Source organism: Rosa chinensis, chromosome 2 (assembly GCF_002994745.2).
Source record: "Rosa chinensis cultivar Old Blush chromosome 2, RchiOBHm-V2, whole genome shotgun sequence".
Taxonomy (NCBI): domain Eukaryota; kingdom Viridiplantae; phylum Streptophyta; class Magnoliopsida; order Rosales; family Rosaceae; genus Rosa; species Rosa chinensis.
The window spans coordinates 42,803,728-42,875,816 of record NC_037089.1 but is presented as its reverse complement, the minus strand read 5'-3'; the positions used below and the strand labels follow the sequence as shown (position 1 = coordinate 42,875,816).

General features: G+C 37.4%; 4 protein-coding genes across 4 annotated transcripts; 3 read left to right on the top strand and 1 right to left on the bottom strand.

Annotated features, from left to right (window-relative positions):
- The first annotated feature begins 20,210 nt into the window (after window positions 1-20,210).
- LOC112184313 (G-type lectin S-receptor-like serine/threonine-protein kinase At2g19130) lies at window positions 20,211-23,074 on the top strand. Its single transcript, XM_040513917.1, has 2 exons — window positions 20,211-20,492; window positions 20,592-23,074. The coding sequence occupies exons 1-2, from the start codon at window positions 20,318-20,320 to the stop codon at window positions 22,733-22,735; spliced, it is 2,319 nt and encodes a 772-aa protein (XP_040369851.1). The 5' UTR covers window positions 20,211-20,317; the 3' UTR covers window positions 22,736-23,074.
- Window positions 23,075-32,131: 9,057 nt separating this feature from the next.
- On the top strand, window positions 32,132-35,482 carry LOC112185663. Its single transcript, XM_024323931.2, has 9 exons — window positions 32,132-32,155; window positions 32,850-32,895; window positions 33,019-33,083; window positions 33,255-33,392; window positions 33,531-33,667; window positions 33,924-34,031; window positions 34,270-34,522; window positions 34,604-34,722; window positions 35,082-35,482. Exons 4-7 carry the CDS (start codon window positions 33,325-33,327, stop codon window positions 34,437-34,439), a joined length of 483 nt encoding a protein of 160 aa, XP_024179699.2. The 5' UTR covers window positions 32,132-32,155; window positions 32,850-32,895; window positions 33,019-33,083; window positions 33,255-33,324; the 3' UTR covers window positions 34,440-34,522; window positions 34,604-34,722; window positions 35,082-35,482.
- A 915-nt stretch (window positions 35,483-36,397) lies between these two features.
- Window positions 36,398-41,268, top strand: LOC112184311. Its single transcript, XM_024322574.2, has 8 exons — window positions 36,398-36,640; window positions 37,708-38,668; window positions 38,754-38,885; window positions 38,970-39,302; window positions 39,380-39,508; window positions 39,660-40,237; window positions 40,439-41,100; window positions 41,185-41,268. The coding sequence occupies exons 2-7, from the start codon at window positions 38,399-38,401 to the stop codon at window positions 41,010-41,012; spliced, it is 2,016 nt and encodes a 671-aa protein (XP_024178342.1). The 5' UTR covers window positions 36,398-36,640; window positions 37,708-38,398; the 3' UTR covers window positions 41,013-41,100; window positions 41,185-41,268.
- A 677-nt stretch (window positions 41,269-41,945) lies between these two features.
- Window positions 41,946-45,230, bottom strand: LOC112184310. The gene is made up of 3 exons (XM_024322573.2): window positions 45,115-45,230; window positions 43,405-44,543; window positions 41,946-43,059 (listed from the first exon to the last, which is right to left on the bottom strand). The coding sequence occupies exons 2-3, from the start codon at window positions 44,540-44,542 to the stop codon at window positions 42,008-42,010; spliced, it is 2,190 nt and encodes a 729-aa protein (XP_024178341.2). The 5' UTR covers window position 44,543; window positions 45,115-45,230; the 3' UTR covers window positions 41,946-42,007.
- Window positions 45,231-72,089: the final 26,859 nt, after the last annotated feature.

Below are 72,089 nucleotides of genomic sequence, written 5' to 3'. Positions count from 1 at the left end.
TTTCTAGGGCTTGATTGCATGTTTGATAGGATTGATCTAGGTGCTTTCGCTTAGGTTAATTAGCATTGAAAAGTAAAATATGGGAAATCATTTGCTTTCAAATGTTTCACATGATCAACTCCTCTCTCATGACTTGGAAGAACAATTATAGGGTTTGAATCGAATTTGATTACATGGAATTGATTTTGATCTTTGTTCCTTGCGTTCCACCCTTGTATATATGTTTTTACATTTTCTTTATTTTATTTATTTTAATTTTAATTTTAAGAATCCTAATCCCCCCCTTATTTGTGTTTACTTGTATATATTTATATTCTTTATTTTATTTTTGTAAATAATACTTTTCTTTATTTGTTTCACAATTACAAGTGTACCCTCAATCCCCGGAATAGAACGATCCCTATTTACCATATACTAACGATGACATTTTACAGGGTTAAATTGCGCGCTTGCCAAAAGCGCATCAAGAAACAAGGAAAATGACGTGGAAAATCAGAATTATCAAAGAGGATTTCGGTTGAGATTTTCTAGGGTAATTTTTATGGAAAGAAAATATACTTGGAGACTTACCCTAGAGAGTTTGCCGTCCAATGCCAAGAGAAAAACAAGGGAATTAAAAGAAAACCCTAGAGAATTCGGCAAGAGATATTCAAGGGAGAAATAAAAGGAAAGAGAAAAAGGTGGAGACCAAGAAAAGCTCAAAAGAAGTCTAGATACATTCCTATATTCCCTAAAGGAATTTTGGCCGAATTTAAAGTATAAAATCAGAATATATCCATGGAATTTCGGCAAGATTATTTAGGGAATTAAATTGGAATTATATGATTGGTTGGACCACCTCATAGGGCTTATGTGGCAAGCTATCATTGGAGGAAACTATGTGGCATTTTCAGATTAATTCCATGGAAAATAAAGAAGAAATATACGGCTTGGAGAGCAAGGAGGCCGTGCTCCTATATATACTCTCTTATATGTGACGTTGAGGAGACCTTAGACTCTCTAGAAAACTTTAGAAAAAAAATCAGAAAATCTTCTTAGCATAGCCGTGAGTTTCTCCATCCTCTACAGCAAGCCACGAGTTCAAGCAAGGCCAAGGGAGAAGAAGAATTGCCGTGAGCATCATCCTCCATCACCATCCTTGAAGCTTGCTTTCGAGATTCAAGAGACCACCACATCAATCGTTCATCACCATCTCCATCTCACGGTGTAATCCGATTCTCCTTTGTAACCTTTGCTTTGATTTCGTTGGTTTTGTTCTAGTTGACATATATGTTTGAACAAATATTAATTTCTGGAATTTTTATGATTAATTGAGAATTTTCAGATTCATATTATTGTTCTTCAAGAGTTGCTTATGTGGGTTTGTTTAATTAAATTTGCATTATAGATATCCTTTGTGTATTAATCTTATTTGGGTCGACACTTATAGGATTTATGCATGATTGTTGCTAGGTTTAAGAACATGAAATCGACTTTTTGTTTTGTGTAAACTTGAATCAAAGTAGTAAAGGTTTTGTACAAAGATCGAATTTAATTAACGAGGATGGCAATTAGGTGGACTTTTCCATACTAAGTTGTACACTTGAGTTGATAGCCTTTCTCTATGTTTATTGCGTTGAACATGTTATGATTGACTAGCTTTCTAGGGCTTGAATGCATGTTTGATAGGATTAGTCTTTGTGCTTTCACTTAGATTAATTAGCATTGAAAAGTAAAATATGGGAAATTGTTTGCTTTTAACGTTTCACATGATCAACTCCTTTCTCATGACTTAGATGAACAATATTAGGGTTTGAATCAATTTTAATCATATGTTTCAGTTTTGATCTTTGTTCTCTCATTCCATTTGTATTTTTATGTTTTTGCATTTTAATTGTTTTGTTAACTTAGTTTATTTTTCGAAAATCAAAACCAAAAATCCCCCCCTTTTCGTAAATATGTATATATTTTGTTATATCTTTGTAAATATTATACTTTGTTTTTAATTTTAATTGTTTGTTTGTCCTACAATGACAGGTGTACCCTCAATCCCCGGAATAGAACGATCCCTACTTGCTTATACTACTAACGATATTTTAGGGTTAAATTGTGCGCTTGCTTTTAGGCGCATCAAGAATAATGACTTGATTATGCCGTGAACATCTCATTCTGATCCAAGATTATCTACAATACAAATTAAAAATAAAAGCAACTTTCTTTATTATTTATTTTATGTTATTTGTTCATTTACTTGTTTATCTTCCATAAGTAATGTGGCTGTCATAGTATATTAACAAGGGGTATTTAGGTAAAATAAAAGTTCTTTAGGATTAGGAATCCTGATTTCCAAGGATTTTGTTGATTGATAAGGAATCCTAATTCCAAAATTGTTAAGAGTTCAAATGCATGCAATTCATAACATTACGTACAAAGCATAAAATCATAAGGTCATAAAGTCATAAAACAAAGCTCTATTATTTAAGCCCAACTAAACAATGGCGTTTGGAAAAGGAAAACCATCACGTTAAGAACCAATTTCAGAAGAAAATTACGAAGGTGATGTCGGTGAGTATGAAGAGAATAATTCTATTGAAAAAACTCAAGAGAGTAATACAGACCAATCATCGAGTAGAAACAGCCATGAACAAGCCCAAGAATCTCAAGAAATTCCAATGAATTCTGACATAAAGCCATTACTCAATGAAGAAGTTGTTGTAAAACAGAAAAAAATTTGAGAGAGAGAGAGAGAGAGTTTGGACACAAAGAATCAAATTGTCTTTATTCATCTCACCATGAGGGGGTTTATATAGGAGTACATGATGTATACAAATAGGCAATGTTTAATAGCAACGTCAATTACTCCTATTCACAATCCTATCAATCACTAATCTATAGTGAAAGGCATATATGACTCTCCATCTATTTACATGATATTAGCCATAATTATTTACAACACTCCCCCTTGGATATTTCATGTCAATAGTGTTGCCTAGGCTGAGCGCTTCTATGTTGCCTAGTCAAAAAACCTTGCCAAATAATAAAAACCTTGTGGGAGAAAAACAACCTTGGTCGAAGGAGAAAAAGAGCACAACGCGCGTGAATGTGGAGTAGTCTTATCACAATAGAGATAGGTGAAGTCTTCTTATCAGCATCATAAGTAGATAGTATGTCTACGAGAGGGATGCATTAGAGTTGCTACACCAAAACCTTGCCGGTAGTGGGAGAAACCCGTGGTCGAAGGGAAAACATGAGCAAATGCATATATGTCAAATCAAAGCATCTTCAGGATGTACTATAATTGGGGTGACCATGCTAAAGATGTGCCTCGTTAAAACCTTGCCAGGTAACAAAACCCAGTGGGACAAAATAACCCTGGACGAAGGACAAAAAGAGTACACGATGGTCAAGTGGGTATGCTTCAAGATACTCCCCCTGATTTCGACTCCCCTTGAAAATTACAAGTTAGGTAATTCAAATAGTTTACGTAGACCAATATCTTGAACATGCTTCTGGAATGTATACTTTGGTAGTGACTTAGTGAAGAGGTCTGCATGATTGTCTTCAGATCAAATCTGCTTAACTTCAATCTTTTGATGCTCTTGTTGTTGCTGATTGAAGGAGAACTTCAATACAATATGTTTGGTGTTGTCTCCTTTGTTGAAACTTGTCTTTATCTGCTCTATGTTAGCAGCATTATCCTCATAGATAATGGTTGGTTCATCAGTGGTGGAATGCAGTCCACATGTGCTTCAAACATGCTTTGTAACGGCTCTTAGCCCTGTACATTCACATATTGCTTCTTGAAGAGCTAGTAGTATCTTAGCATGATTCGAAGAGGTAGAAACAAGTGTCTATTTCATAGACCTCCAAGAAATTACAGTATTCCCAATGGTAAAGACATAACCAGTTTGGGAATGTGCCTTGTCCGGGTCTGATAGATAGTTTATATCAGCATATCCAACAAGGCGAGCATCATTCTGAGGATCAAGGGGATTTGATTCATTCCTTGATGCATAGGGATAGAATAAGCCCATATTTGTCGTACCTCTAAGGTAGCGAAAAATTTCTTTTACGTCATTCCAGTGGCAGCGTGTTGGCGCAGAGCTATATCTAGCTAACAAGTTCACATCGAATGAGATGTCATGTCTAGGGCATTAAGCCAAGTACAATAATGTGCGTATTGCACTTAGATATGGGACTTCTGGCACCAATATCTCTTCGTTATCATCTGTAAGATGATACGGTTCTTTCTAGACTTCAGACGACCATAGGTGTGCTTGCTTTTATCCTCATTAAAGTGTCTTAACATCTTCTGGATTGTAATTTGGTTGATGGACCAAATTTTTCATCTGCACTGTGCTCGAGCTCCAGGTCGAGACAATAAATTGTTCTCCCAAGGCCTTTCATCTCAAATTCCTACTTCAGGTGCTTTGCGGTTTCGTTGATCTCTTCAGGAATATCAATCAAATTCATGTCTTTGACATAGACCGCTATAATTGCAAACCCGGAACTTGTTTCCTTAATAAACACGCATGGGCACAGTTTATTATTCACATATCCTATCCCGATCAAATATTCACTTAGACAGTTATACCACCTCCATCTAGATTGTTTCAATCCATCAAGTGAATGCCTCAAAACTAATGGAGAGCGTGTTTCGTGGTCTAGAACTATTTGCATCGGGTATCATAAGTCCTTCAGGAACTTTCATGTATATCTCTGTATTGTGATCCCCATAGAGATAAGCTGTGACCACATTCATAAGCTGCATATTCAGTTTTTCGGAAACTACTAAACTGATAAGGTAGCGGAACGTTATGACGTCCATTACAGGAGAATACACCTCCTCGTAATCAATCACAGGGCGTTGAGAAAATTCTTGCGCCACTAGACGAGCCTTGTATATCACAATCTCGTTTTTCTCATTACGCTTCCTTACAAATACCCATTTAAATTCTACGGGTTTAACATGGGGAGGTGTAGGAACAACAGGTCCAAACACCTTTCTCTTTGTCAATGAATCTATTTTTACCTGGATTGCTTATTTCCTTGTTAGCCAATCGTCTTTTTATTGATATTGATCAACAAAGCAAGGTTCGAGGTCATCGCATATTATAGATTTGGTGGCCACCGCAAATACTAATATATCATCGATGATAATCTTAACCCGATTCCAAATATCACTAAATTTACCGAGTTTCTCTATTCTCGGGAGTGGGTTCAAATGTTGGAGCGTCCCCCAACATCATCTCTTCTAGGACAGACCCATAATCCGGATTTATCTCATTAGATGGATCGGTTTGAGATTGCGATGTTAAGAGGATTCATTTGTGCCAAGTTTATCCTATTCCGGGGATAAGAATCTTACTAACCTAATTGTCTACCTCGCTTCTGGGCAAGGCATATGACTGGCTAGTCGCCATGGTCGTACCTCGTCCATCAGGGATGACACATCCTACAGGGACGTCTATCCTTGCAGGCACATTTGCAGCAGGTATATATGATCTCGTCACTTTAGCTATATCAGAGAAAGCATCTGGCATATTTTGGGTTACACTCTGTAGATCTAGAATTCTCCGCACTTCATTATCACATTGTGCGGTTCGGGGATCAAGATGAGACATAGTGGGGACATTACACGTCAATTCACGTCATTCATCAGGAACGGTAACGTTCTTATCTCCCCCTAACGGCGGGAAGACTGTCTCATCAAAGTGACAATCCGCAAATCTAGCGGTAAAGAGATCGCCTGTCAAGGGCTCGAAAGAGCACATAATGGATGGGATTCATAATCGACATGTATGCCCATCCTTTGTTGAGGACCCAATTTTGTATGTTGTGACGGCACAATTGGCACGAGGACTACATACCCAAATGCGCGTAAATGCGAAACATCAGGTTTGTACCCAGTCACCAGCTGTAATGCGAAGTATGGTTGGTAGCAGTGGGCCTTAACAGGAAAAACATAGTTGCATGAAAATTGCATAGCTCCATGCAGAAATTAAAAGCTTGGTGCGCATTACTAAGATTCTATCTGCGAGACCATCTTGGGTGTGAACATAGGGAACTAAATGTTCAGCATCAATCCCAAGGGATATGCAATAATCATCGAAAGACTTCGATGTAAACTCTCCGGTATTATCAAGTCTTATGGACTTTATGGGATAATCCGAGTGGTGATCCCTCAATTTCATGATCTGGGTGAGAGTTTAGCAAAAATAGTATTTTCTTATGGACAGTAGTGTAACATGTGATCACTTTGTCGATACATAAACCAAAACCATTAATATTTAACTGGTCCACATGGTGGTTGGATATGTCCACAAATTTCCCTTACATTCTGTGCAGAAAAATGGTGGTGTATGTACTAGTCTTTGCATATGATGGTCTAATATTAAATATTTTTAACGAGTATGGCATAGTGTGTCATTATATACAGAACCCTTATTCAGAAGGGGATGCCCCTGCGATGAGTTGAGGATACAGTGCATCATACTTTGACCTAGGTGTCCCAAAAGGTCATGCCATAGCAAGTAGTTGCTTGAATTAGTTAGCTTCGAGCTAACAGATTTTAATTTCTCCAATGTACGCTTCTGGCCACACACTTTGGAGGTTATGCAAAGATATTACACTCATTTTTCTCAGTAGTTTCAACGTGGTAACTGTTGGTTTGAATATCCTTAATACTTAATAACGTTCTTCTGGAACGTGGAGAATATAAGGCCTCATTAATGGTAAGTTCAGTACCATTGGACAACATAAAGTAAGCTTTACCGTAGCCCTCTATCAGGTTGGATTGGCCTGATACAGTTGTCACAGAGGTATTCAGTTTGAAAAATATCTCTGATCTGGGAGTATGGTGTGCGTAATAGCACTTTTAACCAGACAACAAACTTCCCCACATAATATGCATATTCATTTATTTAATTCAATGGATCACATGTATGAATAAGTTTATTGAATTAAATATATTCGAACATAACCACATTTTCATAATCCAAAATAATTGAAAACATAAATCACCAAAAATAATCCGAAGATATTTCATTCATTAAGATGAAATAGATATGACACAAGGGACCAATTATACCCATGTCTTCGAGTTCTAATCCTCGGTATGTTCAGTAACTGCCTGAAAATCCATGATCTCTAGTGTGGAATCGATAGAAAAATGACCCTTTAATAAAGTTGGTATTTCGAGTTCCGTGATCGGCGTAATACTCATCTACCGCTTCAGCTATCGCACAACAGGTGCGGGACCAGCAGTCAATTCCTCTACATCGATAACAAAGATCATGCTGATTCTGGTGGCAGCGGGCCAGACCAGTATTCCCTTCAACTCGGGCTTGCTGAGTTATGGCATCATGATTCCTACCACGTGGGCCTAGGCCACGTGGAGCCTGATTACATGGTCTCTTGGGCTTTGGCCAAGTGGCAGACGGTCATATGGGCTAATTTCGTTCTGCCAATCATGTCTTGCTTCAAGCAAGAAAATGGTCATTTGATGGTGAAAGTGTTCTTCTAGAGCGACCTAAAGAGTCTGTGTATCCTCTTCATCAGATACGCAACTTGGAGTGCTTTCTCCATATGTTTCTTTATGAACATTATGGCACTCGCCTTAAAAGCCTCAGTGACGACATTGTCATGAGTATCGATTGTTGATCTCATCTTCTTTGTAGTTAGATGAATTTTCACATCTTGAGTCCACTTTAGATAGTTTCTTCTGGAGACCTCCAAAGCAACAAAGTCAAACATGTTGAGATTTGACATTTCTTACAAGAAAGGAACAAATAATATTAGTGCTTTGCGTAATATCATCCATAAGCAAGTAAAGAGAACTTCAAGTTCTATAACATGGTATGAAAAATCGGATTAGACATGTAAAATCTACTGGTTTTATCATGTGTGGTGAATTTATGAAGGAAACTTCAAGTTTCTTAAATGGCATTATCGAAACTACAAGTTCGATTTATGTATGAACTACTGGTTCATCAGATACCTGCATTTTCTACACATATATTCTAATGCGAAAATTTGGCAAGTAACAAAATGATATTGAATAGAGCAAATTGTAATAATATCTCACAAATTGGCTAAATGGAAATCACAAATCAATTGAGATATTAATTGCATGAATATAACAGATTAATTATCACAAAATTATGTGAATAAATGCTTCTGGTAATTAATTACACATATTAAATATGGTGAATCTATTTACACTATCAAATCATTTTTCCTTTTATTTGATTCTGATGGACCAAAGGAGTGGGCTTGATAGTGAAGCCTACTGGGCTTAGTCTACAAGCTCGTGACCTAGGCTTTCATGCACTAGTCAAAGAGTATGTGAGGCCTGCTGGGCTGCTAGGTCCTGCGCAGGGAGAGTGGACCTGCTGGGCTCAAACTGGTTTGCCAAGGAAAAAGTTATAACTCAACCCTTTTGGTAATTCCAATTAAATACGACCAGGTAAGAGTATGAGGTTTGGGTGGAGCGAGACTCACTTAAGTACACAGCCTCATTGTATCTTGCCTAGACATCGCATTGAATTGGGTACGCCTACTTGGAAAGATTCATAACCTTTCAATGTTATCAAAACTATGGGTTCGATGCGTGTGAACTTCTGGTTCAATATTTATGTGTGAACTTCTGGATCATTAAGTACCTGCATATTCATATATATTCTAGTGCAAGGAATTTTTTAAGCCACTAAAATATTCATATATTTAATATGAGCAAATAGATAAGCAAGTAACACCACAAAATCATTATAGTAATAAACGTAAAATACGTTATTAAAATGAAATAATAAAGAATAAATTATTAAATGATTGTGGTAATGAGCATAAATTACTATGGTAATTGCTTTGGATAAAGATCAATCAAAATCAAAACATGAATTTAATCAATTGATCAATCACCAATTAAATGGAGTTGAATCTGCTTCCAGCAGTATTAATATTAAATGGTGGTGATAATTACCAATTGGCCATAATGGCATAGTGGACAACATGCTGGGTTGGTACACACTGCGGCTGGGTTCAAATCCCAAAAATAGCTAAATTTATTTTTGCATGATTGATTGATATTCACAACTAGTTGGTGCTACTTGACCAAGTGCTAGAAATAGCTACAGCCAAAGTATCCTAATTTTTTTTTCTTTTCCAATCAAACAATCCAAAACATGAACATGTATATATATTCCAAATAAAACAATCAGAATTTAGGGTTCATGCATCATGGAGGATTTTTCATGTTCAATCAATAGGCTCAATAAACATGAATATAAAATTAGATTTTGGAAAACAATACTTGATGAAGAGGGGATGAATCTTTAGTTTATATGTGCAGAACTGAGAAAGTTGTCTTCTCAGCCAATCCAGGAACTATTCGCCTATTCTGTACAGCTCCCACTTTGAATGGTATACAGGTCTCAAAACGACTCCAATAGGGCTGAAATTTGGAGGGCAAATAGAAGAGGCAGAGACAAACAACTTTGATGAAGGAAAGATTTTGATCTGAGGTCCCGATCAAGAGGTTTCGGGGCGTATAAACAGGCTGCAGCAGGGGGTGGTTTTTTTTCTTGGCTAGGGCTTGGGTTAGAGCTTCGTGTTGATAACGTGTTGTAAAACAGAAAAATTTTTGAGAGAGAGAGAGAGACAGAGAGTTTGGACACAGAGAATCAGATTGTCTTTATTCATCTCACCATGAGGGGGTTTATATAGGAGTACATGATGTTTACAAATAGGCAATGTTTAATAGCAACGTCAATTACTCATATTCACAATCCTATCAATCACTAATCTATAGTGAAACGCATATATGACTCTCCATCTATTTACATGATATTAGCCATAATTATTTACAACAGTTGTTATCATAGGTGGAGCGTAAGGAAAAAATTCGGGTGGAGCAAAGACATGGACCTGCAAACATTGTAATGGTCAGTTTAAGAGTTCATATACTCGCACTCACTACCACTTTTTTGGGCATTCACTACCACTTTTTTGGTAATCCACTAGAAAAAATCAGAGATCCGTCGATGACAACCATTTATTAATAATCAGGAGAAATATGAGAGGGTTCGCAGAATGGTTATGGAAGCTTGCAAAAAAAAAAAAAAAAAGGAGTTTCTTCATCTTTGAAAAGCTCAACAATCTTGAGGCAACAACCACAAAAATCCACCGCGGGTGCTCTTGATGATATGTACAAGATTATGGACAAAAATAGTGTTGACTTGAAGGTGATAAGAGAATTGTGAGCTAATAAAATCCTGTTTAATGTGTTACGAAATCTCCATTTTCATGAGATGATTTCAGCTATAAATAATAGACCCAAGAGTTATAAGGCTCCATCTTCTGAAAAAGCAAGAACTACTTTGCTTGATGAGTGTAAACGAAGTCAAGAAAAAGAATTAGCTTCTGTTAAAGATACATGGTTTACTCACGGTGTTTCAATTGTATCAAATGGACGGTTTAACGTGAAGCGTGAATCACTTAACAACATTATTGCTGCAAACAATAGAGGAGCTATGTTTCTTTATACTCAAGATTTTTTTGGGATATTAAAACCAGTGAAGTGATTGCTGAATTTTTGCTTACTGCAATTGAAGAGGTGAGATCGTCAAATGTCCTCCAGATAGTCACTGATAATGCAGCAAACTGTAAATATGCTGGGAGAGAGATTGAAAAGGTACATGAACATATCTTTTGGTCTCCTTGTGTTGCGCATACCTTAAATCTTATGTTTAAAGATTTGGCAAAAGAGCTTGAGTGGTTTGAGGAAATTTACAATAATGGAAAAACTATTGTTAAGTTCTTTTTGAACCACTCACATGCTTTGACCATGTTCATAAGTCAATCAAAATTAGAGTTATTGAAAGTAGCAAAAACTATATTTGCATCGCATTATATCTTGTTGAAGTGACTTATTGATTGCAAAGAAGCACTAGCAAGTACGGTAATTCTTCAAAAATGGAAAGATTGGGTGAAGACTTTAGATGCCGAGAAAAGAAAACTTAGGGAGGATATAGCACAAGCTATGTTGGCAGACAACATTTGGGACAATGTGCTGGCTACAGTGAATATCACAAAGCCAATATATTTTTTAATTAAATATTGTGATGGTGATGGTCAAAAGATGGACAATATGCTTGGAGAAATAAGAGAAAATGAGTTCTGGGCCATACTCTAATTATTTTTCACAAGTTGAAAAGATTGTGCTCCAAAGGTGGAAAAAAATGAATTACCCTATCCATTGTGTTGGATATGCCCTGACGCAAAGATTTTATGATAAAGAATATCTCAATAAACCAGCACCAGGAGGATTCACTCAAAGGAGCCCTAATTAAGATATAGAAGTGATTGCAAGCCTCATGAAAGCATTTGATAAGATATCAGAAGATAGAGAAGAAGCAGAGTTATTACGTCAAGAATATGCCTTTTTCATCAACGAAAATATATTTTTGCTACACAAGCTGCCCAGACAGATGCTGTGACTATGGATGTCATTGATTGGTGGTCAACATATGGTTCACAAGTTTCAGAATTAGCAGAAGTTGCACAAAAGGTAATTTTTTTGTTATTATTAATCTTTTAATCTCTGTTCATTTATAATTATACTTTATTATTGTTATAATTTTTTTTATTTGTTAAACTTTGCCGCAGGTTGAATGATTGAGCCCCAATGCTTCTATAATAATTGCCGCAATAATTGTCTTATTATTAACATATGTTCCATCTTATGCACTCAATGCCATAATTGCATTCATGTTTGTTACACAGCTCATTACAACCTTTATCGATATTCTCTAGCATATTTATTCTCTGAGTTATCAATTTATTTTTTATATAGCAATATCTTGTAACTTGCCGTCTTTTTCTTTTGCCAAGTATATTAATTAGTTTACTAACTTGATACATGTATGTTTTGTTTCACACGATATCAGAAATAAACAGGTACTAGCTCAACCAATATCATGTTCATCTGCCGAAAGGAATAGGAGTATGTATTCATATATTCACAATGTCAACAGAAATAGGCTAAATGCTGAAAGATCTAATACATTGGTTTTTTTTTCATTTCAATAATCGTCATCTTTCACATTTCGCCGAAGACTACAATAATGGAACTTATAAGAGATGGGACATTAATCCAGAATCAACGGAAGTAGATGAGTTGCCAGTGAGATTAGAGGACTTGCGATGGAGAATGTTACACGGAAACTATGTTGATGAGGAAGATTCATCACGTAGCAAGAGTACTTCAAGTAGACCTATTCCACCCATTCTCAATGCAAAACTGATTCGCCCAGGAACACATCAAACTCATATATCCAGATTTGCAAGAGCAAGAGACTCAAGCGACACTTTGAAATAAGGACTTAGACAGCCGTGATGGCCAAGTCTCCCATTAGGTTCCAGCCATCGAAATATATATATATATATATATATATTTCTAAGCATTATTTTTCTTTGTTGGATTAAAAAACTCAATTAATTTTTAAGCAATAATGACAATTTATTTTAATTTTATAATTCTTGTTGAGATTTTTATTTATGGCATGGTATGGTTATCTATTTATTATTTTTTTCAAAATTTTATTTATTATAAGTAATTTATTTTAATTAAAATTAGCTAATATATCTTAGTGTGTACCGCGTACCATAAAGATTGGCTTACCACGTATCCCCACGTTTCAAGTAGAGTGATTGTGGTGAAGGAAGAAGCAGCCTCAAATCTGCAACCTCTCTGCTGTTAGTGGCTCAAACTAGTTTGATCTCTTCTCTTTTCTTGTTTCTTTGCCCAAAGATCTTTCATGATCCTCTGAAACCCACAACCCAAAAACCAAAAGATTTCAAACTTTGAACTCATAAAAAAGGAAAGGGTAATCAAGAAAAGGACTTGAGTTGTGATGAGTCTGTAAAATTGGCTAAGAACAAGAGTATCAATTAGCCTGAGTAGCCTAATGCATGTGATTCGAATTCAACCAATAGTAGAAATGTAGAGGTAGTCTTCTTATTGGTCATATCAAAATTCTTGTGATTATGATCGATCATCACCATTATATGATCAGGACCATTGGTTTTTGGATTTGGGATTTGATGAGGGAGAGAGGAAGAATGGATCTGAATGATCTGATAGCTGAGGAAGAAGAGAAGGAATTCAGAGGATTCAAATTTCCTCATCATTTTTATTTTGTGGTGATATCACTATCTTATTAAAACATACCACGTCATGTAGAATTCATTTAATACTTAATTTTTTATTTTTTATTTATAAAACATCATGATTAACTATAATTATGTTTTATAACACATGACAGTTTTATATTAAGTGGTTGTATCACCGTAAGCAAATTTGAATATGTGGAACACGTGTTGATCTGTGGAACAGACACGTTGTGATTGGTTAGGACATATGTCCATTTATTTAGCCTGGCTAACTAAATCAATCCGAAATTCTGAATAGAATAGTTTAGATGGTTGTAAAGAGCGTGAGACCAAAGATGGAGGAAATGCTCAATCTGGCCGGGTGGTATGGCTGGCTAGTGAGAGTGACTGATTTTTGCTGAGCTTGTAGTATAATATGATGTATCATGGTCCGTTATTGATGTTAATACAATTTGTCTTTGGTAGCATTTGTCCTTGTTGGTATACGCATCTTTCCACTGACTGTTCATGACCATGGTCACGTATAATATAATCAATTCATCTAGAAACAGAGGTGGTGCGGTGGGCAGACCCAGAAGAGGACAAGTTTGAAAACATATAGTAAATGTACATTTTTGTTTTTGCCTCCATTTTTCTTACTTTGCCAGCCAATGAAATTGTGCTATTTCTCTTTCTTCAACTGCTCCCTAAAATTTGGATTAGTTTTGTGATCGTAGATCTTAATCTAAATTTTTTTGTATTGACCATTTTAACAATAGATGCTAATCTACTTAGGAATGTGTTTCTTTGACCAATTTAATTGCTTATATAATAAGTCATCCTTTGTACTTATACAAAGGTTGATTTAAGTGGTTAAGTAGATGTCGGTTTTAACAACTAGACGAATTTTTTGTGAAATTCTTAAAATTTACAGAAAAGACCAGATTAATGGTGACTATCAATACCCTTTTATTTATAAAATAATATCAAATAATAAATGAACAAGGGTGTTCAGTTCCATTTGGTCTAGTGGCATAGTCTCTCATTTGAAAGTGGGAGGTTGTGAGTTTAGTTGGACTCACTAAAGACTGGTTGTAGTATTTGAGTTGTTTATCTGATTAAAAAAAAAAAAACGGTGTAGATTAAAATAGACATTGATCTATATCGTCAAATTGATCTATGTTGTCACATTGAGAAAGGTCTATGGCTGATGTTTGACACAATAATTTCAAATATATCATTCCACGGGTTGACCAAACCATGAAAGAATCCCCTAAATGCAATCATACATATGTTCATGAAAATGACATGGATCCTCACATAATCTGGGATCTACTTGACATTAACTAGATCCAACCCGACCAAATCCATACACCGGCGGCCTTTTCCGTTTTAAATATGCGAAATAAGTGAGGAATCCCATTTCCGATCATATGGTGCTTGTGCTGAAATTTCTGAAATGGGTTCCACGACGAAACTGCAAACTTTTTTAACAGTCACAACCAAGCATATATAGCATAGTGTTGTGTCCCGTGAGAGTAGGTAACTAGATGGGTCCAAACACGTTGGCTGGCTTTGAACATAGGTTGACCACAAAGGTACCAGTCCATAATTGAACACAGCACGTGCGCTATTTCAGGTCTTTCTTTTTCTTCTTCCTCCTTTTGATTTGATGCATAAATATACATTTATGAGCTAAGCTAGCTGGTAGCATATATAAAGCGTAAAGAGAAAGGTTGCAGGGATTGAGAATTTGTGTCGAGTGAAAGAGACAACATACCAAACCACAAAACAGAGAGAGGCAAAAAGTGAGGAAGAAGAAGAGAGAATGATTCATTTTGGTTCAGAGTGTGTGCTAGTTGTGCTGTGTTGTGTCTCATCATCAGCTTTGGAGCTCATTTCTCAACGGCGTCTGACAATCTCATCCCAGGCTAGTCACTTTCCGACAACCAGACATTAACCTCTCCGGCCTGACTTGTTTGGGCGAAATCCCCTTAACATAGATGGAGGAAATGATCTGGGAGGCATGGCTGGCTAGTGAGAGTGATTGAGCTAGTAATATAATTGTTGATCATATTGGAGGGTATAAAGACATATGTGATCAAATTAGAAGTTTAGGGGTACAAAGGATTTTAGGTGTAAAGTTCATGGTGGTAAAATGATTTTAGTTTTATAATATAATGAATCATGGGTTTTTTTTTTTTTGAAAATTACATACAAATAACAGACCAAATTAAAAAAAAAAAAAACAGAAAACCCATCTTGTATTAGATTTATACATATAAGGACACAAAGTCCAGACCCAAGAAAAATGAAGTAGAGTTAATCTTTGATATTTCATGTGAAATTATGAATTAATACAATTTTTTGTTAAAATTACTGTGATGCCATTGTCAAAAGGTTATGACTTTTTTCTATTTTCTTAAATAATTTCTTTAATACCAAAACTGTCAAAATTCATAAAAATTAGCTCGGGCGTCCGAAAAATTCCCATGAACTCATCATGTCGCGTACTTTATGATCAAACTCTTAAATCAAGAATTTCAACTTGTGAAAAATTTCAAAAAATATTCTCGAGCACTTAAGAAATAATGAGAGCGTAAATTAATTTGTCAACGGTTTCAACTTAGCTCAACAAATAAATTTCTGGGGCTCACAATCTGACTCGTCTGCAATAGGCGAGTTATGTCGGTTTGATGACCAGGGTCCAAGTTACGACTCGTTCGAGTTGAACGGTGGAGCTGGTAGTAACTTCTACAAGCTCTGCTACTGCTTTAGAGGAGTAGCAGTAGCAGAACTGGAGGAGTACGAGTGCAGTAGCAGAACTAACCTTCAACATTGTCTTAATCTTCAAGCAGTAGCAGAAATGGAGGAGTACAAGTGAAGTAGCAGAACTAACCTTCAATATTGTCTTAATCTTCAATCAGTAGTAGAACTGGAGGAGTATGAGTGCAGTAGCAGAACTGGAGGAGTACGAGTGCACGAGTACGAATGCAATAGTAGAACTGGACGAGTATGAATGCTTAGGATAACAAGATCATTACGAGTGCAATAGCAAAACTAGACGAGTATAAGTGTAGCAAGTGCAGTAGTAGGATTAGACGATGACGAGTGCAATAGCAGAACACGAGTACAAGTGTAGTTGCAGAACTGGACGAGTATGAGTGCAGTAGCAGAACACGAGTATAAATGTAGTAGCAGAATTAGACGAGTATGAGTGCAGCGACTGTAGTAGAATGATTGGACGAGTGCATTAACTGAACATGAGTACAAGAGTGGTAGCAGAACTAGACGAGTATGAGTGCAATGAGTGCAGTAGCAGGATTGGACGAGTGTAGAAGCAGGATTAGACGATGACGAGTGCAGTAGCAGAACACTAATACAAGTGTAGTAGCAGGATTGGATGAGTATGAGTACAACAAGTGCAGTAGCAGGATTTGAACAAAAAAAAGTTTGAATTAAAGAAAATAATTAATATTTAGTTATCCATGAATGAAGGTTAGAATTATAAATGTTTTATTGACAGATGACAACAAAATAACAAGTTATCCTTATGTGTAAAATTTTCTCTGTATAAACTCTAAATCAACTTGTAATGATGTATTTATGAATTCATCTTTTTTCGAGCGCTTATGTGTGATTTGCTATTTTTTTTTTCCAATAAGGATAATATATCATGGCCCTTGTTGTTATTTGTTAATACCATTTGTTTTTGGTATCTTTTGTCTTCTATGGTATACACATCTTTCCACGGACTATTCATGACTATGGTCACATATATAATACAATTAATTCATCTAGAAACAGAGGTTACAGAGCTAGTGCTAGACTGCTAGTGCAGTTGCACACCCAGAAGAGGACAAGTTAGAAAACATATAGTAAAGGGTTTTTATCAGAGATGGGGTCTGAATTATGTCTGACCGGACTGAATGGTACCTGGACTTTTAAAATGATCAAATAGGTACCTGAACTTCCAAAACCACATCATTAAGGTACTTCCGTTTATATTCCGTTAATCCTCCGTTAATTGCAGGGATAAATCAGACATTTCACCCAAATTGACCACTAAAATGACTGTTATAACCTCATCTGACATTTTGTCCATTTCCCTCATTTCTATCTTAATTTCCCTCCAAAAAAATTGACTCTTCCCCCAACACTATTCATGTAAAACTTTTCATCAAATTTTACCTCCAATTATTGTCTTTCGATAAATAATAATCAACATCTCAACATCAAGTTTTCTTGAATAATTTTTATTGTTCTTCAAAAATTAGCCTAACATAATGAAATACCAAATTATTCAAGTTTTACCTCCAATTATTGTCTTTCGATAATAAAATTAGCCTAACATAATGAAATACCAAAATAATTTTATTGTCTTTCGATAAATAATAATCAACATCTCAACATCAAGTTTTCTTGAATAATTTTTATTGTTCTTCAAAAATTAGCCTAACATAAAAATTATTTTGGTATTTCATTATGTTAGGCTAATTTTTGAAGAACAATAAAAATTATTCAAGAAAACTTGATGTTGAGATGTTGATTATTATTTATCGAAAGACAATAATTGGAGGTAAAATTTGATGAAAAGTTTTACATGAATAGTGTTGGGGGAATAGTCAATTTTTTTGGAGGGAAATTAAGATAGAAAGGAGAGAAATGGACAAAATGTCAGATGAGGTTATAACAGTCATTTTAGTGGTCAATTTGGATGAAATGTCTGATTTATCCCTGCAATTAACGGAGGATTAACGGAATATAGACGGAAGTACCTTAATGATGTGGTTTTGGAAGTTCAGGTACCTATTTGATCATTTTAAAAGTTCAGGTACCATTCAGTCCGGTCAGACATAGTTCAGACCCCACCTATGATAAAAACCCTATAGTAAATGCACATTTTTGTTTTTGGCTCGTCCTCCTCCTCCATTTCTCCTACTTTGCCAGCCAACGAAATTGTTTTTTAATGCGATTATGCTTCTTCAACTGCTCCTTAATTTTTTTTTTTTGTTTGAGTAAATTAAGATTTCATTAATAATCGCAGATCAGAACGACACTTATAAATTTCTCAGAAACGAGAATCATGCATCATTTGCCTAAGACTCAAAGCTCACAAAATCAATGAGCCTAACAAACTAGAACATTACCCTACAAAGAGATAATTTTGTATGAAAACTTATTTTGCTAATGCGCTCAATTTCGGTGTGCTAGAAGTTTCCATTATCAAAATGTAAAAAGAAACATCATAATCTGTAGGCTAAAAAACCAACTAAAACTACACTCGTTAGCACTCATTAAGGAACTAACAAGCATAGCTCCCTAAAGAAATAAGGAATTATTAGAATTAAACAGCAAAAACTATTTAAAACCTTAGTAGCCCTAAATAGCCCCAAAAACCTAACAAAAACTGGCCTGGCATGGCCCAGCTTCCGTCGCCCTCACCCAACAGTAGCATAATAACTGGAAATCGGATCTACGCCACCCTACCACGCAGCATACAACCGGCGCCACTCCGATCAACGTCAACCCAAGCCGCCACCTCAACCCTCAGCATCCCGATCTCGCCCCACCATGAATCCATGCTGCCACAGATCTCGTCCCACCACGATCTTGCTTCGCCACAATCTGACATCCCACTCACGTAACCAATGCGCTCAGGGACTTTGCACCGGAGACCACTGCCAAGACCACCGTGCCAAGACTAGGAGCACAAAACCTTCCGGAGAACCTTTCGAGCAATATCATCAACACACCCGTCCAGCAGCTAACAACAAAACATCAGAGAGGCCCGAGGCCAGCGCTAATGTTCGGGCACTGTCGGACGAGATCGATCTTAAGAGAACGAGAAAGCCGACTTCAGAGTTTCTTTGAGAGAGAGAGAGAGAGAGAGCCGCAATATTGTTTTTAAAATTTTGATTAGTTTTGTGATAGTAGATCTTAATTTATTTGTTAGTATTGATCATTTTAACAAGGACAATTCTTAGGTTCACTCATGGAGTGAATGAGCATATTCACCCTCTATTGTGATTAATGCATTTTAACTTTATAATTTTTTATTCCCACCATTTATGTTGCATAACATTATATAAAAATTAGCTCTGTAAAAAATCAATCATATTAAAGACCTTTTAGTTATTTATTTCTAGAAAATACATAGACAGTTTATCATAATAATAATAAGTGTTGTTAGAACCATCCATTTGTTTGATTCAATTAGATAATTAAATGATTTCTAATTTGATTGATTTTTTACAGAAATGATCTTTAAAGGCTAATTTAAAATATCGACCGTTGGATGATAAATTTATTTAGTAAAAGTGTTAATCGACAATAGAGATGAATATACTCGTTTACCCAATGTGTTTCTTGCTAATTTGGTTGCTTAAATAATAAGTCGTCCTTTTTACTTGTACAAAGGTTGGTTTAAAGGGTTAAGTGGCTGTAGCTTTCAGGCAATGCAAATTTTTTGTGAAACTCATAAAGTTTGCAGAAAAATTAGATTAATGGTGACAACTAAAACTCTTTTATCCATAAAATAACATCAAATCATTGATCTATATTTTGAAATTGAGAATACGGACTACGGCTGATGTTTGACACAATAATTTCAATTATATCATTCTGCGGGTTGACCAAACCATGGAAGAAGCTAGCTATTGAACGTAATCATACATATGTTCATTAAAATGACATGGATCCTCACATAATCTAGGATCTAGTTGACATTAACTACATCCAAACCATAAAATTCATACAACAGTACAAATCACCGGCGGCCTTTAATTTTTCCGGTTTAAATGTGAGAAACAAGCGAGCAATCCTGTTTCCGATCGGTGAAATAGGAAACTGGAAGCTTTTTTACAGTCACAACTAAGCATGGCATAGTGCTGTGTCACGTGTGAGAGTAGGTAACTAGACGTTGGCTGGCTTTGAACATTGGTTGACCACAAAGGAGTACACAGCACGTGCGCTATTTCAGGTCTTTCTTCTTCTTCTCCTTCTTTTGGATTTGATACATGAATATTAATTTATGAGCTAAGAAGCTAGGTGGTAGCATGTATAATAAAGCGTAAAGAGAAAGGTGGCAGACATTGAGAATTTGTGTCTAGTGAAAGAGAGATCTAATTCTAAACGAACCACAAAACAGAGAGAGGCAGGGAGAAGTAGAAGAAGAAGAAGAAGAAGAATGATTCATTTTGGTTCGGAGTGTGTGCTTGTTGTGTTATGTTGTTTCATCATCATCAGCTTCGGAGCTCATCTCTCAACGGCGTCTGACAAGCTCATCCCAGGCCGGTCACTTTCCGGCAACCAGACATTAACCTCTCCGGCAGGCAAATTTGAACTGGGTTTCTTCACTCGAGGTAACTCTAACAATTACTACATAGGCATTTGGTACGCAAATCTGCCCGATCATACAGTTGTCTGGGTGGCTAATAGAAACCACCCTGTTTCTGATCCAGTTTCTTCAGAGTTTAGATTCCTTGAAAATGGAAACTTTACCTTGCTGGACCAGTCCAAATCTTCAATTTGGTCAACCCAGAATTCTATGTCTTCAGTGTCCAAATCCGCCACATATACAGCAAGGCTTCTTGACAATGGCAACTTTGTTATTCAAGATGCATCTGGTGTAATATGGCAGAGTTTTGATCACCCAACTGATACTTGGCTCCCAGGTGGTGCCAGGCTTGGTTACAACAAGCTTACCAATCAGAAACTAGCTCTCACTCCCTGGAAAAACCCACAAGACCCAGCCCCTGGAATTTTTTCCCTTGAGATTGAACCAAATGGGACAAGTTTTTGGTTGCTCTATAATGGCTCTCAACAGTATTGGAACAGTGGGCCTTGGAATGGCAAATCTTTTGCCCAAGTCCCTGAAATAGAGCGGAACGATCATATAACAAATGTTACTTTTGTTCCAGATGACAAGGGGAGCTATTTTTCTTATGATTCTGCGGACCCTGACACTTATATTAGGTACATGATTGACTTCACTGGGCAGTTCAAGGTCTATATGTGGGGGAAGGGCTTCACCCAGTGGAATTCATTTTGGTTGAGGCCAACCCAATTCTGTGAGGTTTATGGATTTTGTGGTGCTTCTAGCATCTGCCAGCAAAACGCTAGTCTGTGTGTTTGTATGGAGGGATATGAACCTAAAGTCCCAAAAGAGTGGGGATTAGGGGATCACACAGATGGGTGTGTCAGGAAAGCACCTTTAAAATGCATTGCTGGAGTAGATGATACTTTTAAGGTGGTATCTGATGTCCGCCTTCCTGTGAATCCAGAGACTTTAGCAGTTGATAACAGTGATGATTGCAGATTAGCGTGCTTAAGAAATTGCTCATGTACAGCTTTTGCTTATGATAATAGGTGTCTTGTTTGGGGAGGGGATCTATTCAACGTCAAACAATTTACACCAGACGAGAAGGAAGGCAAGGACTTGCATCTGAAAATTTCAGCTTCTGAGAGAATAGAGGGGAAGAAAGAGAACAGGACTCTTTGGATCATCATCGGAGTACTTGGAGGTTTATTTATTGTTATTACCATTGTTGTGGTACTATTTGTGAAGCATCGATGTTTTGGGGAAAAGTTAGATACACTTGATGGTTCCTTGGTGATGTTCAGGTGTAGGGCTTTAAGAAAGGCAACAAACAACTTTTCGGAGAAACTTGGGGAAGGAGGCTTTGGTTCTGTTTTCAAAGGGACATTGCAGGGATCAATTGCCATTGCGGTGAAGAGACTCAACTGTCCCAAGCAAGAGGATAAGCAATTCCTTACAGAAGTGAGAACTATTGGAAAAGTCCAACACATTAATCTTATTCGTCTCTGTGGATTTTGTGCAGAAGACTCAAAAAGATTCTTGGTTTATGAATACATGCCAAATGGGTCTCTAGAATCTGTTCTATTTAAAAACAGTTCCATTGTCTTAGATTGGAAAGCTAGGTACCAAATTGCAATTGGGACTGCTAGAGGATTGGCTTACCTTCATGAGGAATGTAGAGAATGCATAATACACTGCGATATCAAACCTGAAAACATTCTCTTGGATGCAGAATATGTCCCAAAAGTAGCAGATTTTGGTCTAGCAAAGCTCATAGACAGAGACATTAGCCGGATAATAACAACCATGAAAGGAACCAGAGGCTATATTGCTCCAGAGTGGATTTCAGGAGAAGCTATAACATCGAAAGCTGATACCTTTAGCTATGGAATGCTGTTATTTGAACTGATCTCGGGAAGGAGAAACAGAGATGTATTAGATGATGCTTTAGAAAATTACTTCCCAACCCGTGTTGCCAATGTGTTGAATAAAGAAGAAGATGTTGATGCCTTGTTGGATTACAGGTTAGAAGGTAATGCTGACAAAGACCAACTGAGTAGAGCATGCAAAGTCGCTTGTTGGTGCATTCAAGACGACGAGAAGGGTAGGCCAACTATGGGGCAGGTTGTTCAACTTCTGGAGGGAGTTATAGATGCTGGAATTCCACCAATGCCAAAGTTCCTTGACCGCTTTTCTAAGAGTCTAGTTGCATCCATCAATTATCGGTACATCACTTCCAGCAGTTCTGATTCATGTCGTCATGATATACTATCTGAGTACTCATGAGTCATGAGTACTCAGATAGTATATATCAAGCTTAAAGCACTGACCGCAGTTACCGACTTGCCATTCATTTCTTTGCATTACCATTGCATATGGTTTCATCCATTTTCAGCTGATTGTGAGTTCCCAACTCAATCTCCCTTGTGGTTGTACAGTGTGTGTGTGTGTGTATATCAATGAAATGGATTCTAGACCTCAGCTTTTCTTTGTTCTTGAGTAACTTTCTTTCTTAAACATCACATTACGTCAGTTGCAATTTTGCAATGAAGACGCACACGATTGTACAAAATGATTCAAATTACTGTGCAGACTTCTCTCTTAGAAATTACTGCTGAATTTTTGTTTAGTTTTTCTCTTATTTTATTAGGTCTAATATTCTGCTCAAACCACTAGTTGGGACTTGGGAGGTTACTGGGTCTTCATTGTAGTCCAACAGTGCCTGTCTCTCCAATGTGGTCTTTCTTCGTTCACAACATGGCTGCTATGATGTTCTTTTAATGGGAATTGTGATTGTTAGTATCATGGTAGATAAGATATTAGAAGCCTAAATTCAGTAAATATCGACCACTGCTTTTTTTCTTTTCTTTCTTTTGGGAATAATGTGAAAGAATCATTCACAGATATAAAAGAAAGTACAACAGTTCCAAATAAGAAAAATAAGAAAATACACCAAACAGTTCCCAATAAAGTCCATTTAAGCTATTACCTATACTAAAGCGCTAACTCCGGATGAACAGTAACGTCCGTATTGATTTACCCATTTGCCCCTGTTTGTTTCTGATTTACGAAGCCGCCATCAGCCCTAGATGTAAATCAGACTATTCATCGATCTGTTTGCCTCTCTCTCGCCAGTCGCACTGAACCCAGTCCAAATCGCTCTTGCTCTCCTCTAGAATCAACAAATTTCTCTCGCTCTCCTCGCACAGAAATCCAAAACCAAAGAGATAGAGATCTGTTTTCTGCTCAAAATCTTAAATTTGCTACTGCTCAGTTAATTCGTTTGAGGTGTCGTTGGTAAGTCCGGATCTTTTCTTTCAAATTGATGTTGTGCTTGATTTTGATGGATGCAATTGGGCTTTATTCCACTGTTTTGGTAATGGGTATGTGATTTTTAGAGACTTTCTGTTTCTGTTCCTTCTTATTCAGTCAGTTTAAATTTTGCTAATCTAATTCAACACAGATTGCTAGCCGGCTTCAAATTTCTTCATTTGCTTCTTAGATCAACATCAGAGCCAACCCAGACTTGATTAGAGAATTCATTAGTTGAGGTGAATCCTCATCTCCTTCTTTTCAATTCTTTCTGTCAGTATTGGTAATTTTCATTTCTTGCTCCATCATGATTATATATTCTTGGTTTCTTCAATCCACAAGATCAAATATCACTATGTAAAGGTAATAACTCAGTCTCTGATTTCTCAAAATTTGCTTTACCATGTTATAGTAATGAACAACAAATTTTTAGTGATTTTGCTGTTGGGAGCTTCTTATGACAGTCCATATTGTGCTTTCCATGCTTCTCAAACGAGATTTTTACAGTGATATGTACGTCAAGCATTTCTAGCAGGTTGTTAGTCAAAGGAGATGTTCATCAATCATTACTCTTAATATTGATTCCTATTAACAGACATGGCAAGAAATAATATTATTAGTATACCATGCACTTCACTGACTTAAAATCCACTTTTGATAGAGATCTAAAGTTATCTTTTCTGATTAGAGAATCTAATGCTCTCTAATGGTTACTGATCAGTTTTTTTTTTATTGTATTTGCAGGTTATAAGTGGCTGCCCTCCAACTCCACCGGTTACACCCTGCTTCTGTTACGTTTTAATTAACTTCATAAACTTCATACATTCACTTTAATGCTTAGATAATAGAACCAAGCCTTTGATTTCCTTCGTTATGATTTTCTGCTCTTCATGTCTGCATTTTATGCAATCATTAGAGAGCATTGGTTTTTGCCTTTGCTTCTATTATGGAAAACATTTCAATATGGATAATAAATAACCATGACCCTTTCAATTTGGTCAATCTGGACATTTTTCTGGATATTTTCTTTGAAATAGCCTTTCAAGCTTTTTTTTTCTTACCAAGCAAACAACCCCTCTGAAGTTAGATTTGTTGTGTTTTTTCTGTAGTTGAAACTCAAAGAACTAATCAATGATATTCTTTACATATCATCAGAAACAAACTTTGCTGATCAGAACACAATTCTAAGGACGCCACCTAAAACTAATTCATTTAGCTCTTAAGAATAAGTCAAACTCTGAAAATAGCATATTTTTCTTTTCATACTAGGTGCCAGATTTTTGGTGTGTCAATTTATTTATTTATTTTTAGGCTTTTGCTTCTGGTTCGAGCAGCTTTGTGCTTACGTTTGGCAGCTTTATACTTAATTTGAAAATTTTATTGCTGTTTTGTTTGGATTTTCTAGATTGTATGCAAAAAAGTGTACACATTGTTTATCTGCTGCTGTTCCTCTGTGCATCGTTTGCCATTATCCCAGTCTCTTGCTCTTATTCAGGTATGTGCCTGTTGATATAGGATTTTTGTATTTACATTGGTATTTATTATTGCTGGTTATATAGATTAATTAAGATGGTTGTTAATTCAGTTATCATGTGTTTGGAGGTGCTCTTTGGTTCAGAATATTCGCATTCTAATCATGACAGAAGAAGGGAATTGTAATGCATTTTTTTGAGTTTGAACTTGATAATTTTTTTTTAATGAAATTAGATAGTCTCATAAAAATACATGATCTCACGGTTGGTTCTGGAAAATGTTAAGAGTAATCCAAGTTATATAAAGCAAATATGAACCAATCCAAGCCAAACCAAATCTGTTGCTCGGATCTTGAAACAAATACATGATCTCATGGTTGGCTCTAGAAAATGTTAAAGAGTAATCCACCAAGTGATATATCCAAGTCATATAAACCAAATCTTAAAAGAAGGACTACTTTGTTAATCGTTATCTTTATAAATACTAGAGTTTTGCATTGGTTACCCATTTTCTTCACTATAAACCATGATTCAATATTTGAGCTCTAAACTTCAAGTTTACAGCAGTTGATGATGTTTTTACTTTGATCACCATCTAGGTAGCTACGTATCCCAGGTTCTGTAAGCATCTTCTGTGTTTGTGCATCTAAAGTATTATGATATTCTGTAAATACTTTCCTTTTATTCTGCAGATCTGAGGAACAGTGTGCTGTCAACTTCTTTAGCTCTTTCGGCTTCAGATATAAATATTCGAGGTTGTATGTTTACAGCTATTGAAATTTTCTATGTAAATTTTCTTTAATGGTTGCTGTTGTTCTTTTTTCAAAAGTGAGCACAGTTTCTTAACTAATGGGAATAGTGATGTTGATAGTACACATTTCATTTATCATTATATCCAGGTAGTCTGATCGTATTTTATTTACTGCAGAAAGTCGCAGGATCATGTGATTGTAAATGAAGTTATGTGTTGATGTATTTCGCCTAAGAAATAGTAGTTCTCCAAAAATTAATCGTCATATTTTAGAATATTTATGAATGATGTATGATTAGTTAATCATTTATGTACAGAAATGGCGGTTCGACATGGAAGAAATAAACAATATATTGTTTTGGGTGAAAAGAGAAGTGAACATGAACTCAGTGTTTCACAAAGTAGTCAAGAGAATTTCTCGAATATGAGGAAGAAAAGACAAAAGCAAAGAGCTGGTGATTCCACTATGGTCGAGCATTCAATTTCATCTACTGTTGTTGGTGTTACAGACGCTGTACCTGATACCGCTGGTAATTATTATATGCATTTGTTATCAATATTTACAGTTTTGTTATATATGAAAAATTAATTTCAATAATTAAGATAAAGAATCTAATGAATTACTTGGTTCATAATAAGTTATCTACATTGGTATTAATAGTTTTATTTTCCTTCATTTCGGCTGTTCAAGTATGCTAATTTTTGTTAATTTTCTTTTCAGCTATGCCATCATGTCCAAGATCACAAAAAATGCGTGTCAATTCTCAAAAAACTGTAATACATCTTATTTGTATACTTATGAATGCGTAATTAATAATGAAAAAGGGTTATTGTAAACAATTTGTTTCCTAATCCATGCAGGTTTCAACTGTAGCAACCATTGGTCAAGCATCATATCAAAGAAGTAGAAGTGGTAATGGTTATTCATATTTTCAATGCTGTGTTATTAAATTGTGATCATATTAATTTTTCAGTTCTTTGTTAGTGACTTAAATATTCTTCTATGGTTTGCAGGAATTTGTCCAAGTTATGCAGATTTTGGAGATAAAATTTTCGAATGTCGTTATTGCAACGCATTATTTTGGTTAAATGAATCTACAAAAGTGACACATCAAAATCAATCTCCGACTTTCACATTATGTTGTCAGCATGGCAGAGTAACACTTCCATCAGCACGTCCAACACCAAAATTTCTTGATGAATTATTAGACCCAACAAAAGGACATAGAAGTTTACTGTTCAGACAAAATATTCGGATTTACAATTCCATGTTTTGTTTTACTTCAATGGGAGCAAAAATTGAACGCACTATAAATGATGGTTCCAGTCCTTATGTTTTTAAAATTAGTGGTCAAGTTCATCACTTAATGGGATCTTTGTTACCTCCCGAAAATGAATCTCCAAAATATGCGCAACTATATGTATATGATACTCAACATGAGGTAACAAATCAGATCAGAGCTATTGACAGTGATGAATCAAATCATAAGCTTGATCCAAGTATTGTTCATCAGTTGATCATAATGTTTGATGATGTGAATGAATTGGTTAAACTTTTTCGAACCAAAAGAAATGAATTTGAAAATGCTTCTTTGCCGACATTTCATATGACTATGCTCGATCGGCAATTAACTGACAGCAGACAATATGAACAGCCTGCATGTAATGAAATTAGTGGTTTGATCGTTGGTGATATAGGCCTTTCTAATTCAAATAGAGATATTGTAGTCCAATTAAAAGATGAACGCTTACAACGTGTCTCAAAGTTACATTCAAAATATATGTCATTACAATATCCAATCCTTTTTCCACATGGCGAAGATGGTTATAGTCCAGATTTAAAAATGCAAACCCCTGAAGGACGCAGTCAGAAAAAACGTGAAAAAATGTCAATGCGTAGTTTTATTTCATATCAAATTCAAGAACGGACTAACCAAGTCGGAACTTTATTGAAAGGTGGAAGACTATTTCAGCAATTTTTGGTTGATTCTTATGCAACTATTGAAGAAGATCGATTGGATTATATCAGAAAAAATCAGAAAAATTTAAGAAGTGAAGCTTACAAGGGTATTTATGATGCACATTCAAGAGGCGATAATGATGCACGGAATTTGGGTCAAAAAGTAATATTACCCAGTACTTATACTGGAAGTCCTAGATATATGATCAATAACTATCAAGACGCTATGGCAATATGTAGACGGTATGGAAATCCGGATTTATTCATAACCTTCACTTGCAATGTCAAATGGCCTGAAATTACAAGAGAGTTCCAAAACAAACCAGGCTTCAAACCAGAAGATAGACCAGACATTATTTCAAGAGTTTTCAAAATGAAACTTGACGATTTAGTTGCATATATAAAATCTGGTGAACCTTTTGGAAATATTGAAGCAGGTATGTTTTTTGATCTACCACTTCAATCTTTTCTTTTTAATTCATCAATTTTAGTATATTTGAGCTAATTTCTTCTTATTTTTCACTAACTTTTTCCTTAAACAGATCTTTGCACAATCGAATTCCAGAAGAGAGGACTTCCACATTCTCATATGCTATTTTGGTTAAAAAAGGAATACAAATGTTATTCAGCTATTGACATAGATTCAATTATTTGTGCTGAATTACCAGATAAATATATACAACCAGAACTTTATGAAATTGTTTCCCAATTCATGATACATGGTCCTTGCGGTTATATAAACTCAAAATCTCCGTGCATGCGAGATGGTAAATGTTCCAAATTTTTTCCTAAATCATACCAAGCAAACACTATATTTGAAACCAATGCTGCACCACTTTATAGACGACGAGACGATTCAACTAGATTTGTTGTGAAAAATGGCGTTAATGTTGACAATAGTTTTGTAGTACCTTACAATGCAAATTTGTTATTAAAATACAATGCTCACATAAATGTTGAATCATGTTCTCAATCAATGCTTATCAAATATCTGTTCAAATACATTAACAAAGGACCAGATCGAGCTAGGATTCTTCTGCAAGACAATTTGAATGATGAAATACAAACATACTTGAACTGTAGGTATTTATCACCTCCAGAATCAGTTTGGAGATTATTTGCATATGATATTCACTCTAGACATCCTGCTGTTGAACGTTTGTCAGTTCATTTACCTTTGGAACAAAATGTGATTTTTAACGAATCCCAATCTCTTGAGTCAATCATTAATTCTAAAAGATCTGAAGATACCACGCTGACTGGATGGTTTAAAGCGAATGCAACTTATGATGAAGCACGTACATTAAGCTATATCGAATTTCCCTCTAAATTTGTTTGGGATAATAATAAGAAATATTGGAAACCGAGGCAACGAAAAGGTTCTATTGGCAGAATAACGAATGTACTTCCTACATCTGGTGAATTATATTATTTGAGAATGCTTTTACATATACAAAAAGGTTGTACTAATTATGATTCCATTAAAACTTTTAACGGTATTGTACAGCCTTCATTTCAAGAAACCTGCAGATGTTTTGGTTTACTAGGAGACGATAAAGAATGGATCGAAGCATTATTAGATTCTTCACACACAGCTACTGCTTTAGAAATGCGACAACTTTTTGTTACAATATTATTATTCTGTGATGTTGCCAATCCGCAATTACTTTTTGATACACATTGGATAAACATGAGTGAAGATATCCCAAATCAAATTCGACGTGAATTTGCTATGCCCAATCTTAATGTATCTGAGTTTGAACGAAAAAATAGGCTTTTGTTTGAACTAGAAAAAAAATTCAATGCATCATCAAGTTCTTTAAAAAATTATCATTTACCGATGCCTGATGAAAATATGATGCAACAACTGCATAACAGAATGCTCAGGGAAGAGTTAAACTATGATTGCAATACATTGAAAATAGAACATTCTGTATTAATGGCACAACTAAATTTTTGTCAGAAAAATGTATATGAAGCAGTTATCAAAGTTGTTGAAGAACGAAAACCTGGTACATTCTTTGTTCATGGCCATGGAGGAACAGGAAAAACTTTTCTATGGCATGCAATAATAAGCAAACTGAGATCTGAAGGAAAAATTGTTTTAGCAGTTGCTTCATCAGGAATTGCATCATTATTACTTCCAGGCGGTCGAACGGCTCATTCACGATTTAAAATACCTCTCAATGTCAATGATTGTTCAATATGTCCTATTAAGAAAGGTACAAATCTTGCAAAATTAATCGAAAAGGCTGATTTAATTATTTGGGATGAAGCTCCAATGAATCATAAATATTGTTTTGAATCGCTTGATAAATCTCTTCGTGATATATTACCACATAGCGATACATCTAATAATGACATTCCATTTGGTGGTAAACCTATTTTACTTGGCGGTGATTTTAGACAAATTTTGCCCGTTGTTACTGGAGGAACAAAAGAACAAATTATTGATGCTTCGCTGAATAGTTCATACTTATGGTCTAATTTTACAATATTTCATTTGACAGAAAATATGCGATTATCAAAAGTAGGACTTAATGATGAAGAAAAAGAAAAAATAGCCACTTTTGCTAAATGGATTTTGGAAATTGGTGATGGTCTCAAATGTGACATTAATGATGATATCGATGAAGATGCATCTTGGGTTGAAATTCCGACAAGTTTACTTATTGTTACATACATAAATCCAATACATTCAATTTTTGTTGCAACTTATCCTGATTTTGATGCAAAATATAACAATTTTGATTATTTGAGAGAACGAGCAATTGTAACACCACGAAACGATATTGTTCGAGATATTAATGATCATGCAATTAATCTATTGCCTGGTAATATAACTACATATCTAAGTTCAGACACTATAAGTACCGCATCTGAAAATCATGACACTCTTGCTGAACTATATCCTATTGAATTTTTAAATAGTCTTGAATTTAATGGATTGCCATCACATGAATTACAATTGAAAATAGGCATGCCTATAATGTTATTGAGAAATATTGATCAAGCAATTGGTTTGTGTAATGGAACAAGATTAATAATTACAAATTTGTATGATAGAATTATAGAAGCAAAAATTCTAACAGGGAATAATATAGGACATCAAGTGTACCTGCCTAGAATTGTTTTAACAGCAACTGAAAACAAATGGCCTTTTATTTTAAAACGACGTCAATTCCCGATTAGACCATGTTATGCAATGACAATCAATAAAAGTCAGGGCCAATCTTTAAAGCAAGTTGGTATTTATCTTCCAGAACCAGTATTCACTCATGGTCAATTATACGTCGCATTATCAAGAGTTACTTCGATAGATGGATTGAAAATTTTAATACAAAACAATAATGGATTGCCTAACAAATATACGAAAAATATAGTATTCAAAGATGTTCTTCAAAATTTATAAATATTGTACTTGATCAAATTCTCAAATTTTCCTTTATATAATTTGCACAATGCTGACCATACCATGTGCTAAAAAAAAATAGACAAAAAACCTCTTTGTCCGTATAATGAGAAAATGCCCATGAAAAGAATTCAAGCTAACAATTGAGAATAGAAGAATGGTGTCAGAAAATGGAGCCCAAGAGTAAAACAATCACGGTAAGATGCTGCACTGATTGATGATTTGATTTTGTGAATTGAGCATTGATATTTGTGTATGCAAAACACAGATTTGATGAGGAGTTGATCCAGCAAAGAAGAAGGAATCGTCTTGGGCCAACTATTTGATCATGGAGGTGACACAATTGATTTTGAATGCTGGATAATATAGCCACTTCTTATGTCTGTTGAAAAAGAAGAGGGTTTCAACATGATATGTCAGATGTACTTTTGTGGATATTCCTTGGTGGGTTGGTCGTCTTGGAGTTCCTCCTTTGGAATTGGTACTCTTTTTCACGAAGATACATCATCAATGTTAGACTTGGACCACAGGAGATATATGATTACACATCAACATCAGTCCATGTATAATTATTAAAAAAACAAATTTCAGGAATGAAGTTACACGTGTGCAGGTTAGTTGCATCAAGGACCCAAGTCTTTAAAACCCACCGAGTCCTCCTCTCTCGGTTCAAGTTTCTCCCGCATCATTCAATAGCAAAACCTCTCAAATCTTTCTCCGGCCATCGATGAGTTCATCATAGATTCATAGGCGACAACTTTACCAACCCTCAATTTGGAACCACTGCTTACCAAGAAAGGTAATCCTTCTAATTCTTGCTGTGCACACTTTTGAATCTGTCTATAGTTTACGTTTTCTATCAGTAAAGTAATTCACTCCCTGCTCCTTCAATTTTTGCATTGGGCATAAACTGTGTTCAGAGAAAGTTCAGAGTTTGCTGGTTTCATCTTCAACAGCCGTCAGTTGCAACCATACCAAGCTTTTGGTTGCAAGTTCAGGCTTTTCTTCATTGTCATCATATTTTTTTCTGGGTTGGGTGTCTCTTTGATTCGTTCTTTCGTTAAATGGCAGAATTTTATTTGGCTTATGTTGTCACTGATAATGATATTCATTAGAAATATTTCATCCATTCAGTAATATCTCATCAAAAAATATCCTTAATCATAACTGAAATTTCATAGGATTAAGCCTCACTGTGATAGTAAGATATATTCTTCTACTGCATAGTTCGTGTCATTTTGTGTACTTTTGCACTTCTAGAGATAATAATTGTATGATGTACAGCATAAATATCAGAAAACTAAGCTAACTTATTATTTCAATTTCTGATATGCAAAGAATATAAATCATTAAGTTGGAAATATGTGCATTATGTGATGCCTTTAATAAATATTTCAGTTGAAAGGAAACATTGACAATTACTCCAAGAAATACTATGTCAATTTCTTTTCAGTTTCTTCAGGGCTAATTGCCTTTTTGGCTTTTCTTTGCAGCTCAAAACTTGAAGGAAGGCCACCATATTGCACACTCTCACACAAAGTATGTTGTTCACAGTGACTAATGAGTATATTTTGTCACTAATTGGTTTCATTCTTTCAATTTTCTAATTGGCCTATTTCATATTGTGATTTAGCTGCTAACATTTGGACAATTTATATGAAGACTAATGATCAGTTACAAAGTTCGTTCAAGGACAATGATGTACTGGAGCATGCTATTGACAAAAAGTAAGTCTTCAATAACGATGGCTGAAATTTTATAGGATCATGCCTTCCTTGACTTCATATAAATTGAGCTATTAATTACTAAACAATAGAGTTTTTAGTTTTACTTCTCCTATATACAAAAACAATGCTTTCTTTCTGCTGTACATTTCAGAATGAACTGGTATATTGCAGAGCGAAAATACCCAAATTTGTGCTAGAAGAAAGGCCGTTCTATTTAGCTTGCCCAAAATGCTTCAAGGAAATGAGGAAAAAGCCACAAAGCCAACTACTAATCTGCACAGAACATGATATGCAACAACCTCTTTACTGGTAATGTACTAACTTTCATGCTACTTGACTATGACTATAACTACTTGATTACTTGAAATGTTTTGGTTTGAAATTCGATTATGTTTTGCTGCTATCTGCTTCTGTTTCATTTTTCATTTTTTTATGCCACACCTGTAGGTTTGCTGAGCCACCACCTGCGCTCTATCTGCCTTTTTGCCTCTATTCCACTGCTTCATATTTGGTCGACACAGAGAGAGATAGACCAAAGGATACGGGGGGAAGAAGGGAGAGAAGAAGAGGCCCTCCCTTCAAAAGTAAGCGAAACTCTCATTCCCCAAAGCTTATTTTCACTGCAAAGCACTTTTTTTTTTTTTTTTTAAATTGATTGATTGCTTCAGAATTGGGTTCCTTAATTTCACTGGAAAGCATTCTTTTTTTTTTGGATGGATTGATTTATGGATTTTTTTTTGCGAAGAAAAGAAAAACAAAAAGAAAGCGGAAAGAATGTCACTCATATCCTACTTCAATAAGTATAAAACCTCACTCATTTGTTTCTTCATTGTTCTATAGGAGAAGACAAGAAGAAGAAGCAGCAAAGAGTCGTCAGGTTGGCGTCAACTCAAAACTTTGAAGATGAAGGAGAAGATAATGTTGACTGGGAAGAAGCTCCAGTTGCAGGTACATGTCATTATTTGACAATCTGTGTTCAATTCCACTTGATGTTTGATTTGAATTCTCAACCTTATTTGGTCGAAGATCAATGAAAATGATCTGTTCATATATACTTTCTTATTTAAAAGTTCATATTTTGAAGAAAAATTCATTGATCACAATGTAAAATGTGATGGATTCTTCTTTAATATGCTTGAATATTGGTGTGTTGTACAATAGTTTTATTGGCATCATTCTTTTTCAGGATTTTTCCCCTACTCATTTGACAAGGCCTCCTTTCTAATCCATACCCCAGAAACATTGGTATCAGGTGTTCCCAGCGTATTGCGTCGGGTGGTTCCGATACCTCTGCATGTTTCCTCCAGAGAAGGAAAACGAGAAGGAGAACTTACTGCTTTGATCTGCACAAAATGACAAAAAGAAGAGAGAGAGGGGTAGAGAGAAGGAGTGATAGAACAAGTGCACCCACCAAGAGGAAGAAAGAAGAAGAATGCACTGTAAGCCCCTCTTTTATCATTCTCTCTCGATTTTCCAATTTCTTTACTTGCTAGCTATTTACCACAATCAATCTTTTACAGGCATTCAGGAGATTCAAATTCGTATCATTGAGCACCAAACTGAAGCGGGTTTTCTTTTACCCACTTTTCATAGTCCAATGGCTGCTAACAACTTTCCAGTGGGTTTGGATAAGGAACAGGTACATACTCTTTTCTTCATTGATTTTCCTGTGTCCATGTTTGAATGTGAAAAGGAATTCAGGTGTGCCAAAGATTAGATCTTTGGGAAAGTTTTGGGATTTTGTTATTGAAATTCTGAGTGGGTATTTGGAACCTCTGTTTTCTGTCAATTTGGGTGCAATCAATTTTAGCATATTGTCTAATTGGTCAGTGATGAATGTTTGATCTTAATGAAACAAAGGTATTTCCTGAGAGTTTAGAAGGCGACAAGATGGTTTATTTTTACTCTTAAAGATGGATTGGTACTCTTTTGCTATTAAGTTGTTGTCCTGGAACTCATGCTTTTTAAATAATTCTGTGCAAATTTTTGGTATGGCAGAGAAGGAGATGGAATACAGGGTTGAATTGTTCAACAAGTAAGTTTTCTGCTTGGTATTTTAGTTGATGTCACAAACGAGTAATGGGGTTTTTGCAAGGTAGTATTTGAATCACTTCGGGTGCTTCTTTGTCATGTCACAAATCAGTGCTGGTTATGTAAATATTTGTACAAAGAATGTATAAAGCTTAGTAAGCAAACAACCCCGCGGCATCGCGCGGGAGAGATTATCTAGTGAATTCTATTTCCCAACTTTGTATAAACTCTTGGTTTCACGGCCTGTATTGTGTTGCCTTACTGGTGATGTCTCTTACTCTCTTTGTATGGGCCGTATGGCTTTAAAACTGGGAGACATCCGGCATGATATTTGTCGGTTGATATGGTTATAATTTTGAGAAAATTAGCTTTAAATTCAATTTTACAATGATTTATTAGGTTAAATTCAATCAATTTTTCTTGAGAAAATTACACAGTAGCACCTGACCAAATATATAAACACAGAAAACCCACCTTCAATTTATTTTATACAAATAAGGACACAAGCTCAGGTCCAAAACCAAATGTAACTGGGCCTGGCTTCGAATTATGTTACAAAATGACTAAAATGTTCAGTTTTTATTAAAATTTACGCTTATGCCACTGCCACAATCCAACGACCTAAACCTGAAATCCCAAAACACAAAACGCAAAAAAGCCCAAACGTGAATTTCTCTCCAGCGACGGATCTGGCTTGAAGCAGTAGCACTACAAAATCTTCAGTAGCACTCAGCTTGATTCCGGAATCGACCTGCGCCTCTGACTCCAATCTGAATCGCGCCGGCGGCGACGATGCGCTCACCATTCACGAAGACGACGGCGACGGATCTAGCTTGAATCTCCGAAGCAGTAGCACTGCAAAAAAATCTCCAGTAGCACTCAAATTGATTCCGGAATCGACCTTCGCCTCTTATTCTAATCTGAATCGCGCCGGCGACGACGATGCGCTCACCATTCACGAAGACGACGGCGACGATCTGATGGGCTTCGTGACCGTGAATTCCGGTCAGTACCGCTTTTCTAATTTCGAGTTTCTTGGGGTTTTCGCTTAATTATCTGAGTATTGTAAGATTAGTTATTTCTTGGAAATGAATCGAAGTTAATTTGACAATTTACTGGCACCGACTTGAGAAAATTTTCTGGATTCCTTTCAGTTAGGGTTTAAAGATTTCTGGTCTAATTGTTTTCATAGTTGACGGTAGTTTCAGTTGGTTCTTGGATGTGGAAATCACTATGGCTAATTATACAATTGACTGACATAACCTTGAAAATTTTCAGAAAACGTTAAGGATTGTGCCGTTTGAAGCAGTAGCACTCAGTTTGGAGTGTGGGGAAGCAGTAGCACTCAGTTTGGAGTGTGGGGAAGTAGTAGCACTTAGTTTGGAGTGTTGGGAAGCAGTAGCACTCAGGGGAAGCAGTAGCACTCAGTCAGAAACCCTAAAATCTCTGACGGATCCAAAACGCACTGCAAGAGATCCGAAGCAGTAGCACTCTGCTTGAATCTGGCTCCAATGGAGGTTGATAAGGTAAGCTCTTACTCAAATTTTGCTGCCTTAATTTATGTGTCTTCGAAAGTAGCAGTAGAATCGATTGAAATCAGTTCTTGAAATAATGGATTATAAAGAATCAAAGCTTTAGTACAAACTAGTCACAGGATTTTGCTTCAGTTTTTGTAATATTGTTTCATTGGGCTGCCGTTGATTTGTTGTCCTTGGATGTTTAATTTCATCTTTTAAGGATGTATCTGTCAAACAATATTCTGTCAATAACTTAGATGTAATTTGTTATAAAATAGAAAATTACACAGTGCATATAACTACGATATGTGCTACTGTGTTCAATTGAAGTTTGTTTCTGCAGTGCATTATTGCTATGTGCAACTGTGTGCAGTTTATATGAAGTTGATTTCTGCTGTTCATTATTGCTATGTGCTACTGTGTGCAGTTTATATGAAGTTTGTTTCTGCAGTGCATTATTGCTATGTGCTACTGTGTTTATTTGAAGTTTATTTCTGCAGTGCATTATTGCTATGTGCTACTGTGTTAAATTGAAGTTTGTTTCTGCAGTTCATTATTGCTATGTGCTACTGTGTTTATTTGAAGTTTATTTCTGCTGTTTATTATTGCTATGTGCTACTGTGTTCAATTGAAGTTTCTTTGTGCAGTTTATTTTATGTGCTACTGTGTGCAGTTTCTTGTATTTGTGAAATTTATTTCTGCAGTGCATTATTGCTATGTGCTACTGTGTTTATTTGAAGTTTGTTTCTGCAGTGCATTATTGCTATGTGCTACTGTGTTTATTTGAAGTTTATTTCTGCTGTTCATTATTGCTATGTGCTACTGTGTTAAATTGAAGTTTGTTTCTGCAGTTCATTATTGCTATGTGCTACTGTGTTTATTTGAAGTTTAATTCTGCTGTTTATTATTGCTATGTGCTACTGTGTTCAATTGAAGTTTCTTTGTGCAGTTTATTTTATGTGCTACTGTGTGCAGTTTCTTGTATTTCTGAAATTTATTTGAAGGTTTTGGTTTTTTGTAAATCAAAGGTTTTGTAGTTTACTTTGTTTATAATTCAAATTGGCTACTCTGTGTAGGTGCAAAAGGGTGATGATACAAGGAATAATCACACAAAACCAGTGAGAAGAAGAGCTCTGGCATGTAGGATAAAGTTTCCAAGCACTAGAGTAAAGAGACAAAAGCATAAAGAAGTGGAACAAGATAGGGAAGAAGAGGAGGATGAAGAAAATGAGGAAGCTGAGGATGAAAAAGACAAAGAAGAACAAGACGGGGTAGAACCGGATAATGAAGAAGAGGAGGAGGAAGAAGAAAAGAATGATGGAGCATGGAACAGTGGCAAAGACCAGAAACAATCATATTGCCAATACAGGTGCAATATGATTGCCTTCCATGATGTGCTTCATAAAGTGTATGAGCAGCTCAATCGTGAAGAAAAGATGAGATTGAAAGCTGAGTTGAAGAAGACGCCATTTTGGAACTTGATTGAAGCTTATGACAAGGGATTGATGACTAAGAACACAACTGCAAAATCAGATCGAGAGATGCATAGGTTAGTGCAATGCTACAAGCCGGCTTTGAAGAAATTTAAGTTTGGAAACAAGTTGGCAGAAATAAGTGTATCGGATGTGCACTACATTTTGGGTTTGCCAAACCAAAAATCAGCTCTCACGGTGCCAAACCCAATAGATGATCCTAAGAAGCCGACTGATCATCCTCTTGTTCAAAGGTTCTTTGCAAATGACCGAAGGATAAAAAAAAGCAAGAATCATGAGCTGTATTGATGAGCAGTTAAGGGAAAAAGCTCCTGGGTGGATAGAGAACATGACAAAGTTGCTGCTACTGCATCTGTTCATCACACTACTGTTTGCAAGCTCGGGGTCTACCTTAGGATGGAGCTTTGTGAAATGCATCACTGATATTGAGACAATGAGGAGATATAACTGGGCAAGAGCTGTTAGAGACTATTTGTTATTGTGTTTGCAAGCTGCCACAACGGGAAAAGCAAGGCAAATCAGTGGGTGTGTAGCATTAATCCAGGTAAGTCACTACTGCTACTGCTACTCCTATTGCTACTGTATAGTTAAATTATGTGTTACTTATATCTGTTTTGTTTTTGTTATAGTATTGGATATGCGAGAGGAGTACTATGCTTGTTGAAATTAAAGGCAGAGAAGCAATGACTCCAGGGTGCGTCAAGTGTAGTCTCCCTCAATTCACAAAAGAATTGCAGAAAATGCAAGTTGATGACATAGAGGTGATGGATACGCTACTGTCTGCTACTATATATGGTTATGATACTGTGCAATATGCTACTAACTTGAAAAATATTTTATTGCAGATTGATAATGCAGTTGCCGACAACAATAGAAGCAAACATGGCAAGGAAAACAGTGACGATGACTTTGAGAACCCTCCATCAAAGCATGCTACTACTGCACAGGCAAAGGGGCAGAAAAGACAAAGAGAAGAAAAGAAGGCCACAGTAGCTGCCAAAAAACCAGCCAAAAAGCGGGTGGCCGAAAAGAGAGCAAAAAGTAAAGAAAATAAGATCTCGAATGAGGGTGCTACTGCACCAGCTGAAAAGGAAAAACGTAGAAATGAAGAAGAGACAGCTGATAATGAATCAGAAGGTTTCGAAGATGAACATGAAGACATGACATTAAGAGATTGGGTAACTACAATGAAAAATTACATTTATAGCAGCTACGTGTACATTTTTACTAAAATCATCTTTGCTTTGTTTTTTAGGTGGATATGAACAACATGAATTTTGCGAAAAAGATTGACGAGAATAAAGGAGAGGAAGGAATGCAAACAAAAACCACAAGTGGAGTAAATGTCAATGACATGGATTTGGGTGCAACTGAGGAAGAAGAGGTAAATAAATTTAAGTTTCTCGGTTTATGCAGATTTCTTTTGGTCTACTTTACTTTGGATCTTTACCTTGTTTTGATGTAATTTGATTGGTAATAATGTGATACTGCATTATTTTCTAATTTTTTTGAATTATCATTTTCTTTTGGTTAAGGATGCTACGGATGGTATTAGAGATGACTTTAGCTTTGACACTGGATTTGGGGGGCAGGAAAATGAAACAAACTTTGTCGATCAGGATCGGGATGGAACTGAAGGAGCAGAACCAGATCAAATGCAAGGGAATGAAAAAGCTGCTACTGAGGTCGATCATGATCGGGATGGAACTGACGGAGGAGAACCAGATCAAATGGAAAGGAATGAAAAAGCTGCTACTGAGGTCGATCAGGATCGGGATGGAACTGACGGAGGAGAACCAGATCAAATGGAAAGGAATGAAAAAGCTGCTACTGAGGTCGATCAGGATCGGGATGGAACTGAAGGAGGAGAACCAGATCGAATGGAAAGGAATGAAAGAGCTGCCACTGAGGCTGATGATGTTGAAAGGAATAGAAAAGATGCTACTGAGGCCGATGCAAATTTTATGGATCAAACCCTGAAAAGTATTATAGAAGAGATTGTGAATGAAGCTGCAAGGAAAGAAAAAGCTGCTACTGAGGCTGGTGCAAATATTGCTGATCAAATCTTGCACAACATTGTAGAAGAGATTGTGAATGAAGAGTACAAGAGCAGGTATGATTTGCATTTATATGGTATGATTGTGAATGAACAGATTTGTATGTATCTCTATTATTTTATTATTTAGCTTATTTTTTTGTTTTATATGGTTTGCATTTATATTGATTCATGTTGTGTGGATTGCAATGCTGGTTGTTTTGATGTTGGAATATAGAAAGTTCATAATTGGGTGAGGTTGTATGCTACTGTGTGTAGGAATGATCCAGTTTGGTTCGATGAATGGGAAGCCTTGTTGCAAAGTGAGTACGATGAATTTGGCTATCCAAGCACTGATGAAGAGCAGATCAATACAGTGGAGCATTGGCAAGATGTAGCAATGCTGAAACAAGATATGGCGGGAAGTGCTATCGAGAGCTGCAAAAGGAAGCAAGCTTATATAGAGAGATTGTGGGATGAAAAAGAAGAAGTGTCAAAAAAATACAAAAAGTTGAAGACAAAGTTGAAGAAGAAGCAAGAAGAGCTTAGAAAATGGAGAAACAAATGCAAACAACTAATGATGATAGTGCAAAGGGTAGAAAAAGATGAAGAGGCCAATGAAGATGTTGCTGCTACTGCTGCTCCTCCTGCTACTGTTCCCGCTCATGCTACTGTTCCTGCTCATTCTACTGCTCCTGCTGCTGTTCCTGCTCATGCTACTGCTCCATCAAATGAACGAAGGACACGATCAGCGATAAAGAGAATCAAAGAAAGAACCGATCGGAAAGAGAAGCAACTAGAAGGTTTTGAGGTGCAGAAACCATCGAAGAAACAGAGGAAGAAGAGCAATTAAAGGACTTAACAAACATATTAGTAGTCTATTTTGGTGCACCAATCGTATGGGATTCGGTGTTAAGTCAGTCATCCAAATTAGTATATATTTGTAGATTTGGTGTTGGTATATATTTGTATATATTTTCATTTTTTGTGTATAATCGTATGGGATTCGGTGTTAGTATATATATTTTCATGTGCAGAAGATAGGGATATGTTTGTAGATTTGCTATTGCCTATCATTTTTTGATCTTTCAACAAGTAGGATGGGAAGGCGATCAAAATCTTGAATTGCAAAGGTTCTTAAAAGGTTGAAATTGATTCAGATTTTCTAAGCCAAACCAAAATTTAATGTTAGGTTGGTGTGATATTTTCTTGGGGAATTGTAATGTTGGAAGGCATTTGATTGTGGTTTTCGGGTTTAGTGACCAAACATAAAATGAAAAATATTGAATATACACGGAGGCAGAAAATTGAACATAAAACAAGGCAGCGTGCCGCTGCACCGCCAACAGGCCCTGCTACTACACAAACACTTCGCTACTACACCTGTTTAGGAGGGAACATAAACAAATCTGCTACTTCATTGCTGGAAACCAAAAATATCAATCACTGAAATTAAACTTTTTTCTGTAATTTGCTACAACGAAACAATGTCATATGCTACTGTTGAATAAGCTATTGCTTGAAAACGATCATCCATGACCATTTATCCCTATAATACTCAGTTCCTCATGACATAGAAACTCCTCAAAAACTCAAAAAATTAATCTGAGGCACTGCTACTATATAAAATTGCAGTGCGAACATATATGAATCAAAAAATTGCATGTCATATTGTTGAATCATGCCATCTGCTACTGTTGAATCAATCTGCTACTGCTGAATCATGTTATGTGCTATTGCTGAATCATGTCATATTGTTGAATCATGCCATCTGCTGCTACTGTTGAATCAATTTGCTACTGCTGAATCATGTCATGTGCTACTGTTACTGTTGAATGTGCTACTGTCTCAGATCGCCACATTGCATGACCTGCGATTGTGGTGGCCAAGTTGATCACACCGTGTGCATTTCACTGGTCTGGACTCTTCCCCAAACGACTTGATCCTCCTTGTCCGTGGTCTTCCGGGAGGTTTTCGAGTCTTGGGAGGCTGCAAAGCTGAATCACCAAAACTACTAGGATTGGGCTTATCAAGATCCGGGACTGGAAAAATAGGAAGATCATGAGCACTTCTATAGAATGAGGTCTTCCAGTAATCTTCAATGTAACGGTAAGGGATACGGTTCGCCTTCTGCATTACTTGAACTGCATGAGAACATGGGAAGCACCTAAACTGCCACCAAGCACAAGAACACTCCCTCTCAACCAAGTTCACCATGACATTGCTATCCTCTGTACAAACTTCAAAAATATCATTAGTAGACTGGCTAACTCTCCAATTTCTCCCTGTTTCTATCCTTTTCGACAACTTTTTCTCAAGCTTAGGACATAGCACACTCCTCCAAGTAGAAGATTGAACCTTCCTTTCACAAAAAATCTCCATAACTCTCACACGAATGCCTTCAAGCAACTGAGGCAGCGGCATGCATCTCTCATCCTTGACCATGTTGTTGAAGCTCTCTGCCAAAGAATTACTCATTTCGCCATATCTTTTAGCAGGGAAGCAAGCAATAGCATAGTTTTCGGGTGGCAAGTTAGCAAGAAAGGACTGACCCTGCCCACGACTTTGCTTCCTAAATTCTTCCAACTTTTCATTGAAGATATCTAAAGTCCTAGCATATGCAGCTTGTGTAAACAATCTCACAATGTGTTCCTTAAAAGTAGAACCATAGGAACTTGGATACCTGCCATTCAAATTGTCCTTTAGATGCTTGATACAGTAGGAGTGAGGCGCATTTGGAAACACCTCTTTCACACCATCCAAAAGACCAGCTCCACGGTCTGTCATGAATACAATAGTCTGGTAGTCGCTCGCCAAGATTATTGCCAAATGTTCAAGGAACCACCTCCAATTCTCTTTACTTTCAGCATCAACAATGGCAAAGGCAAATGGGAAAACATCTGGAAAACAAAAAACAAAAACAAAAGCAAGAATAAATAAGACAAAAAAAGGATCGAATATAAGAACTGCTACTGCTTTAAAATGCTACTGATACTGTTACTGCTACTGCTACTGCTATTTCCATTAAAGAAATTCAACTTGACAATAGGAAAGCATGCAAAACAAACTCACATCCGATCATCATGTGAAGATCACAAGAAAACACAATAAGGGCTGCTACTGCCAGGTTCTCATAAATTACACTAAAAATTCACATTTAATCAAAATTTACATATGCTACTACTACATGGACAAAACAAAAAAAAATCATAAAAGAAAACTCACTTTAGAAGAAGTTTGCATACCTTTGTTCCCTATTTTAGCACAAGCACCCAATAGCATCCCCTTATACTTGTTTTTAATAAAAGTCCCATCAAGGAACAACATAGGTCGACAATATTTGAAGCCGTTTATGCAAGCCCCATAAGATATAAACAATCGACGAAAACGATTATCAAGAGAGTCAAGAATGCAATATGAACCGGGGTTAGTTCTCTTTAATGTGTCAATATACCAAGGCAATAGAGAATACCCAAATGCTTCACTACCATGTAACATCTTATTAGCAGCCTCTTTGCTCCTATATGCCATGTGATAAGGAATATCAAACCCATAATCATGCTTGAAATGCTTGACAATATCCTTGGGCTTAATTAAAGGATCGGATCTGACTTTATCAGCCATAATAGTGGAAATAACTTTGGATCCTAACCTCTTATGATTTTGATGCCGGACAACACCAACACAAGAATGATTATTCACCAACTTTATTATATGGAAATAACCACTAGCCTTGTTTAAGGAAGCATAAACATACCATTCACACCCATCGGAATCTTTCTTGGCACAAGTAGCACTAACACGGCACTTGTCATTCTTAACATAGTTAAACTCAAACCCCTTCTCAACTGCAAACTTGCACAACTTATCCCGAAATTCGACGGCACCACCAATGAAAACTTGACCAATCTTATATATATTGTCATTCCAATCACTAGACATATACTTCCTTTTAGACTTGTTGCTCACAAAATTTCCAATTATCATGTTGTTGTCATCCTCAAGGTTTGAATCATCACTACTAGCATGATCTTCATCAACAAGTTCAGGGATATTCACAATAGCAGTATCCACAGTAGCAGCAATTTCCTGTTTATCGACACACATCTTGGAACAAGCTCCAACATCAAGAACATGTATATCTATAAAGGGAAAATTTAGCAGTTGGAAGATATCCAACATGATCAAAATATCATCGTCACACTCTAAGTAGCAATTGGGGCAATCGTTAAGTGCATATCTAAAAACAAATTGACCATCCTTGAGGTTTCGAAACCTTGAGGAAATTTTGGCACACAAATTTTCATACGTGGGGCTTGATGACAACGGTAAAAGAATAGTCTCTGTCCCATATGTAAATCTTCCAAATGTTGACTTTGACATACTATAAAACACATGTAGAAAACTATTATTAATGTTATATACTGCTACTGCACAACCTGAAAGCCAAAATATTAGAACAGCTACTATGATAATAGTAAAACTAAACATCACATCAAACTCTGCTACTGCTCTACAAGATATCAAACCTCAAATATACAATAATCAACCACCTGCTACTGCTATTACACAAATTCAAACACCTGCTACTGCTCTACTACAATCATAACACAATTATAAACCATCAGACACTAAAATCACAATACTCCAATTATAAACCAACTCAGACCTCAAACTTCAGGATTGAATATCATAGCCTCGAAGTATATTCCCGTTCCAATTATAGGTAAAAAACCAACAGACAAATTCAAAATAGAAAAGTAAAAAGAAAAAAGAAGAATCAAATTCAACCTAAAACGAGTTCAATAATTCAAAACGAAACAAATTGAACCAAAACTAGAAGAAATTCACAAAAAATTGGATGAAACAGTAGATGATCAAAATCTTAGAAAGCATGAAATTGACACAGAAGCATGAATTTGAAGCAAGAAGACATGAAGAATCAAAAAACTTACATGGAAATTCGATCGCTTTCAATAGGAGAAGAGAAATTGGAAAGCTTCCATGGACGGGTTCTCTCACTGCGTTTCAAATTAAAGAAGAAGAAGAAGAAGCTGTCGCTGACGAAGGAGAAAGATAAAGAGAGAGAGAGACGGTCTTTGTAGCAGTAAGGGAATATATTCCCAAAAAAATAAGTTAAGGGCAAATAAGTAATTAATCTTATAACAGGTGGCAAGTAGAGATCAACTCGTCCTTATCTGTAAGATTTTGTCCTTGGATGTTTAATTTCATCTTTTAAGGATGTATCTGTCAAACAATATTCTGTCAATAACTTAGATGTAATTTGTTAATTTTTCTTTTCAATCTACACCCAATCCACATCACGAAGCATTCCTTACTGAGTGGATTGTTCAATTAATACAATCTTCATTCACTTTTGTGTTCCCATTGTACCCTTTAGTAGTTTGTAGAAAGTCATTTGGAAAGAGTTAATCATATGACTTAATTCATGCATGCTTTGATTTCAATTTTTTTTTCTTTTTAAACTTTTATATATAGTACCATGATTTCAAACTATAGAGATAGTAGTTCATGTTCCTTAAGACCAGAAGAAAGAAGTAAGAAAAAATTTCAAATTATTGTTGTGAACTTGTATATCATCTATGCGTTCGTGATCATATTCTCTTTCTAATATTTGGTTTTCAAAAGTTTGGTATCTACTAATAAGGTATGTTATTCATTAGATTTAGTTTTTTCAAATCTATTCTTTTTTCATCATTCTGCCCTGAATCTTGCGGTAAAGTATCTTGTTCTAAGTTTGAACTTTTCCTTTTGTATATTGTCATATTAATTTGATGGTTGTTCATTCCCAATTGGTAACTAAAAGATAGGTGTATGCATATATAGAATACCTAAGAATGAGGTTGATTGAAAAATGAATCATAGGTTGATATGAAAATTCCTTTAAGTAAGGTTAGTTAAACACACGTGTCTAATCTTTAGGTTGTAATTAGGAAAAAAAAATTCTATTTGCTAGGTTAAATTTACCTTTAAGTCAAGTTGCAAGTAAATGCATGGATGAAAAATATAAATCTAGAGTTGAGTTGCAAAACACAATAGATAAGAACAACTAATACTAATTAGTTGAGTTTCAGAACACAAAATCTACCTTTGAAATAGAAAGATTAAATTGCCAAAAAGTAAATTCTAAATTCATTTAAATCTATAAAACATTTGAATTAAAAAATGTGCAAAGAAAAACTCCATAATTCTAGCCATAATGATGAGTAGAAGGAAAGTTGCTGGAATAATGGGACTAATAAAAAAATCTACAATGAAGGTATTTAAAGAGGACGTTAATCTTGCTAGTTGACTTATGTTTATCAGATTTAAATAGTGGCAATATGTGTAATTTTCAGAAAAAAAAAAGACAATATTTTATCCTAGTTGGCATAATTGGGTGTAGATTGAAAAAAAAAAATTGATGGGTTTTTTCCACTGAATTTTATAGAAATTGGGTCTATAATGAATTTCCCTTATAATTTTCCTATTTTTTGTTAACAAAGAAAAAATAAAGGGAAATGATGGAAAATGTCACATTAGAGTTTGAAATAATAAAAATGTCACGTAGTTTTTCACTGGATAAAAAAGTTCATTATGAAGTGTTAATAATATTAATTTAGTCTTTATGAATAATAAGGTAATGTTAAAAAAGATCAGTTTTCAATTTTGTTGATTCCGATTATGCCCTTAAAGCCAATTCTCTCTCTAGCTTCTCCTCTTCCACCACACAGACACAGACCTCCTAGCCTTGAGAGTGTGAATGACGAAGAACAATGCGTCATTGGCTCATTGGGATCAGTGGACGAGTTCTTGAAGCGGTGCCAATAGTTCGACGATGCCGCCTACTCTACTCTAAGATCAGTGTTGGAGCGTCTCGAGGATCCGAAAACCTAAACTCAGTCTCTGATCTTCCTCTCCAACCTCCAGAAGCGCTTCCCTATTGGAGGACCTCGCCCACCTCGGAGCTTACTCCGATCTCTTCGTTTTCAACACCGACGGCAAAGCCGATATCTTCTTCTGCAGTATCGCCACCATGGATTTAGTTTATTTTAGTAGAATTGTCATATTTTGAAATCGTATTCTGTAAGGGCGGATTAAAACGGCACCATACATTCAAATACTGCTGAAAAGGAACTTCTGAAATGAGTGTACATGGCCATGAAGATCACATTGGTGCGTTGCCCCTAGTAAAGTTTCCTTCTGATTTTTGAAATTCCATTTTGCCTTTGGTAAAGTTTCCTTCTGATTCTTTGAAATTCCATTTTGCCTTTGGTAAAGTTTCCTTCTGATTATTTGAAATTCCATTTAGCTCAGTAAAAACCTGGTAGTCCAGAAAAAGCTAAATAAAAGATCTTTGATGCGTAAATTATGTCCTTTTTATAGTTAATAAAACTAAAACTTGTTTTGAATATTATTGTCCTGGGTTTCATCTTTGTAGTTGATACATTTTTTTGTTCTAAACAGGTGATCCCAGCTTTGGATCCCAGTACACCAATATTTGCATCATCCTTCACCATGGAGTTACTTGAGTAACTTTTTTTTTTTTTTGAAAGAAAGGAGGGCAGTGCAAGTGCCCTTAACCTTATCCATTAATGAAACCATAGAATACATGAGGGGGACATAGTGCCTTAACCCCAAATTACAATAATCACAAAGAGAATCACCTGAGATAATAACAGCGTCTCACCTAAGAAAATGTATTCTAATAAGCACCATTTAGCGAAGAGTGCACTTTAAGCTACTCCAATCGCTTTACAATTGTGGTGACAAACCGGAAAGACAATGCTCACACAGAGCCATAAATTACTAATACTATCAGCTTTCCCAGTATGTTGCCACCGGAAATATAACCCGGTGACACTAAGTTTCATTCTGCCACTAGGAGGCTGCGACCATTTGACAAAACAAAGAACTCGCTACCTACCTAGAGCAGACATGGCACGCAAGGTGCGCAGGCCGGGACAACGCCCACATCTCCAAATCATGTAATGTTCGGAACTTATTGAAAGCAGACAATAAACTATAATTAACAAAAAATAAAATAACTAAAAAGCAACCCAGCCCAGATTGGGCCCAGCACAAGAACCCAGGCCCAGGATCCGTCCAAGAATGTGGGAAGGCCTCACCCGGCCTAAGCGATCTCCTACCCCATCCCCACCGTCTCTCGACCACCCCCATTCGCCCATTGAGCCCTCACCGCCGTCAAAGCACCGCTGTGAAAGCCACGTGGCTCGCCAGACCTGAGGTGCCGACCATCGTTGGCCATATACCAGATCTAGTATGGCACCACAGATCGACTCAGATCGGATCGATCTCCCCAGGGTAGAAAGACCACCGATCCCATCTTCCCTTCACCGCGCCGCCCACTACTCCATCGAGCCTCGGTGCTGCGTAGCAGTGTAGGCCGCTTGCATCTCCCTTTCAACCCCATCTGCCACCATCGACTCAGACCTCGCTTCCGGTCATCAGAACGAACCTTCCCCATCCTTAACTCGGAATCCAACTCCAAGGCCTCACCACCAACCAACACAGCAGCCACGAAAGCCGCTAAACCAAGCGGTCCCGTCCGACGACGACGTCGCTAGGACGTGCACCGGACGGAGAAGAAAACCAGAGTGAAAGGGAACCTTAACACACACAGAGAGAGAAAATGGCACAAGTTTTTAAGTGTTGGTGGTTATATTCTAACATACTTGAGTAACTTTAATTTGTGTGGTTATCAGGAGCTTCCTATTCCACCCATTCTTTTTCAATATGTAATAATGAATAGTGTTCAGTAATGTTGACCTCTCATAGAATGTCAATACTTGCCTACCAGCTATCAAATCTTTATTCTTACACTCATTTTTCTGTACCTCATACTGTCAATATATATGAGTATTTTCTCATGAAGATGCCTATCCTCTTGGCATGAAGCTGGCGCCTTTTAGGGGATATATCCAGTTGAATGTTAAATTGGTCCAAATGTATGGGAGGTGTGGGAGTATGAGAGATGCATGCAAGGTGTTCAATAGAATGCCTGAGAGAAATTTGAGCTTGTTGCAAGTGACCTCATTTTGCTTCATTGTGCTTTGTTAAATGAAACAATTAAGATTCTCAATACTAAATGTTTACAGCACGTAAAGGCTGGTATATTTAGCTTCCATCTTGGTCCTTGTTTAAGGAACATATTTTTTTCTTTCTTCTTTGTTCATTTTTTTTTTTTTTGGGTTTGTGGTTTTGTTTTGTTTAGCATAGAATAATTATGAGTCCTCATGTGCAGGAGCATTTCTTGTAAAAACGGGTAGCAATCGACTGTTAGACTATTGTTTTGTGAACTTTGTTTTTACTGCCTTCAATTATACTTTTTGCACCATGCCTTTAGTTTATGAGATCAATTACTTGAGGTATAAAAACAGAAGCAAGTAAAACATGTTGATGTCATTAGCGGAGCTGCTAGATATGCAAATTAGCTTTCTAGAAATAGTACAGTGCCTGTATAACATTTCATGTCACTGGCTAGGTCGCATTTCATGTCATTGACCATGTCACTATTATACAAATGTCACTGACCATTGTATTTGAGATACTAATTTTTTGACATATTGCTTTTCGTAACTTGTCTTTGTTGTGCAGTCTCATATGATCAAACCATCAAGTCACTTGCTATGTCAGTGGCCAAGTTACTGGCCATGTCACAGTCATGAACATGTCAATGTCAATCCCTGGTCAGTGAAATCATTGGCCAGACCAAATCCCTAGTTAGTGAGGTCACTGGCCAAGTCATTGTTAACCTCAAGTCACTGTTAATCACATGTCACTAACTAAGTAACTGACCATGTCATTAACCAAGTAACTGTCAGTAGCCAAGTCACTGTTAACCTCAAGTCACTGTTAATCACATGTCACTAACTAAGTAACTGATCATGTCACTAACTAAGTAACTGATCATGTCACTAACCAAGTCACAAGTCAATAGCCAAGTCACTATTAATCACATGTCACTAACTAAGTAACTGACCATGTCACTCACCAAGTAACTGTCAATAGCCAAGTCCCAAGTTAATAGCCAAGTCACTGTTAATCACATGTCACTAACTAAGTAACTGACCATGTCACCACCAAGTAACTGTCAGTAGCCAAGTCACTGTTAATAGCCAAGTCACTGTTAATCGTATGTCACTAACTAAGTAACTGACCATGTCACTAACCAAGTAACTGTCAGTAGCCAAGTCACAAGTTAATAGCCAAGTCACTGTTAATCACATGTCACTAACTAAGTAACTGACCATGTCACTAATCAAGTAACTGTCAGTAGCCAAGTCACAAGTTGACAGCCAAGTCACTGTTAATCACATGTTAATAACTAAGTAACTGACAATGTCACTAACCATGTCAGTGACCATGCCTTGAACAAGTTTCCCCTTGGTTGAATCCCTCCTTGAACTCATTTCTCATTGAAAGAATCCACAGTAACCTAATCTCTCCTTGAACTAATCCTTCCTTGAGGGAATCTGCCGCAACCTAATCTCTCCTTGAGCTAATTCTTCCTTGAGGGAATTCGCCCTAACCTAATCTCTCCTTGAGTTAATCCTTCCTTGAGGGAATCCGCCCTAGCCGAATCTCTCCTTAAGCTAATTCCTCCTTGAGGGATTCGGTCGTAATTGAATCCCTCCTCGAGCTAATTCCTTCTTGTGGGATTCCTCCTTGAGTGGTTTTCGCCATAACCAAATCTCTCTCGGCGGGATATTTCTTCCTTAGCTAGATATTTCTTCTCTTGATGAGATACTCGTCCTTGCTCTTTCCCAGATCTTATTCTCAAAATTTTCACCCCCACAACATGTTAAAGAACCAAAACAAAAAAGAAAACCAACTACAGCATATTTAATCTCACAATTTGAACAAAACTACCCCTTACTGGTTTCCAAATGTCCTACTTTTCATAGATTATGGGATGAAAACAAGCAAACAGACGCGGATATATTTCAAGAGAATCCATTACCAAATTTCAGACACATTGCAATGAACACACACCAAGTTGAAATGGTTCGAGTTTAATTTATTCTATAATAGCATAACTATCAGGTAAAGAGACAAAACTACGTATACACGAACAACCCTTTAAGTAATAGTAATTATAGTGCAAAACAAGCTCAGGAACAGAATTATAGCAAGGTAAGTAGTTTCCTACTTTCCTTGCATCTCCAAGGACAAAGACAAAAGTTTGTGATAGACGAAGGCCTACAAGCATAATCATGCAAAAAATTTTCACTTCATTAACATTTTGACTTTAAATTCCTGTGTGCATGTTTTGGACGACTCTAGAAACCAGCCTATCCAACTTGAATTTTGAAGACGACCATACAATTGCCATTTACAGAGCTGTCCTTGGTTTTTCTACCAACTGGACAGGGCATGCTTGCCTTCTCTCCATCCGATAGGGGTTTCACCGTTGCTGTGTTCTCTTATTCTGATGTGATTTCGATCGGTGATATATTCTCTTCTTCCGATTCGGATCCGACTGCTGATAGGCGCATTTTAATGTGATATTTTAAATGTTAATTCCTCACATTTTGCTTAGTTATTCCTTAACGAATCGATTTTTAACTTAATTTCTATTTTTAGGTACATTGGAGTAGATGAAGAAGAAATGAGTGTTACGTCCATAATTACCTAGAAATGATGGAGAAGAATGAAAATGCACTAAAAAGTCAACCTTGAATATTTTCTTACTCCGGCTAGGAGAATCAGAGCCAAGCAAGGAAGAAGGAGCGGCCACCTGACCAAATGAACTCGAAATGAGCTGAAACTCTCCAGATCCATTCTAGACACCCAAAGAATCATTTCTTATGAAGAGTGCCAGAGAAAAATATGAGTGGAAGGCCTTCAAACAATCAGCCCAATTTTCTACAGAAGCAAAACCGGAAAACTGGACCTGTAAGAGGTCCAGCAGCATTTCCGGCCCAACCACATGGAATAAAGCTCTGAAAATTTGTCAGGATGATCTACACTCATAGTGGAACATTTTTTATGAAGAAGTCGAAGGCTCATTCTGAAGTTTTGATGGAGAAATAATTGAAGGAATAAAGGGGAAGAAACTGACCTGAAAACAGCTCAACACCACATATTCATGTTTCCCACCCATATGAAGAAAGCATTTCTTTTTCCTTGGATACATTTTTTCTACCCTAAAAGATCATCATCACTTCCACATTTCTTCACCTTCATGCTTTGCTTTCATCATTACCTCATCTTTTACATATTTTACAAACCACTCTCATACTCCACTTTCATTATTTTTCTTCATCTCATCATTTCACTCTTCTTTTTCTTCCCTATTTAAACACCTTCTCCTCTCACTCTCAATCACCAATTCCTTCATCCATTTCATCTCCTTGTCTCACCATTTCCTCTCCATTTTCCTTAACATATTCCTTCATCCATTTCATCTTCTTTGTCTCTCCATTTCCTTTCCATTTTCCTTCTCCATTCTCTAGTTGCAAAGTTCTGCGTTTTCAAGCAAGGAGAGGAAGAAGAAGAAGGAGCCGTGAAGATCATATCCTCCATCATCCACCTTGAAGGCTTGCTTCCAAGATTCAAGATCCAACCATCTAGCTCTCCATCTCCATCTCCCCTCACGGTGTAATTCATTCTTTTTCCTTGTAATGATCTTTTGTTTTCCTTGTTTGAATTCATATGAACTTGTTTCTAGTTAACAATAATGTTTAGGGCAAAGTTTAAGCCCAATTTCTATGTTTAAATAAAGTTTTCGAATTCTATAATTGTGATTCTAAGTTGCTTATGTGAGTTTGTTCGATTAAATTTGCTTTACAGAAAACTTTTATATGTTTATCTTATTTGGGTCGACACTTATAGGATTTGCATGTAATTGATGCTAGGTTTAAGAACATGAAATCGACTTTTCGTTTTGTGTAACTTGAATCAAAAGTAGTAAAGGTTCTGGACAAGAATCGAATTTAATTGAAGAGGATTGCAATTAGGTGGACTTTTCCATAACTAAGTTGTACACTTGAGTTGATAGCCTTTCTCTATGTCTAATGCGTTGAACATGTCATGATTGACTAGCTTTCTAGGGCTTGATTGCATGTTTGATAGGATTAATCTAGGTGCTTTCGCTTAGGTTAATTAGCATTGAAAAGTAAAATATGGGAAATCATTTGCTTTCGAATGTTTCACATGATCAACTCCTCTCTCATGACTTGGAAGAACAATTATAGGGTTTGAATCGAATTTGATTACATGGAATTGATTTTGATCTTTGTTCCTTGCGTTCCACCCTTGTATATATGTTTTTACGTTTTCTTTATTTTATTTATTTTAATTTTAATTTTAAGAATCATAATCCCCCCTTATTTGTGTTTACTTGTATATATTTATTCTTTATTTTATTTTTGTAAATAATACTTTTCTTTATTTGTTTCACAATTACAAGTGTACCCTCAATCCCCGGATAGAACGATCCCTATTTGCTTATACTACTAACGATATTTCAGGGTTAAATTGCGCGCTTGCTCAAAGCGCGTCAACTGCGTTCTCTTCTCCGGATTTGGGTCGGTCGTGGCCGCGTCATCTTCTTCAGCCACTGGTCAATGACCCAGTCACACTCGTGGTAAAGGTCCAAGTTTTTGGTGGAGGAGCGGAAGGCGACGACCTCGGAGGCGCAGTTATCGCAGATCAGAGGCGTATTTGATAAGAGTTCATACGGGCTTGAAGGAGGGAGAGAGCTGCCAGTGGCAGTTTTCGTAATTGTTATTATTATTAGTGTTAGATTGTTAAATGATGACCTTAATTATCATGAAGACATTTGTGGTACTTGGATTATAATAAGACACTTTAAAATGATCTCTTTTATCATTGTCCCAAAAAATAAAGATATAAAAATAAAAATTAAGGATTTGGATCAGCTGAAAGGGGGAGTTAGTAGAGAGTTTATTTTTTAATTTCTTGTACTTTTTTCTGTTATAAAAAAAAAACCTTAAACCCTTCTTAGCCTTTTCCCCTTTTTTTTTTTTTTTGGAAAAATCATCTGCACATTATTTCACCTTCGTCCATTATAACTTTTGGTAGCTCAAGTTTCAAAAATATCAAAATGGTACTGATCTGACCCAATAATAGCACTTGGAGTTGTTAGCTCTATTACAGAGACTGTCCAGTGTCCACTTACATATTATGATAGGTATTTTCGTCATTTCATGTCTTAATTCAATTTTCTTTTCTCTAGACATCTTTTTCCTCTCTCTGCAAAAAAAAAAAAAAAAAAAAAAATTACATATAAGTTATTAACAAAACATGACTTAACTAATACATCATTTAAAGATTGAATTAAACATATAAGGACTAAATCTTACAAATAAGGACAATTTGCTCTCCACTTGCCACATATCATGAGTTAATTTACATTTTTACCCTTAACTACTTCTTTTGACTTCTAATCCATTTATAAGAATTAAATCTTACAAATAAGAACAATATACTCTCCACTTGCCACATGTCATGAATTAATTTACAATTTTACTCTTAACTACTTCTTTTGACTTCTAATATCTTTATATTACTTTTTTTTTTAGAATAATCTATTTATGTTACTTTGTTGCCATGGATCAATAAGATATTTACAATTCTAACCTTCATGCATGGATAACTAAATCTTAATTATTTTCTTTAATCCAAACTTTTTTGGGTTCAAATCCTGCTGCTTGCTACTGCACTTGTACTTGTGTTCTGCTACTGCACTAGTTCAATCCTACTACTGCACTCGTTGCACTCATACTCATTAAGTTCTGCTACTGCACTTGTCATCGACTAATCTTGCTACTGCACTCGTTCAATCATGCTACTGCACTCATACTCGTCTAGTTCTGCTACTGCATTTATACTCGTCATCACCTAATCCTGCTACTGCACTCGTTCAATCATGCTACTGCACTCGCTGCACTCATACTCGTCTAGTTCTGCTACTGCACTTGTACTCGTGTTCTGCTACTGCACTCGTCATCGCCTAATCCTGCTACTGCACTCGGCCAATCCTACTACTGCACTCGCTGCACTCATACTCGTCCAGTTCTGCTACTACATTCGTCATCGTCTAATCCTGCTACTACACTCGTCAATCCTGCTACTACACTCATACTTGTCCAGTTTTGCTACTGCACTCGTCATCGATGCATTAATGTATCGTGTTTATGAGTAAAAACATATGTTAGATACCCAAAAAAAAAAAAAGGGTAAATATACGTTGAAATAGTATTTGTCGGGAACTGTGACACACATCACAAACACCATGTCACTCTGAAAGAAGAAGTGTTGAAATCTCGAAGCAATCCGAATCCAATCAGAGAAGAAGGAAAGCAATTAGTAGCACTGGCCAAGTTGATTGGCCTTCAGGGTGATGCGTCTCGTCTCTGCCAGCCCTCATTCCAAGTGGACTCCATTTTGCTCTTGCTCGACCCCGCCGATCTCCTCGTCGGCGAGGACATCTTTGACAACCCGGTCGCCTCCGTCCAGGTCCCTCGCCTCCTCGACAGCCACGTGACCTCCGCTGACTCCTCCAATCCCAGCTACCGCACCGGATTGCTCCTCCACCACCCCTCTGACTCCATCGGAGTCTCCGGCCTCCTCGTCCTCCCCCAATCCTTCGGGTCAGTCCCTCTCTCTAGAACCTTCTTCTTCTTCGTCTTCTTCATAATCAGCTTTAGTGAAATTGTTGATCTTTGAAAATTTTGCATAGCAATTTACTTAGGGGAGACGTTTTGTAGCTACATTTGCATCAATAACAGCTCCAATTTCGAAGTCAGTGACATTATCATCAAGGTTCGATTTCGAAATTTCAAATTTTCTGGACTGAATTTTGCCTTAATTCTTTTGGTTTTGGGGAAACTTTGAGATGAATGTTAATCGGTTGGAAATTATAGGTGGAGATGCAAATAGAGAGGCAAAGGCTTGTGCTGTTGGAGACATCAAAATCGCCGGTTGAGTCCATTCGTGCTGGAGGGCGTTATGACTTCATTGTTGAGCAAGTTGAGACCAGCAGTAGATAGGCGCTAAGGAGACGAACTAGACATTGATGGTCCGTCGTCATTTGGTCGCCGGAAACGGAAATTTCGGTCGGGTCTTCTTCCGGGTCGCTGGGTCGATCCGTCTTGATGCTTCTCTATTTTTGGGGTTAACGTATTGGGTCAGTGGCATACGCGTAAATATTTCATCAAACCGAGTATTTTGGTCATTTTTCATTAAAATTAGGAGTCCGGCCGGATTTTCTGTATTTATATCTTTGGTCATCTGCTACTATGTAATTTTCTATAAAAAAAAGGTTTGTGTTGTAGAGAAACTGAATTTGAGAGGAATTTGCTGTGTATTCTCATTGATAATAAGGGCCTCTTTATATAGAGGATTACAATGCATAGAATCTCAATCATACAAGGAAAGTAATTCTACATTGATTAGGATTCTAGATCCTTCTAATTAAATCCTATTACCACTAGGTCAAGTAACCTAGAGTTTGGGCTAAACACAAATTAGGTTTTCCTTTAACACTCCCCCTTGTGTTGCCCAAACGCGGTGCTTCTCTCGTTGCCTCGTTAAAAACCTTGCCGAGTAACAAAAACCCAGTGGGACAAAAATAACCTCGGTCTAAGGGGAAAAAGAGCACAACACACCCTTCACGATTCGAGACGAACATGTAGACATCTCCCCCTGATGTCTGCACCTCCCCCTGATGACTACGATCATGGGAGTTCAGATAATTTCCGCAAGTCAATTCTTGCCAAATGTTTCTCGAACGTGGTATTGGGCAATGACTTAGTAAACAAGTCTGCCTCACTGTCCTCAGATCGAACCTAGTTCACTTTGATCTCGAGGAGTGTCTGTTGTTGCTGATTATGCTTGGTGTTGCGCTTTTGATGTAGCCTTGCCTCATTTGTTCAAAACAAGTAGCATTATCCTAAATGCTCGTAGGCTCATCTGTGGTAGACTTCAAACCACGATTGTTCGAACATGCGTAATTATGGATCCAATCCATATACATTCATGAACCACTTCGTGACGAGCAATGATCTCTGCATTGTTCGAAGATATAGCGACTAGGGTCTAATATGTAGACCTCCAAGATATCACGGTCTTTTCCCATGGTGAACACTTAACCAGTTTGGGAATGACCATTGTGTGGGTCAGACAGATACCCAACATCAGCAAAACCTTCCAAAAACACATGTCGTTTTGGAATGGGGATAGAGAACGCAGACCAGCGTTGGTGGCGTTTCTGGTGTGTGATGGGTCCGAATCCATCATCTCTTCGTATAGGGATAGAACAAGCCCATATCATTCATACATCTCAAGTATCAAAAGATATCTGTTACACCAATCCAATGGCGTCGCGTTGGCGCAGAGCTAACAAGTTCACTACATATGAGATGTCCGGTCTTGTGCATTGAGATAAGTACAATAATGCGCCTATTGTACTAAGTAAGGCACTTTTGCCTCTAGCACATCTTCGTCATCATCCTTTTGACGAAGAGGATCCTTTTCAGGATCAAGACTATAGACGATCATGGGGGTGCTTGAAGGCTTGACATTGTCAAAATGCCTAAGCATCTATCGACACGATGCTCAAGTTCCAAACCGAGACATAATCGTGTTCTCCTAAAATCCTTCATCTCAAACTCGGATTTCAAGTGTTCAGTGGTTTCCCTTAACTCTTTAAGGGCTTCTAATGAAGATCATGTCCAACATGAACCGCTATAGAATCCGAAACTTGTCATAGAAACGCGTGGGCATAACCCTTCCCAATCAAGTAGTCACTTTAGTGAGCGTTTCAACCTTATTGTAAACGCGCTCCATGGTCTAGAGCCACTTGACTTGGGTAAATGAAGTTCACAATGAATCTTCATGTATATTCCATATCTATATCCCTATAGAGATACGTAGTGACCACATCTGTAAGCTGCATGTTCAGTTATTCGGAAACTACCAAACTGACAGGGTAGTGGAGTGCAATGACATCCATTACGAGAGAATATGTCTCATCGTAGTCGATTCCAATGCGTTTTGTGAGAAGCCTTGCGCCATAAGGCGAGATTACCATCTCTTTTTCTCATCACGCTTTTCTAACGAAGACCCATTAGTCAACAGGTTTTATGTTAGGAGGTGTTGGCATCTCTAGCTCGAAAACCTTCCTCTTCGTTAGAGAATCCATCTTAACCTGGATCGCATCTTTCCATTTAGGCCAAAAAACTCTCTACGTTGGCATTCATTCATCAACGGAGCGTGGTTCGATATCATCGGACTCAGCAAACTCATGCGCAACAAAATGCGTAACTACATCATCAATTATGATGGAGTTTCTATCCCACGTCTCATGTACACTAGTGTAAGTTTCATAGAGCTCTATATTCTCAGGAATAGGGTTTGACGTTGAGGCGTCCCCCAACGATAACCATAACCCGGAAGATACTCATGAGACGGATTTTGAGTCATGATGATTAAAGGATTGGAATGTGCCAAAGTATCCTTCGAACCCACAGGCCTCCCACGCATCCTAGCTGGGGCCATGGCCTGTAACGCCAGAGTGCCACTCTCTTTGGCATTGGCGCCATGCCTACCTTTGTGTATGGTGGCGCTACGTCCTTCCGTGCAGGCATGTTTGCAGCATATTTGTGTGATCTCGTCACTTTAATAGGGATCAAGATGAGACATAGTGGGGACAGACCACGACAATTCCTGTCGTTCCTGTTGAACATTCATGTTCTTATCTCCCCCTAACGACGGGAAGACTGTCTCATCAAAGTGACATCCGCAAAACTAGCGGTAAGGAGATCGCCTAGCAAGGGCATTTAAGTGGCGGACGATTGTTGGAAGCGCAAATCCAACGTAGTTGCCTATTCGTCTGTAAGGACCCAGCATAGAGCGCTGTGGCAGCGCAATTGGCACATAAATGGCTCACTCAAATGTGCGTAAGTACAAAATACGTGTACCCAGTCACTAGCTGTAACGCAGAGGTACATTGAGTGGCGGTAGGTCGTAGACGAATTAGCATGGCTGCATGCGATATCGCATCACCCCAAGCGGATGTAAGAAGATTGGTGCGCATTACCAATGTTCGGACTACCATCGTAGTGGTTTCCGCGAGACCAATTGGGTGTGTACATGGGAATATGATGTCCAACATCAAACCCATTGCAATATCCATCGAAATCTTCGATGTAAACTCTCTAGCATAGTCAAATCCAATTGACTGAATAGGATGATTCGGGGAGTGAGCCCGTTGTCACATGATATGTGCTAGGAGTGTAGCATAAGTAGCATTTATAGGTGGACAATGGCACAACACGTGACCGGCGTGTTTGCGTGTCAACCAACATCTTGAAATATTTAAGCGTCCGCAAGTTGGTTGAATCAATCCACAAAATCCCTACGGAATCTTTGTAAGAACAGAATGAGTATTGTCATATCCTTTGCATAGGACGGTCTCAGTCCTAATTTCCATAAGGAATGGGCTTTGTAAAACGAGCGAGAGGCCTTAGAAGCAACCAATGAGGAGTTTGGTTAGGCCTAAGCGTCTGTAGCGCTATTAGAAGCAAAATATGTGACTACATCTCCCATCATGGCGTGGGAGCCATGGAAATTAGCATGTATGGCGTCATGGCCACAAGGAGGAACAACCATGGCGTTATGCCCATGGTTGGCGCCTTTTATGGCGGCATCTTGCTTCATTTTGCTCAAAAGAAATGATGTCCATGTGAAGTCTTTTGTAGACGGATCATCATATCATGACTAGGATGATCTATCCTGTCGTGACAAAGCCAATATGTGTCTAAATCCAAGAGATCTTCTCTCATAACTTTATTGGATTTTAGAGCTCGAATAGTGACATAAAGTCCATTAGAGAGAAACATAAACGTCTCTAAGATGCGTCTTTGTTCGCAATCATTAGAGGTAATGCAAAGGAACTCATTTCCGTTCTCTTCATGCATTTTCGCATGGAATTCGTTGGCTATTCATAGGGTACTATTTGCCCTAAGAGCGTAGTGTAACGTCCCGTATCTTAAATTAACCGTTTACTAGTCATTTGGACGGTAAACGACCTTCACTTTCACTTTTACTTTCGGTTTAGTACTTTTAGTGGCCCTAAAAGTTGACTTTTTGTTCGGATCAAAATTTGAGGAAAGGTTCTTCATGGAAGTTGTAGAGGACGTTAAACCGAGCGCGTGCATATGTGGTGCGTAAAAATCGGACTTAGTATGCAAGAGTTATGGCTGAAATAGTAAAGTTACTGTTCATGGTAACTTTTGATAAAAATGGAAAGTTACCCGGGTAGGTTTCCATTTTCGGAAACCACCCCGGCTCTTTCTCTCTCCTCTCCCCCGAGCTCTCTCTTCTCCGGTTCGGTCTCCTCCTCACCCCCTCCGATTTCCGGTGATTCCGGCCACCACAGGGCGTGCCACCGGTCACCAGAGGAGCGCCTCCTCCCTCCGAGCACCCCAGCAGCCTTGGTTTTCCACGATTTGGCCGGAAAACCACGGATCGAAGCCAAAACCACTCCGGCTGCAGTTTGAGGATTTTGACGATTTCCGGCGATTCCGGCCACCTCCGGTCCCCATTTCTTCGTCGAAGGTTTGGTTTTTACCACTGATCATTTCCCCTATGGTCTTGTAACGCGATTTGAAGTGTAGAGGCCGGATCGAATTAGGGTTCTTGAATTTTCTGGGTTTGTGTTCTTGGATTGATTTCGACTGTTTCTAGTTGTTATTTGGGAATGTTGTAGTTGAGAAGTTGAATCAGTGTGTTGAGTAGGTGCTGCTGCCAAAGTTTGGTGGCCATCGGAGCTGGTGGCGGTGGCGGCGGTGCCGCCACTGTGGGCGGCGGTAGCGGCGGCTAGGGAAGCTTTTTAATTTTATTTTCTGGCTAGTTAAATTCTATAATTATCATAGAGCATATATGTGAAGTTTGGTGAATTTTGGAGGAGTTTGGAATTGTTTGTGAATTTTCGAAGTTTGGAGTTTTGTGGGGGAATTGTGGGAAATCCGGCCGTCGGATTTCCCTCGTCTTCATTATGAATATGTAAATTGAGGAATTGGAATTGTGGAAGAGATTTGGGGTGAATTTGAGAAGTAATGGAGATAGAGATTTTCAGGTTTCGTTTAGGTTCGTAATAAATTTATCGGATTGCTGTTTACGGAAATTTAATTGTGTACAGGGCAATGTTGCGAGCTACGGCTAGATAAAGGAACTCGTTTGTGTGGTCGCCCAATAGTACTGTGAGTGGACTTTTATTTGCAAAAGAATGATGCATGCATTTATTTAATCGGTTCCGAAGTTATAAATTATTTATCAATTTACTGTTTCGAACATATGGTTTTTCGGAAACAGTTTTGGTTAATTGATTTATTTGATGGTTTCATGGCGTGCGGGGTCACGTCATTGGATTATGCTTATTTTCCTTTATTTATTTATTTCCGATGGGATTTCCGGATTTATACTATTTATATTTTATTTATATTCGGTAAATCGAGATTTTTATGAGATTCAAGGAAATAAATCTTTATATTTATTTATCTCCTATTTATTTTGAACTTGAGATTATCATGGCGTGTGGGACACGTCGTTGGAAATTCATTTACGAGAGTTGGGGAAGTTTTATGGATTTATACGGTTTTCGGATTTTCTGTTGCCATACTTGGGTGACTTATCATTGCTAGCATTGATTTCCGCCTTTGTGGCGCGGTGATGGGATCACCGTAGCCCTCCGCCTTTGTGGCGCAGGTTACTGTCTTTGTGACAGTAATTCTGTAGCCCGGTATCCTATCGCTACACTTAGTGGCGTAAGGGTATATTACGGGAGTCATGGGAGTTTCTTTAGCCTGGGAGGCTATCACCCAAGCCTGGGAGGCTCACTTGTATGGCTATCGCTTTCCCCTACTCACTTTACTACTTTAGCTAGCGGGGCTAGCTCGATTTTCGTTTATCCAGCGGGGCTGATATTATTTTCCTTGAGTATCGGAGTTCCAACTTTTTCTTTTAAATCATATGTGACTAGCGGGGCTAGTCGGTTTTCATGAACGGAACTCTCCTTATTTTATTTTCGTAAATCCTTGCATGCATCGGGAATTTTAAAGAAATAAATGTGGGAAAGTATAAAATCCAGTTGGTTTAAATTTGTTTATTTTTGTCCACTCACACTAACGTTTTTATATACTTTTCGCCTGGGCCCTTCGGTTTCAAATGCCCAGTTTGCAGGCGTTATTAGTTGAGGTCGGGCGTACGTGGTTCGAGGCATAGTTGACGAATAGCTTCCGCACTTCTTTGTTTGGCTCTGATCTATTGTGGGTTACTGTTTTGGGTAGTCCACTTTAGGGGTGACTCGACCAGTTCTCGGTAGAGTTATCACTAAGGTGGACCCCGCAGGGCCACCTCGGATTTCAGAGTGAAATTCGGGGCGGGTCTTGTCAGTTGGTATCAGAGCATTAGGTTGTTAGGTTCTGTAGACTCGTTTCTATTATGTTACCTTATATACTTGGTGTTGCCCAGTACCTCTCGAGTGATGGCCCGACTGCAGCGGTTCCCCATCGTGTGCTCTTCGGTGCTGTGGTATTCATCAAGTGTGTAGGTACAAAGTTAGTTGGTTTTCTTCTTGTGCTATGCCTCTTGTACGCCGACCTCCTAGGACTTTCCTTGGGTATTCGATTGGTTAACTATCTTGCGCCTATCCCTGGTGATGGTAGAGTAAAACTACTCTACAATTTCGAGTTGTGCTACGAAATGTGATTCGAGGAAAATGTTGTGGTTGTCTTTTCTTTGATGCCAACAAGTTTGTTGGGGCAGGGATTAAGATGCGGAAACCAGAGTTCGAGTTGTGTTTGAGTGTCTGAGACGAGCGACAATAGCTTTGGGCTGTCTCTAGATGATATGATTGATTCGGGAATCAGGATTGTGGGTGGAAATGGACTTGGTATTAATGGTGGTTTTGACTTTGAACCAAGTTTCGGGAAAGATGTTTGGTGATGTGATTGATTGTTAAGTAGCATTTGAATATTATTGGAAGTTTTTGGTGGTTCTTTGGGAACCTCAGTGTTGGAAACCATTTACAGAGAAAATTGAATAATTATTCTGGGTTGTTATGGCTAGAGTCTTTGTTTTCAAGTGACTTTGGTCACTGATGATGGCAAGTGAGAAGTGATGATAGTAATTGAGAGATATAGGTAGGACGAGATTTTTAGAAATTGTCATTTTGGGTCGTTGACCTAACCAAGGTGTATGAGCATAGTTTTGCTCGGAATAAAAGAAATTGATTTTTGATACCACGACTTATAGTTTTGTCTACCTGAGTCTTGGATGGTAACGAGTAGAGAGATTAACAAGAATGGGCTTTTACAGTTGATATGTGCTTGAAGCGCAAAATCGGAAGAATGCTTAAGGTTTTATAATAGAGTTACGACTCTGGTCGGTAAATAATTGGGAGAGTTGGAATCAACTCTTCGTTTGTGGTATTATGCAAATGGATTCCTTTGCTTATCCATTTATGAGTGAAACGGTTGTACGTAAATTTTGGGGAATAGTGAGTGTTATAGTTGGGTGTTCTTAGAAGTTCAAACGGAATTACTTTGTGTTACCGAATCTGATTCGAGTTTTGAATCATGGAGCCTTGAAGGTTGAATTGTGATAAATTCTTAGTGGAAGTTTGCCGGACGAATGGGTTGTGATATTATATTAGTGGATGGTGGAATAACTTTAAGGAAATAAGTTTTCTGTTGGCTCTGGAAATATTTTAAGTTAAGGCTTGACCAAGACTCTTGTTATCTTGAGTGGAAGGTATTGTAGTCTGTTTTAAGTGACGTACTTCAGTGATGATTATTTGAGCAAATTGGATCATTATTGTGGTGGGACCACGTTCGGATCCGGATATCGATTGGTGTGACACAAGCTGTTGGACGGGTGTCCTTTGTCTTATATTAAGGATTGTTCGGGAAAGAGCTTGTGAATTGTGTTAGTTACCTTGAGGAATTAGTTATTGCTTGAATTAAATATATTTATTGGATTCCTTTGGAGGGATTAAGCGAGTTTTGCCATTTTGGTGACCCTTAATTGAAAATGTATAGGAAGTTGGTACGAGTGAAATCCGGTCACCACTTATCTAAAGTTAAGATGACTTGAACAGGAAGTAGGAGTTGAGTTGAAATAAATTGATTGGGCTTATGCTCTATCATGGGTTCAATATATATATAAGTACTAATTGTTGAGCTACTATGATTGAGTTATGTTATTGGAACAATTCTTAGTGAGAAGATTTGGAAAGTTTTTGGTGCAATTTTGGTTAGCACAGGGAAGTCATACGAATTCTTGTTGTAGCTGAAATTTTATAAGTTAAGCGTCGATTGAGGAGTGGATTCGTGGTTATCTTATCCTCTTTTCGGTAAGGACAATTGTTGTTTATCAGTTTTGGCCTTAAGATAAATAAAAGGAGTTGGCTATATTCTAGTACTTGCAAGTTCAACGCGGTTTGACATAACTGATTTCCATTGATTCTTGTAACATCAGACAATGAACCTCTTCGATATCATATTTTCCTATCTTGGGAAGTAGACTCCGTTTCTGTGGTACACAAAGTGTTATTTGTTTAATTAAGTGACTTTGAGCTTTTCTATTTGGGCTCTTATTCGACTTTCTCTCCAGGTTGTTTTGAGCAAAAGAGTTTTACGAATTTTTGCTTAGCAGTGGCTAAGAGTTTTTGGTAATGCTTGAGGGCATATCTATACTTTAAAACTGTTGTGTCAACAAGGGATGCTGTGAATTTTGTTGGGATTGTTGCCTCTGACTAGATTCCAGCTTGAGGATTTTTCCTTTTTTAAATGTTGAATTTATTTTCCTGTTGGTCATATTTTGGATCAGATTTGGAGAAATTTCTAGTGTTGTTGGATAGTCCATTAGAGGTATGTGTCTATTTGCGGATTTGACACATACATAATTTTGAACTTTTCTACACGGTCATACCTATAGTAGAATTGTTATGAGGTGATGTCGGACAGATGGTTGGAATGTTCTACTTGGAACAGGTGGAGCAGTTATGAGAGAGAGTTTTTCTAGTTATCTAAGGATGCTATTTTATTTAAATTTGATCAGAATTTCAGTCAAGTATCTTATAATACGGAATGTGGTGTTTTCGGTGGTGAGAATTTCATCGGCATATGAAGTAGAATTATCAATTGTGGCATTAGAGGCCAGCGAGAACGACATGGATTTGGCCAGATTTTAGACCTATCATTATTAAAGAAGTGTAGCCTTAGTTAAGAACAATTTTAGTGATGCATCTCCTCCTGGATTTGAGTTTTTGGGCTGGAGTAGAGTGAGTAGTAATGGTTTTGCTTTACACCGAGTTTCGAACGACTAGGTACTCGTTGCGTACCATAAGTATTATCATGTGAGGAATTTTAGCAGTTTTGATTAGAGACGTTGGTAATTAGTAGATTCATTGAAACACATTTGATTTGAAAGAGTTTTCCACTGCATTATAATTAAAGGAAGTTTTCATGGGACAACACTAGTTAGCCAGTTGAGATACTATGTGTGGCCAGCAGGGTAACTATCAAATAAGTTTTTCCTTGTTGATTTGGAATGTCATTTCAAGGAGTGATCAATGTCCCAGTTAGTTATCGGAGTAGTGCAGCGGAAGCGTAGTGACCCCATAACCTACATGATTAAGAACTTATAGGCAAAAGAGGAAGTGTTGTTTTGGGGTAGCTAAGGAAGTTACTTGTTTTGGACTCGTTGGTAAGTTGTGACCATCTTGTGATATTTTAATAGAGGTTGGGTCATCCTATAAGGTATGTACGAATAGAAAATGTACCAAGTATGGGTTGATGTATTACCAACATATTGTTGGTGAACGACAGGTTCCTCACTGTACGACTTATATGAAATGTTATGAATGCTATTATTCCAATCGAATGATTTGTGGTGTCGATATCTTGAGTCATCTAAGTTAATTGTTGATACGAATTTTGTAATGCGGAATTTCATTTGCTTGCGAATATGCAATGCTACATTGAGCAAGACAAGTGTTTCGACTTTGATGTTATTAATTTTGAGTTACACGCATGTCTTGATTTGTTTGGGCAGTTGGACTTGTCATAGACTATTTTGGTTGTTAAAGTATTTGACTTGAGGTCGTAAAAGAAAACTTAACCCAATGATCAGTAGACAGGTTACATGGGATTAGTGAATGAAATCTTGCTTCAATGAGTCTTTTGCAGACTATGGAAGAAATTCTTCCTGCTTGTGGATGAGTCTATTGAACTTAATGCTTCGAAACTTTTCTCATTCAGTTGATAAGGACTGTCTGTAACTATTGGAAGTAAGTCTATTTCCTGAATTCAATAAGAACACTGTGGGAATCGATCAGATTATAGTGATCAACTTGATGTCACCTTAAGGATTGTTCATCCTAAGTGTTAATCCCTCAGTTTTGAGTGACCAATTCTTGGATGAGTTTGAAACGAATTTCTACATGTTTTAAATAGATTCACACATCGTTATCCTCACTTTGTTTTATTGGATTCATTTCCTTTACGAGGATAATATATTTTGGATTAATCTAGGTGTTCCACCTTTACTTCGGTTGTATGAAATTTCGAGGACGAAATTTTTTATAAGGAGGGGAGATTGTAACGTCCCGTATCTTAAATTAACCGTTTACTAGTCATTTGGACGGTAAACGACCTTCACTTTCACTTTTACTTTCGGTTTAGTACTTTTAGTGGCCCTAAAAGTTGACTTTTTGTTCGGATCAAAATTTGAGGAAAGGTTCTTCATGGAAGTTGTAGAGGACGTTAAACCGAGCGCGTGCATATGTGGTGCGTAAAAATCGGACTTAGTATGCAAGAGTTATGGCTGAAATAGTAAAGTTACTGTTCATGGTAACTTTTGATAAAAATGGAAAGTTACCCGGGTAGGTTTCCATTTTCGGAAACCACCCCGGCTCTTTCTCTCTCCTCTCCCCCGAGCTCTCTCTTCTCCGGTTCGGTCTCCTCCTCACCCCCTCCGATTTCCGGTGATTCCGGCCACCACAGGGCGTGCCACCGGTCACCAGAGGAGCGCCTCCTCCCTCCGAGCACCCCAGCAGCCTTGGTTTTCCACGATTTGGCCGGAAAACCACGGATCGAAGCCAAAACCACTCCGGCTGCAGTTTGAGGATTTTGACGATTTCCGGCGATTCCGGCCACCTCCGGTCCCCATTTCTTCGTCGAAGGTTTGGTTTTTACCACTGATCATTTCCCCTATGGTCTTGTAACGCGATTTGAAGTGTAGAGGCCGGATCGAATTAGGGTTCTTGAATTTTCTGGGTTTGTGTTCTTGGATTGATTTCGACTGTTTCTAGTTGTTATTTGGGAATGTTGTAGTTGAGAAGTTGAATCAGTGTGTTGAGTAGGTGCTGCTGCCAAAGTTTGGTGGCCATCGGAGCTGGTGGCGGTGGCGGCGGTGCCGCCACTGTGGGCGGCGGTAGCGGCGGCTAGGGAAGCTTTTTAATTTTATTTTCTGGCTAGTTAAATTCTATAATTATCATAGAGCATATATGTGAAGTTTGGTGAATTTTGGAGGAGTTTGGAATTGTTTGTGAATTTTCGAAGTTTGGAGTTTTGTGGGGGAATTGTGGGAAATCCGGCCGTCGGATTTCCCTCGTCTTCATTATGAATATGTAAATTGAGGAATTGGAATTGTGGAAGAGATTTGGGGTGAATTTGAGAAGTAATGGAGATAGAGATTTTCAGGTTTCGTTTAGGTTCGTAATAAATTTATCGGATTGCTGTTTACGGAAATTTAATTGTGTACAGGGCAATGTTGCGAGCTACGGCTAGATAAAGGAACTCGTTTGTGTGGTCGCCCAATAGTACTGTGAGTGGACTTTTATTTGCAAAAGAATGATGCATGCATTTATTTAATCGGTTCCGAAGTTATAAATTATTTATCAATTTACTGTTTCGAACATATGGTTTTTCGGAAACAGTTTTGGTTAATTGATTTATTTGATGGTTTCATGGCGTGCGGGGTCACGTCATTGGATTATGCTTATTTTCCTTTATTTATTTATTTCCGATGGGATTTCCGGATTTATACTATTTATATTTTATTTATATTCGGTAAATCGAGATTTTTATGAGATTCAAGGAAATAAATCTTTATATTTATTTATCTCCTATTTATTTTGAACTTGAGATTATCATGGCGTGTGGGACACGTCGTTGGAAATTCATTTACGAGAGTTGGGGAAGTTTTATGGATTTATACGGTTTTCGGATTTTCTGTTGCCATACTTGGGTGACTTATCATTGCTAGCATTGATTTCCGCCTTTGTGGCGCGGTGATGGGATCACCGTAGCCCTCCGCCTTTGTGGCGCAGGTTACTGTCTTTGTGACAGTAATTCTGTAGCCCGGTATCCTATCGCTACACTTAGTGGCGTAAGGGTATATTACGGGAGTCATGGGAGTTTCTTTAGCCTGGGAGGCTATCACCCAAGCCTGGGAGGCTCACTTGTATGGCTATCGCTTTCCCCTACTCACTTTACTACTTTAGCTAGCGGGGCTAGCTCGATTTTCGTTTATCCAGCGGGGCTGATATTATTTTCCTTGAGTATCGGAGTTCCAACTTTTTCTTTTAAATCATATGTGACTAGCGGGGCTAGTCGGTTTTCATGAACGGAACTCTCCTTATTTTATTTTCGTAAATCCTTGCATGCATCGGGAATTTTAAAGAAATAAATGTGGGAAAGTATAAAATCCAGTTGGTTTAAATTTGTTTATTTTTGTCCACTCACACTAACGTTTTTATATACTTTTCGCCTGGGCCCTTCGGTTTCAAATGCCCAGTTTGCAGGCGTTATTAGTTGAGGTCGGGCGTACGTGGTTCGAGGCATAGTTGACGAATAGCTTCCGCACTTCTTTGTTTGGCTCTGATCTATTGTGGGTTACTGTTTTGGGTAGTCCACTTTAGGGGTGACTCGACCAGTTCTCGGTAGAGTTATCACTAAGGTGGACCCCGCAGGGCCACCTCGGATTTCAGAGTGAAATTCGGGGCGGGTCTTGTCAGTTGGTATCAGAGCATTAGGTTGTTAGGTTCTGTAGACTCGTTTCTATTATGTTACCTTATATACTTGGTGTTGCCCAGTACCTCTCGAGTGATGGCCCGACTGCAGCGGTTCCCCATCGTGTGCTCTTCGGTGCTGTGGTATTCATCAAGTGTGTAGGTACAAAGTTAGTTGGTTTTCTTCTTGTGCTATGCCTCTTGTACGCCGACCTCCTAGGACTTTCCTTGGGTATTCGATTGGTTAACTATCTTGCGCCTATCCCTGGTGATGGTAGAGTAAAACTACTCTACAATTTCGAGTTGTGCTACGAAATGTGATTCGAGGAAAATGTTGTGGTTGTCTTTTCTTTGATGCCAACAAGTTTGTTGGGGCAGGGATTAAGATGCGGAAACCAGAGTTCGAGTTGTGTTTGAGTGTCTGAGACGAGCGACAATAGCTTTGGGCTGTCTCTAGATGATATGATTGATTCGGGAATCAGGATTGTGGGTGGAAATGGACTTGGTATTAATGGTGGTTTTGACTTTGAACCAAGTTTCGGGAAAGATGTTTGGTGATGTGATTGATTGTTAAGTAGCATTTGAATATTATTGGAAGTTTTTGGTGGTTCTTTGGGAACCTCAGTGTTGGAAACCATTTACAGAGAAAATTGAATAATTATTCTGGGTTGTTATGGCTAGAGTCTTTGTTTTCAAGTGACTTTGGTCACTGATGATGGCAAGTGAGAAGTGATGATAGTAATTGAGAGATATAGGTAGGACGAGATTTTTAGAAATTGTCATTTTGGGTCGTTGACCTAACCAAGGTGTATGAGCATAGTTTTGCTCGGAATAAAAGAAATTGATTTTTGATACCACGACTTATAGTTTTGTCTACCTGAGTCTTGGATGGTAACGAGTAGAGAGATTAACAAGAATGGGCTTTTACAGTTGATATGTGCTTGAAGCGCAAAATCGGAAGAATGCTTAAGGTTTTATAATAGAGTTACGACTCTGGTCGGTAAATAATTGGGAGAGTTGGAATCAACTCTTCGTTTGTGGTATTATGCAAATGGATTCCTTTGCTTATCCATTTATGAGTGAAACGGTTGTACGTAAATTTTGGGGAATAGTGAGTGTTATAGTTGGGTGTTCTTAGAAGTTCAAACGGAATTACTTTGTGTTACCGAATCTGATTCGAGTTTTGAATCATGGAGCCTTGAAGGTTGAATTGTGATAAATTCTTAGTGGAAGTTTGCCGGACGAATGGGTTGTGATATTATATTAGTGGATGGTGGAATAACTTTAAGGAAATAAGTTTTCTGTTGGCTCTGGAAATATTTTAAGTTAAGGCTTGACCAAGACTCTTGTTATCTTGAGTGGAAGGTATTGTAGTCTGTTTTAAGTGACGTACTTCAGTGATGATTATTTGAGCAAATTGGATCATTATTGTGGTGGGACCACGTTCGGATCCGGATATCGATTGGTGTGACACAAGCTGTTGGACGGGTGTCCTTTGTCTTATATTAAGGATTGTTCGGGAAAGAGCTTGTGAATTGTGTTAGTTACCTTGAGGAATTAGTTATTGCTTGAATTAAATATATTTATTGGATTCCTTTGGAGGGATTAAGCGAGTTTTGCCATTTTGGTGACCCTTAATTGAAAATGTATAGGAAGTTGGTACGAGTGAAATCCGGTCACCACTTATCTAAAGTTAAGATGACTTGAACAGGAAGTAGGAGTTGAGTTGAAATAAATTGATTGGGCTTATGCTCTATCATGGGTTCAATATATATATAAGTACTAATTGTTGAGCTACTATGATTGAGTTATGTTATTGGAACAATTCTTAGTGAGAAGATTTGGAAAGTTTTTGGTGCAATTTTGGTTAGCACAGGGAAGTCATACGAATTCTTGTTGTAGCTGAAATTTTATAAGTTAAGCGTCGATTGAGGAGTGGATTCGTGGTTATCTTATCCTCTTTTCGGTAAGGACAATTGTTGTTTATCAGTTTTGGCCTTAAGATAAATAAAAGGAGTTGGCTATATTCTAGTACTTGCAAGTTCAACGCGGTTTGACATAACTGATTTCCATTGATTCTTGTAACATCAGACAATGAACCTCTTCGATATCATATTTTCCTATCTTGGGAAGTAGACTCCGTTTCTGTGGTACACAAAGTGTTATTTGTTTAATTAAGTGACTTTGAGCTTTTCTATTTGGGCTCTTATTCGACTTTCTCTCCAGGTTGTTTTGAGCAAAAGAGTTTTACGAATTTTTGCTTAGCAGTGGCTAAGAGTTTTTGGTAATGCTTGAGGGCATATCTATACTTTAAAACTGTTGTGTCAACAAGGGATGCTGTGAATTTTGTTGGGATTGTTGCCTCTGACTAGATTCCAGCTTGAGGATTTTTCCTTTTTTAAATGTTGAATTTATTTTCCTGTTGGTCATATTTTGGATCAGATTTGGAGAAATTTCTAGTGTTGTTGGATAGTCCATTAGAGGTATGTGTCTATTTGCGGATTTGACACATACATAATTTTGAACTTTTCTACACGGTCATACCTATAGTAGAATTGTTATGAGGTGATGTCGGACAGATGGTTGGAATGTTCTACTTGGAACAGGTGGAGCAGTTATGAGAGAGAGTTTTTCTAGTTATCTAAGGATGCTATTTTATTTAAATTTGATCAGAATTTCAGTCAAGTATCTTATAATACGGAATGTGGTGTTTTCGGTGGTGAGAATTTCATCGGCATATGAAGTAGAATTATCAATTGTGGCATTAGAGGCCAGCGAGAACGACATGGATTTGGCCAGATTTTAGACCTATCATTATTAAAGAAGTGTAGCCTTAGTTAAGAACAATTTTAGTGATGCATC

Coding starts and splice junctions, on each gene's coding strand:
- LOC112184311 (XM_024322574.2), top strand. CDS start 38,399: ATGAGCTGTATTGATGAGCAGTTAAGGGAAAAAGCTCCTGGGTGGATA. Junction 38,886..38,969: donor TGCAAGTTGATGACATAGAG/GTGATGGATACG, acceptor ATTTTATTGCAG/ATTGATAATGCAGTTGCCGA. Junction 39,509..39,659: donor GTGCAACTGAGGAAGAAGAG/GTAAATAAATTT, acceptor CTTTTGGTTAAG/GATGCTACGGATGGTATTAG.
- LOC112184313 (XM_040513917.1), top strand. CDS start 20,318: ATGATTCATTTTGGTTCGGAGTGTGTGCTTGTTGTGTTATGTTGTTTC. Junction 20,493..20,591: donor ACTGGGTTTCTTCACTCGAG/GTAACTCTAACA, acceptor TTTCTGATCCAG/TTTCTTCAGAGTTTAGATTC.
- LOC112185663 (XM_024323931.2), top strand. CDS start 33,325: ATGAGGAAAAAGCCACAAAGCCAACTACTAATCTGCACAGAACATGAT. Junction 33,393..33,530: donor ATGCAACAACCTCTTTACTG/GTAATGTACTAA, acceptor CCACACCTGTAG/GTTTGCTGAGCCACCACCTG. Junction 33,668..33,923: donor AAGAGGCCCTCCCTTCAAAA/GTAAGCGAAACT, acceptor ATTGTTCTATAG/GAGAAGACAAGAAGAAGAAG.
- LOC112184310 (XM_024322573.2), bottom strand. CDS start 44,542: ATGTCAAAGTCAACATTTGGAAGATTTACATATGGGACAGAGACTATT. Junction 43,060..43,404: donor TGCTAAAATAGGGAACAAAG/GTATGCAAACTT, acceptor TTTGTTTTCCAG/ATGTTTTCCCATTTGCCTTT.